Source organism: Cajanus cajan, chromosome 4 (genome assembly GCF_000230855.2).
Source record: "Cajanus cajan strain Asha chromosome 4, NIPB_CcT2T_4, whole genome shotgun sequence".
Classification (NCBI taxonomy): Eukaryota; Viridiplantae; Streptophyta; class Magnoliopsida; order Fabales; family Fabaceae; genus Cajanus; species Cajanus cajan.
This window is the reverse complement of record NC_138520.1, coordinates 56146252-56218340: the sequence shown is the minus strand read 5'-3', so window position 1 is coordinate 56218340 and position 72089 is coordinate 56146252. Positions and strand designations below refer to the sequence as shown.

Here is a 72089-nt window from a genome sequence, read left to right as displayed (position 1 = left end):
GTATGAACTATTGAGGCCTTAGATTTGGGTAAGACATTGATGAGTTTACGATTGGGGAAATTTTTGAAAGCTATAGTTGTAGCAATTGAATCCAAAGATGATGTATGAATTGGAATTTTGGTATTCTTAAGGAGAGATTAAAGTGTTGATAATTTCTAGAGTTTGATGATTGCATGTGAATTTATTTTCTAAGCCTGAATATGTGAGTTATCTGGTTTAGATTTGTAGTGGGAAACTTTGATATGAATTTCAGGTGGAAAGAAGTAAGTTTGGAAGGATTGAGGTATTTTTGTGGTTTTAGATGTTGATACACTATTGTTGTCTGGTGTAGGAGATGTTTTGTTGTGACAGTACAAGTGCTATACTGACAAAATTAGAATTTTTGTTAGTCTTCAGGAAAGTGGTAGCCTTGGATGTTATCTTTCTAATGGAATTGGAATCAGGTAAAACGGAGGTCTAGAACTCCAGTATAGCTGCTTTGGTAATCAGAGGTATAGTTGTAAGCACTAAATATATTTGTTGTGATTTTTGAAGTTTTCTTTAGCTAAGAAGATGATTTTTTTAAAAAAATCTCATGTCTCACTAAGAGTTGTAGCTTATTCACTTAGTGATAGGTTGAGATCACGTGGATGAGTAGAAGTTGTGTTTAAGTGGAGAGATATTTAAGCAAGTTAGCGAGGATAAAGGTTTTAGGAGGTTATCTTATTATTATTATTGGCGATTTATTGAAGGAATTTTTAAGATAGCATTGCCCTTAACTACATTTATTAGGAGGAGTATTGCCTTTATGTGTGATAGTAAGTATGAGAGTAGTTTCAACTCTTAAAGGCAAGAATGAATAGTGTTAATATTATTGGATTTTAGTAAACCTTTTGTGGATATAGTAATACTTATAAGATGAATTTGGATGCATTGTAGATGTAAGAGGAAAGGTAGTGGCTTATGATTCTAGACAATTAAAAATTTATGAGAGGAATTACCTTACCCATGACCTTGAGTTAGCGGTTTTAATATTTATACTAAGATTTGGAGACATTACCTATATGATTCTAAGCTTAAAGTATTTAGTGATCAAAAGAGCTTTAAATATCTATTGACCAAAAAAGATAGTTGGAATTCCTTAAGAAATAAGATTTTGATCTTATTGGTTATTTGGCCAAAGCCATTATGGTAACCGATGTTTTGAATATGAAACCTTTATATTTATCTTCCTTTATGATTAGAGAAATGGATCTTTGGACTCAAAATAGGGATTTAAGTTTGACTTATGAGATTACTCCTAGTAGTGTGAAACTAGGTATGACTTGAGTAACAATTGGATCCTTGAAAGAAATTTGAAAAGCACAATTAGTTGGTTCATTTTTGGTGATAAGATATGAGACTATAGGATAAGGTGATGGATAAGAGTTTGACTTGGATGTAGATGGAATGGTGAAATTAGAGATCTGGTATGTGTACCTAGTGAACTTATGCTTAAGTATTTGATCTTTGGAAAGGTTGTGGAAAGGCTCACAAAAGTTAAACTAATATGGTGAGAAATGTCCTGAGTAGGATGAGCATTTATCTATCATTATGATGATGTAAGGGTTGAGTTTGATTAAGGAGATTAGAAACTTAAGCGTGATGTGTGAGCTCACCCTTAGGAACATTGAATTGAATATGTTGAAAGGATTAATAATGAGATTAGAAGCTCAGGGGTTAGAGCCTTTCCTAGTAAACCAAGTGGAAAAGATTAGTAGGAGTATGAGTAACCTTTTCTAATTAGAAATTGATGTTGTGTTGAGAATAAATTTGGATGCTTAGTAATCTTGAATTAAGAAAGATGATTTTAGAGAAAGGACATAAGAATACTCTTTTATTTAGGAGCTACTAAGACGTATCAGAGTAGCGCAGCGGAAGTGTAGTGACCTAAGGTGAAGAGAAAAGAAATCATATACTCGTGTTTAGTATGCAAGAAGTCTTTAGAAATTTTGTAGCAATTAGACTTCTCATTTTGGAAGTGAGATGGTGAATGGATAGACTTTAATTGTAGGTTTGTCTGAGACGTTTAAGAGATTGATTATAATTGTGTTTTAGTGGATAGGCTTACCAGATTTGCTTGTCTTATCCTTAGAAATCCTTAGATGAAATTGATAGAGTTGTATATCGATAAGATAGTGAAGTTGCATAAGAATTAGAAGTTAAGAAGCGAAGAGTCTTCCATTACAAAAATTTCGGGGACGAAATTTCTAAAAGGAGGGGAGAATTGTAACACCCAGTTTTTTTTAAAAAAGATGGCATTTTCGTAATTATTGATGGCATTTTCGTAATTTTAATAAAGGAATAAGGGTATTTTTGGGTGTCAGAACGGGCCGTTCCAAATGCAGAACGGGCCGTTCCAAAAGAAAGAATATGCTTGTTTTTAAAGACCCAGAACGGGCCTGGAACGGGTCGTTCTAGTATGGAGAACGGGCCGTTCTGGAAGCAGTACGGGCCGTTCTGCTGAGATTGAGAACGGACCATTCTGGTTTCAGAACGGGCCGTTCTGCTTTTTGGGAATGGGCGTTCCGATTTTGGAACGGGCCGTTCCAGTTGATAAATTTGCCCATGTTTGAAGGATCTGGAACCGGCCGTTCCGAAATCAGTATGGGCCGTTCCGGGTGCGTCAGATTGCCTATAAATAGGGCCAAGGGGGTGAAAATTTTATATTGAGCAAGAAGTGATAATCTTAGAGAGAGAAAGAGGAGAGAGAGAGAGAGAGAGAGAGAAAGAAAGAAAGAAAGAAAGAAAGAAAGAAAGAGAGGGAAGAAAGAGAGAATCCAGATGAGGAGGCCCTGCCCAAGTTCCAGCTCCTGCTTATCCAGGTAAGGGGGGGAGTGAGAACCTCGCTCAGGGGTGTGGGAATAATTGTTGGATAGTTTATTTGTCGGATTGGCCCCCAATCCCTTGCCGTTGTGATGTCTTATTTTCTATTTGCTCTACTTTATTCCTTGTTGGAAATAATAAATAATTATGTAATCCCAATCCCTTGCCGTTGTTCTGTTTGATTTTCTATTTACTTTACTTTGTTCTTTGTTGAAGGTGTCGTTGTTCTGTTTGATTTTCTATTTACTCTACTTTGTTTTTGTTGAAGGTGTCGTTGTTCTGTCCGATTTTCTATTTATTTTACTTTGTTCTTTGTTGAAGTAATAAATGAATATGGAATTAATGTTAATAATAAATGAGTTTTAATATGAAAAAGAACGCTCTCTGTGAATACCTATGCGGACCTTATGAGGAGTATTGATGACATGACCATGTGAAATATGGACAAATGACATGAGACCTAAGAATGAACTATTGAGACAAATATGATTATGAGATTATAACAAATGAGGACATGATGTACTAAATGAAATTATGTAACAAGTTAAATGTTGAGTTAATGAAATAATGAATGTATGACATGCATCATATGCATATATTATTCCAGGTGTGCCGCTGAGGCCGCACACCAGTGATGTAACTTGCTAACGAGGTGTACCTTAGGGTCACCAGTGATGTAACTTGCTAACAAGGTGTACCTTAGGGTCACCAGTGATGTAACCAGGTGTACCTTTGGGTCACCAGTGATGTAACCAGGTGTGCCTTAGGGTCACCAGTGATGATATGTGAAACTTCCTTATGGCGCCACATGCATGCATTTATAAGTCAAGATCATGACATCATTGCATGATAAATGAATATATATGTGATATTGATGATGTATGTGTAGTGTTTATAAGTGACTTATATTTGTTGTGTGTGTGTGTGCTATCTAGCCTTTATTTCTGCACCTGAAACTGAGTGAGATGTTTCTCACTCCCTTGTTGCTTTTGTATGTGTTTAAATTATGTTGCAGGTGATCAGCATCATGAGGATGTTGGTGATGAGGCTTAAAGGCTTCAATTGGGCATGCTCTTATAGGATGTGACATCGGGGCATAGTTATTTTAGTTTAATATGTTATTGTTTTAATAACTTTAGTTTCTCTTCTTTTGTAATTTCTAACGAAGAGATAACGTAGATAACATGTATAATTCAAGGAAAATATATGTTAAGAATTGTAATTTGAACGTTCTTGATAAAAGACCAAGATGTACATTTTTGTTATATACTTTTATTATATGATTTGGGAGTATAAATTAATTCCTAACCAGGAGGCACTGCCACCTTTACTGGAGTTAATTTATATTTCCTTTATTATTATTTGTATATATATGATTTCTTTTTTTTCACTAAATTGTATTGAAAATCTTAACTTCTTTTCTTTTATAATTTTTTACACTGGAGTTATGATTTATGAGTTACGAATGTGAATCTTCTACCTTGTGATATCTGAAATATTTGTCAACTATGAAAAATTTTATTTACCCAAAAAGAAGAAAAGAAATATTTTATTGTTACATTTGTTGTATATTAATAATGGGGTAGAGGGTGTCACACAAGTAAAAAAAAAACTTAAGCCAAAAGTCACTTGTGATATAATACTTGTATCTTTGTAAAAGACAATGGAACTTGCTTGGGTTGATCAAGTATTGGACCTAGTCTCAATGATTGAGACAAACCAGTATAAAAATACCTTGTGTTATTCTTTCTTATATCTTTATCTACACTCCTAAAGTTAAAATACAACTTAGTTGTTTGAAAAAAATGTGAGTTCTTTTTATTGACACTATTCAACCCCTCTTCGAGTGTCTCTCTTTTCTCCACACCTTTAGTTCAGACACTTCTATAGAAATTACTAGTTTTTGATGTTTCCAATCATCATACATATTTTAACTAATTCAACCAATAATAGGATACCACATGAATACTAACATTTTTTCCTACTCGTATACTTTACTACTAATAATAGGTTTTGTTCCATAACAAGAATACGATCAATTACTATAACTAGATGACATAAAGATAAGATATTACATAGAATTACGAAGTATAATTCAAGATTGAGATTTCTCCCTCATACATCATAGACAAATAATATGGGATTAGGGGCCTATCTCGCTACTCTGCAGATAATCTACACCTCAGAGTGAGGTTCTTACTCCCTTCTTACCTAATGAATGTCAAAAGTTGAAACAAGAAGAGGAATCCCCCCAAAAATAGAGTTTGTTACTACAAAATAGTTTTGTCCCACTACAGAACTCCTTCGAATGATCCTAAAATTGAAAATGAAGAATCTCATCTCGCGAACTTGCTTTCTAAAAATCAGTTTGATCCAACAGTTAACAAATCTTCAGTCACAATTCGAAATTCATTGCTTGGTGGATATATGAACTAAACAATGAATTTTCTCTCTTATATTTTTTCTTATGTTTTACTATTGTTATATCTCAATAATGAGTCACTCTTTTCTCTTTGGAGCATAAAAACATGAAATTTAAATAGGATGGCAACCTAAGCTTACAATTTTATATATAGAAAACTCTAAAAATTCTTACCTATCTCTAACCCATTGGTAAAAATAATTTTAACTAAAATTAATTACTCCCTTCTTATAGTTAATAAATAATAATACATAATAATTAATTAATTTTAAAATATTCACTTTTAGATAAGAAAATAAAATTTTCTCACCCACCCTTTAATTTTTATGTATTCCGATTATATAATTATTTAAAACCTAGATTAATTTATTCTAAAAATTTTGGGATGTTACAAATTCTAATTTTGTATATTGCCTCGTGTATGGCAACCCTGCTATATCTTACATCAATAGTTGAAGTGAAATGTTTCTCACTCCCCTTTTGTTTATCTTGTGTTATTGATATGTTTTGCATGTTAGAATCATCTTGTGGACAATACTAGAGATGAAGCTTAGGTCTTATGTGTTAGTCATGTGTCGAGTTCTGATAGAATGTAACATTGTGATAATAGTTAGGATTTCTTGATTTCCTTAGTTTCCATCATAAGTGTGACTGATGTTAGTTCTAGTTGTAATGACTTTGTTAAACCCATGTTTAGTTGTTTCTTGGTTTTTGGTTATGTTCTTTATGTGATACTCCTATTCCATGGGATTTGTGAACCTTGTTTATTAAGTAAATTTTATTTTTGAACTCTTATTCCATTTTGTTGTTTTATATGTTTATGTTGGTATGTGGGGTAAAAGATGTCACACAATATTTGAATAAAAATGGAAAAGTATAGATAAAAATTAAAAGAGTAATCAATAGGTGTTAAGGACTTAATTACAATGTTAAAAATTTAATAACATTAAATGGAATATTAAATGACATATCAATTAAATACACGATTTTATACACTAATGGACAATAATAGAGTGGGCACCGAAACATATCATTTATAAGTTATAACGCACATTGAAGTAATGACCAAAATTTGAAAAATGAACTTAAATAAGAGATTATTTGGATGAAAAATTTTAATGGACTAAGAAATCCAAATTTCTTATGAACATAATTTGTCGGTAAAAAGGAATATCCGTCGAAAAAAGAGAATTTCTGACAGGTTTTCAACGGATGCAAATTTGTGAGAAAAATGGGTGTTAGAAAAAAAATGCGTCAGAAAATTTCTGTTTAATTTTAATAAATTTATTAATGTAACACCCCTTATATTTGATCTCTCAAGGGCTTCATTTCACAACACTTCTCTTTTTAGTTTGCTTTGTCCTTACTCGTACACTTTTTGGGAAACTTCCTAGAAAGTCACTCATCCCTAAATTACTCCAAGTCAACCATGTTTAACTATAAAGTTCTAATGAGATATGTGAAGTCCCACATCGGTTAGGAAGGAGAACGAAGCATGCCAAATATATGGGTGTGGATACCTTCCTTGTGTGGACGCGTTTTGGGGTGGCATGCGTGCCATTGCCAGAAGCAAAACCGTGAGGGCTGCGGCCAAAGCGGACAATATCCACATGCGGGTTGCTGGGCTGTTACATTTGGTATCAGAGCCTGGACCCGGGCCGGTGTGCCAGCGAGGGCGCTGGACTCCCTTGAGGGGGGTGGATTGTGAAGTCTCACATCGGTTAGGAAGGAGAACGAAGCATGTCATATATATGGGTGTGGATACCTTCCTTGTGTGGACGCGTTTTGGGGTGGCATGAGTGCCATTGCCAGAAGCAAAACCGTGAGGGCTGCGGCCAAAGCGGACAATATCCACATGCGGGTTGCTGGGGTGTTACATTTGGTATCAGAGCCGGGACCCAGGCCAGTGTGCCAGCGAGGGCGCTGGACTCCCATGAGGGGGGTGGATTGTGAAGTCCCACATCGGTTAGGAAGGAGAACGAAGCATGCCATATATATGGGTGTGGATACCTTCCTTGTGTGGACGCGTTTTGGGGTGGCATGCGTGCCATTGCCAGAAGCAAAACCGTGAGGGCTGCGGCCAAAGCGGACAATATCCACATGCGGGTTGCTGGGGTGTTACATTTGGTATCAGAGCCGGGACCCGGGCCGGTGTGCCAGCGAGGGCGCTGGACTCCCTTGAGGGGGGTGGATTGTGAAGTCCCACATCGGTTAGGAAGGAGAACGAAGCATGCCATATATATGGGTGTGGATACCTTCCTTGTGTGGACGCGTTTTGGGGTGGCATGAGTGTCATTGCCAGAAGCAAAATCGTGAGGGCTGCGGACAATGTCCACATGCGGGTTGCTGGGGTGTTACAAGATAAACTATCAAAAAATAGATGTATCCACATGCGGGTTGCTGGGGTGTTACAAGATAAACTATCAAAAAATAGATGCGTCTTGTTAGTATAGGTAGTACAAATTAATTCTTTTAAGTCATCCTCAACTATACAATCTTATACTTGTACTATCTCTAGATCCCTCTCATTTCTGTGTGTCCGGGCTATTTAAAAATATAATAACCATATTATATTTAATTATATTAACCAATAATAATTATATTATATTTAATTAATCTTTATTTGTATATATACTTACTTTTATAATTAACAGTCTACTTATTTCTATTTAAAATTAATATTTTGATACAACTTAAATTATTTATTATAAATTTAAAAGTTTAAATAATAATTTATATATTTTAAAATATTACTTTTATAATTTATAATGATAATATAATTTATAAAATTATAACTATTTATTTATTACATATTTATAAATTAAATTTTAACATTTGAAATAAATTATTAATTAACTTAATACATTTATTTATCTTAAATCTAAGATATAAAATTCAAAAAATGTATTTGTCCTTGTTTTACTTTCTAATTATCAACCATTAATAAAATATTAATTTAAAATCTTATCTAATTATATGATAATATTTTCATATCAAATTTAAAACTAGATATTCGTTAGACAAAAATATCAAGATCATATAGTAAATTATCAATAAGATTCTAGTTATTGCTAGCAAATAATTTATTCCAAAGCTAATGATTTTTTCTCTATATTAATTATCATTAAAATTTAATAACTTTTAATTTAACAATTGGATCGATAAAATTCGACATACACTATGAGTTATTGAGCGGAGTAACTTTACCAAAAGTTACTTTGTGAGTTAATTGATTCCTCCTCTCTCTCTCTCTCTCTATATATATATATATATATATATATATATATATCTAAAATATCTAATATATATATATATAGATCATATTTAAAATTTTATTGATCTTTTTGAATATATGATTGCTAATTTTAATCATCTTTATTGTTACCAAACGGAATAGTAAACATTTTCAAAGAATATAATATCCGATAGAATATTAAAAAAATTTGACAGAATAAATTTTTGACAAATTATTATCCATTAGTAACATTCCATTGAAAAATTTTAACTTAAGCATCTGTCAAAAAGTTTTGTCAAAAATTCTTATATTTTTGACAAATATAAATTCGTCAAAAATATTTCATTGATAATATAACTTTTTCTATGATTTTTTTCCATAAAAAATATAAATTTTCCAACAGATTTGTATCTGTCAAAAATTACCGACAGATATATCTGTCAGAAATATAATTTTTTCGACATATTTGTATCCGTCGAAAATTATCCGTTAGAAATATGAATTTTTTAACAAATTTGTATCTGTCAAAAATTACTGATGGATATATCTGTCAGAAATATAAATTTTTTGACAAATTTGTATCCATCAAAAATTATCTGTCGTTAAAATTTGTCAAAAATAATTTTTTTTGACAAATTTGTATCGTCAGAAATTATTCATCGGTAATATAATTTTTCCTACGAATTTTTTTTCTGTCGGTAAAAACTGTTGGAAATATAAATTTTCTGTCAGATTATCCGTCGATAATTTGCATTTTTCTTGTAGTATTCAAACTTTTTTAAAGAATTCCAAAATGCTTTGCTGTAAAATGTTTTGTTTTGATGAAGAATTTACAAAAATTTTAAAATTTAAACTTTTGTAAAATTCCTAAAAATGTGTTTGGATGGAGAATTTTTTGACTAATTTTTTGACGAATTTCAAATGCTTATATGTAAAATGTTATGTTTGGATAAAAAAATTAACAAAGAAATTGAAATTCAAACATTTGATAAATTTCTTCAAATTAAAGAGTTTTAAATTCTTCCAAAAAAAAGTATAAATTTTTGAAATTTTTCTTTCTCTTTTTTCTCCTACCTCCCTATTCTCTCTTTAAAAATTGACATAAAAAATAGCAAAATTTATTTTTTTATAATTATTAAATATTCAAAATTATTTTTTAATTTATATAATATTATCTGATATTATTTTTAAAAATAATAATAAATATTTATAAATTGACCGTAATATTTAGTTTTATAAAATTAAATCTTAAAATTTTAATACACACACATTGTTTAAATTAAATTTTACTCATTGTGAAAATTAAATTGGCTTATCCAAGCTAAGAATTTAAATTTTAAAAACATTTGAGTTGACTAGTTCAAATAAGATATTTAAAGAATGATGAAAATTAAAATAAAAATAATTCAAATTCTAAAATTTTCAAGTTCTATGAATTTTTAAAATTTTTCATCCAAACACACGGTATAGATGCATAATTTAAAACTCTCCAAAAGAAAATGTAAATATTTGAAATTCTTCTTTCTCTTTTATTCTCCTATATTCATCTCCTCTCATTCAAAGTCAATATAAAAATATTTATTATTTTTTAAAATAATAAATATTATCTAATACTAATTTTTAAAATTATTAGCTTTATAAATTAATGTTTATAAAAATTGACTAATATTTAATATTATAACATTTAATTTTAAGGATTTATTTTATCCATGAAAATTAAATTACTCTATACAAACTGAAATTTTAATATTTAATAAATGATGAAAATTAAAATTAAAATAATTTAAATTATAAAATTTTTAATTTCTAAATTTTTTTATCCAAACATAAAAAGGGAATTGTGCCGGAATTTTCTTTTAGCTTTTCTATTAAATAATAGAGGCTACTATTAATACGTAAATTATGGAATCATTCACAAATAATATGTTGCCAGCCTAAAATAATAAATACCCTAGTACTTTATAGAAATTACGTATTCACAAATAATTTCTTTTCAATTACGCATTAATTGCTGCAAAAGATTCTTTAATGAAAATTACTTTAAATGTATATTATTATATATTAAAGTGAATTCGTCTTCAATTCACATATTTATCTCTACTTATATAAGTAGGGTTGTTGGGGGTGAGTTTTTCTCGGCAAAAACTAAAAATGTTTAAGTCATGTTTTATTTATTTTGTTTATCAATTAAATAAAAATACATAATTATGCTAGATAAGATAAATATAACAATTATATATCATAGTATATATAAAAGTATGGTAGTCTACAGTATTTTTTCCGGCCGACTGAGAGTAGGTGAGTCATTAAAATATTTGGGCTATTCAATCTATTTTTTTATTATTATTAATAAAGAAAGAGATATATTAAATTAGTACGGACAAAACTCATTCAATTCATAAGTCATGAAGTGTGAAAACAAGTGTAAGTGAGTTAGGCATAACATTCTAATCTAGTCTGGTAGCTACCCATCTGAACACATCCTGATTTAGATAGAAAAAATTTATATCGATTGAATTCGGATTCAAGTTCGAGTTTTTTTCTATTGGTAAAATTGAAGACAGGAATGTTAATATCTTACCTGCCCCTACTCCTGTCCTGCTTAATAATATAATTAAAAAATTATCATTATATATATAAATCAAAATTAAAATCTTTATATGAAAATTTATATTATATTTTTTTTAATTTTTTATATTTTAAAAAAAAAAAGTCCAGTGACGATGGGAGTTGAGTGGGAAAACCCGAACTCTATCAAAAAATAAGAAAGAGTACCCAGATTTTATCTCCAGCAAATTTCAGAGATAAAAACGGTTTAATTTGGCTCGTCTCGTTGCCGCCTATATATATCTAACAACTAAAAACCTATTTTAGTCCCTTATAATAATTGTTTGTTTCAATTTAGTCCCACTTTTATTTTTGGTCTCAATTTGGTCCCTAATAAATTAATTGGTTGCAATGTCAGACTTTCGTCCAAATTATTTAAACGGGGTTAACTGTTGGCCACGTGGATGCCACGTAGATGCATAGGTGGATGCCACGTGGATGCCAAATTTTTTGAAAACACCTGGAACCAGAACGGCCCATTCTGAAACTAGAACGGCCCGTTCTGGGTGCACTCTTGGTGTGTTAATTTTGCATTCCGAACGACCCATTCCAGGTGCAAAATTAACACACTATGAGTGCAACTAGAACAGGTCATTCTGGTTTCAGAACGGGCCGTTCTGATTCCAGAATGCCAAACCCAAACGGTCAATGATTATAGTTCACGGTTGTGAATCGTGGAAGGAAAAAGACCCAAGGTACAAAGCATTTCAAACACTGGATTTGGTAATATTGTCAATGAAAATTGATAACTTCAATTGCTAAACAGTTGGGCTATACAGTGTATCATTAAAGACAATGCAGTGTATCATTAAAGACAATGGTAGCAGATTTTATTTTATTGTTAGTCAAACTGGAACACATGCAAGGACGGATCTAAGTTAATCATAGTGGGGGCAAGTGGGGCACTTGACCCCACTAAAAATTTTTTCATTCTTTTTTTTATATATAAAATATTAATAATTTTATAAAATATATATTATTAATTATATTTTAATTATCTTGTTATATCTAATATAATAAATACATAAATATTTTTTATATTTTATTTTATTGTTTAATTATTTTTTATTTTGTGGTAAAATTATCTTCATTATTAATGAATAAAAAATTTATTCTAAACCCTAAACCCTAAACCCTAAAGTCTTGATAGATTTATTCTACTTAATAATTAATGTTCTATATCAAATTTTTAAAATTTAATTGTTAAATTAAAAAGGTTTTCATGTATAGATCAAATTTATAAAAAATTTTAGATAATTAAAAATTATATGATACTTCGTTAACTTAATTCAAAATAACATATAAAATATTTTTGTTTAAAATGAGTTTAAAAATTTAGAAGACGCTAAAAGAAAACAAATTAATAATTTTATTATGTTTATCTTATTAATTTTTATCATTTTATTCCTCTATTTTTTAAATAAGTTGCAAAAAATTATAAAGTGACACTTAAATATTTTTTCAGACAGAAAGAGAAAAAGGAAAAGTTATCACTCTATTTATAAGATAATTGTATTTTATAAAAATAAGTAATTTTAAAATTTTTACCGTAAAAAAATATTTTTCAAAATTATTATATTTTTTTATAAAAATAATATAGAATATTCGATTGCTCTCACTTAACAAGTTGGCATTCTGGAACGGGCCGTTCTGAATCCAGAACGGTCCGTTCTAGTTTTAGAACAAACCGTTCTACTGTACTCGTGGTGTGTTAATTTTGCATCTGGAACGGCCTGTTTCAGATGCAAAATTAACACACCAAGAGTGCACTCAGAACGACCCTTTCTGGTTTCAGAACGGCCCGTTCTGGTTTCAGGTGTATTCAAGAAATTTGTCATTCACGTGACATCCACCTATGCATCTACATGGCATGCACGTGGCCAACAGTTAATTTCCTTTAAATAATTTGGACGGAAATCCGACATTGCAACCAATTAATTTATTAAGGACCAAATTAAAATCAAAAATAAAAATAGGACTAAATTAAAAAAATAATTATTATAAGAGATTAAAATAAGTTTTTAACCTATATCTAACAATATGATCACCGAGAAGAAAAAGGGAACTAAGGGAGACAAAAGAATGTTTGGTAAAAGAGAAAGTAAACATTATAATTAAAATGGGACCAAACAAAATTAAACTTCCCCTTTTATGTGAGGGAAAGTGAAAGGAAATTGCACACAAATATTTATGTATTTGCATATTTTCAAGTATGCAGCAACGAGTGTGGATATGGTTTATGCCTTTTTCTCATTTTTTTTTCTTCCATAGTTTTAAATTGTATACTTTTTCTCGATGTTTTTCAGATTTAATTTTTATTTTTTGCTGAAAATTTTAATTTATTATTTTTAGTTGTATTTGGAACTGTTTATTATTTTTTTATGTATAATAATAAGTAAATAAAATAATATTAATAATAATAAATAATGAATATAATTTTTATTTATTATATATATAACATTAATAACTACCTTATATTTATGATTTTTATCAATTTAAAATAAATAATTTAAATATAAAACTAAACAATGTAAATATAATAATAAATAAACAAACAAAATAATAATAATAATAAATATTAAATGTGCTAAAATTTATTAATTTAGTATTTTATTTTATTTAATATAAATTAATTTAACTCTATTTTTCACCTAATTCTACTTTACCAAACAATTACAAATTTTACTTTATTCTACTTTATTTCTTACATATTTCTTATTAAACCAATTCTCATCTATTCTCTTACCTTCTATTCCCCCCTCCCAAACAAAGCCTAACTAATTACATGCTTTTTCTTGATTTATGTATAGATTTAAAAGGAATAACCAAAATTTTTGTAGAATTACAAGAGAAAGTGTTAAAATAAAAGAAAATGATATTAATTTGTATTTGATTGTATTTATTGTTTTATTTACGTATTAACGGTATATATATATATATATATATATATATAATTTAATGATTAGTCTTGATAATAGTTTACATTACACTAGTATTTTAGTAAGTGCAATACACAAATTAAATGTTTATTATACATAACTAAAATTTAAATTAAATTATGTGTATAAACTAAAATTAAATTAGACATGAAGTTAAAAATTCTTAAAAATATTCTTGCGCAAAATAATAGTTCATGTTTTACATGGACGGGTTGATTGTGAATTGGATAATTATTGTGTTTGAATTATTTTTTATATTTTCAATTACACATTAAAGAATACCATTAAATTTTAAATTAATCAACTCTTACACTACTAGAATTTCTCTTATTACATGCAACTTTTCCTGCGAATTTTTCATAAAAATTTGTAGGAATCGTTGTTCCTGCAAATTTTTCTGCGAAATTTTATTTGCAGGTAATACCTTCGTGGATAATATATTTTTGCGAATTTTAAAATTCGCAGGAAATTTTCCTGCGAAATTTCTTGCGAAAAAAATTTGCAGGAAATTTTCCTGCAAAAAAAAATTCGCAGGAAACTTTCCTGCAAATTTTTTCGCAAGAAATTCTGCAAGAATGTTTTTTACGAAAAAATTAAAAAAAATTATTATAAATTTTATATTTTAAGAATTCATAATCTTTTATTTTCATGTCATCTTTTAAATTCTAAGATTGTAGATTACAATCCTAACACTCAACTATACAATTCAACTTGTAAGGTAAGTGTTATTCCCACTTATATACTCTTTAATTGTTTTATTTTCAATCGATGTGGGACTTGAAGATTTTTTAAAATATTAAACTTATTAATTTAAATATATTTTTTTATTTTTCCTGCGAATTAAAATTTGCAGGAAAATCCGCAGGAAAAGTTACCTGCAAAATTTTTCTACCATTTAGTAAACATTACTTGCAAATTTATTTTTGCAAGAAAATCTGCAAGAAACAAAATAAAATTCTTACAATATTTTTTGCAAATTTTTACCATGAAATTTTTTTTTCCATGATTATTAAAACTGTAGCAAAATTTGTAAGAAATATTTGTAAATTATTTTTTGTAGGAAAATTCGCAAAAAATTTCTGCGAATATTTTTTTGCAGGAAAATTTGCAAAAAAGTTTCTGCAAATATTTTTTTGCAGGAAAATTCGTAAAAACTTTCTACGAATATTTTTTTGCAAGAAAATTTGCAAAAAAATAACACTTTTCTAGTAGTGTTATATATTAAACAAGAATTACTTTTTTGTCGGAAAGTAATTTTAGTGACTTTCCTTTAATAAGAGAGTTTGTTGAGATTATTTCAACAACTTATCTAATTTAAATTTTGTTTATTATAATTATTTATAAATTAAATATTAGTATTTTAAAATCAATTATTAATAAAATAAATAATTTTATACTACAATTAAAATTATATATTTATCATAAATTTACATGACTATTATATGGAAATGTAGGTTGTAATTAAATAGAAGGTATAATTGTGTTTTGGTGACTGTCTACAACTATAATATTAATTAGCATTTGACTTTCAAATTCAGATATTTAAAAGGTTCACGTTACATAGTTTCTTTATATATATATATATTTGGCGAAACTGAGTGACACACAAGCTCGGTGAAAAGTTAGCGTGGATAATGGCTTCTATGCTTCTTGGCTCTTTCTCTTTAGCTTCTTCCCTCACCGCTGGTAAGCCTTCCAAATTCGTCCATTTTATTTCAGCAATATTACTGCAAATTTATGTTGTTTATGCATTTTTCTAAAAAAAAAATTGATGTAAAAAATGCTATATTATTTTATGGCTTCATGGTGTGCATGCTGATAATTTTATTGTTGAGAACCTTGTGATGTGAGAAGAAGCATATAAATGGGTGTATTGAAGGGAAGGGTGTGGGGGTTCAAGCCAGGTTGTGTTGAATCGAGTTTGAATTGAATTGAGTTTGAATGAATCTGTTATTTGATTTAATTAAAGTTTAATAGATTAAATTGAGTCAAGTTTGTGTAATATTTTTTTTTTGAAATTTAGCTTAACTCAACTTGATTGTGAGTGGGTTGGATTGTATTTAATCAATTAAGTGTATATAATTAAATTTATTTAGTCTTATTGCAAATGTAATGTTATCAAGGTATAAAATAAATAATGATAGAAATTAAATTCTAAAATAAGTTTATTTATTTCGCTACATTATTATCAACTCAAACAACTAACATTAATATATATAAAAAATCAAATAAGTATGTTATATTGTTACAATGCTTTTAACCCAAAAACACAAAACTCATTATTGAACAAGATTAACAAAGAGTATTATCCTAAGCAATGATCATCCAAATACTATATTATTATTATTACTATATTATTATATTTATTATATTATTATTATTACTATTATTATTATTATTATTATTATTATTATTATTACTACTACTACTATTACTACTACTTCTACTACTAGTAGCATACAAAAGACACTCCATACTTTCGTGAATTATTTTTTTAAAAAATTATATAATAGTGGGTAGTTATTAAAAATTTTGGCAGTTATAGAATGAAATTTATAAAAAATAGTAATAATAATTTTGTAATTTATAAAAGTTTAGGGTAAAATTGTCCAAAAATATATGAATACCAAATGGAGCAATCCTCTTAAGTAATAGTATAGATTATATATGATTAGATTGGGACACGTGTCAAAAGTACAAAATTCGTAACCTAACATGTATGGTGTCTTATTTCGATTGGGTACAATCTAATTTGAATACTAAAAAACTCGATTCAAAATCATTGAATCAATTTGGATTTGTGAATTACCGTGATCACTTATACCTTTAGAAGGGTGAATACAAAATACATCAAAATTTCTTTTTTTTTTTTTTGTCATTATGTGTGTGTTTGTTGTTGCTTTTGTAAAAAATAATAAATAAAAATAAAATTTGCTCTTAGAATTTATTTTTATTTTATGAAGTATTGATAACTATTTAGTTTATACTTTTTTAAAATGTTATTGATGGCGTATTTTTCCTTATTTTTATTATATTTTTTATTTTATAAAAAAAAATTATAATGTTATATGTAAATATGTATTGTTATTTTATTTTTAGATTCCTTTTTCATTATTAATATTTTTTAGCATGTCAATATATCAAACTAACATTTTTATTTTATTTTTCTATATTCATAGATTGAAAATTAAATTCAAAATTGCATGTAAAAGAAATATTGAGTCTGTTGCACCACATTTGGCAGTGACCCAAGTAGGGGTGGCAAAACGGGCCAGCTCGGCCCATTTTGGCTCAGCCCGCCAATGGCCCGCCCAAAACGAGCTCGGCTGCCAATAGAAAATGGGTTGGGATAGCTAGCTTGCCCCGCCTAAGGACGGGCTAGCAGGTCAGCGGGCCAACCTGCATACCACAAAAAAAAATTATAAAAAATTAAAAAAAAATATATTTTATGTTCAAATAAAAAAAAATTGCTACAAATAAATAAATATAACCATATGAAATTAAAAATGCATACATATTATACATAATATATATTCAACAAAAGCAAATTACAAACTTACAACAAAATCAAATAGAAATTAATCCACTTACATCAAAATCAAAACCAAATTATAAACTTACAAATTACTAATAAACTAAATTTTTGATAGTCCATAAAATAAGTCCAAATACAATTAATCAACTTTAACTTTCTATTTCAAGAACATTAGAAACACCCTTGGAAGAAGTCTCTACTTTTTTGTGTTCATCATCTTCATCTTCATCTTCTACATCAAAATAAGTTAAACATAAAAAATTAAATATAAAAAAAAGTTAAAGTATGCGGGTTGGCGGGTTGTGACGGGTTAGCCCGCTATTTGGCCCTGCGGGTTGGCGGGTTGAAATATTGGGCCTAGCCCGCCAATTTTTGGCAGGCCAACAGGCCGGTCCACGGGTCACAGCCCATTTTGTCATTCCTAAACCCAAGGTACTTACTAGGTTTAAACAAACACAAGGGTTTCGTACACCTCCACCTATAAAGGTCTTAATATTTGTGATTAATTGTTGAAATATTGTTATTACTATTATTTTAGAACTCTAAGAGTCAAAGGATCCTCGAGAGTAAATTTGGTTGAGGTAGTTTTGGTTAGAGCTAAGTTGGCCCAACTTAAGGAAAGATATATAAGATTTTTCTTAAGATATGAATATCATAAGTCCAGTTCTTAAGGAAAGTAAAAAAAAGTTAGTAAGATAAGTTCTAGAGTCATAAAAGATCCTTAATTCCTCTAATTTTTTAAGAACTTTATAAATCTTTTCCTTAGCTAATCAATGACAATAAATCATCATATTCGAAACAAACCCTAATGTGAACCTAAGATCTTTATCGAAAATTATGCTAAAAGGCACATCGTGTAATCTAACAATCTATCTTAAGTAGAGTTCTATCAAACTCTCCAAAGAGTACATAACCTTGATTGGTATAAAGTTAGTAAATTTAGTCAATCTATCCTCTATGAGCCAAATAAAATCAAAACCCTTTACGATTTTAGATAACCCAACCATAAAGTCCATAGATATACTATCAAACTTCCATTCAGGTACACTTAAATGTTGCAACAAACTTGAAGGTATTTGGTATTCTACCTTAGCTTTTTGGCACACAAAACTATTACACATAAACTCATTTATCTCATTTTTTATATTAGGCTACAAAAACATCTTCTTAAGATCATGATACATCTTAATGGTATTAGGGTGAAAACTAAGCTTACTCCTATGATCTTTCTCTAAGATTAACTTCCCAAGCTCAGTATCTTTAAGCACACAAATCCTAACTTTAAACCTTAACACTCTATTCGTTCCAATATTTAGCCTATCTACCAAAAATTGATTAGTCTCCAAACCTTCACTAATTATCTCATTTAATCACTAGTTGCCTTCAACATTCCTAATCTCACATTGTTAGGGTAATTTAACATGTTAAGCTCATATACCTAAAATCAGTTATCAAATCCATCTCTCTAATCATTAAGGATGACATGTGTAAGGATTTTCTACTTAAGACATCAACTACCACATTGGCTTTACTTAGGTGATATCTAAGCTCAAAGTCATAATAACCCTTTAGAAATTTTTAACCACCTTCTCTACTTCATGTTCAACTCTTTTTGATCAAACCAAATACCCTAAGACTCTTGTGATCACTTAATACCCCAGATCTAAAACCATATAGGTAATGACTCCAAAGTTTCAAAATGAAAATTATGGCAACTAACTCAAAATCATATAGAAGGTAGTTTCTCTCATAGGTTTTCAATTGCCCAATAGTAATAGCTACAACTTTACTCTCTTGCGACAACATTTTTTCTATTTGAAAGATAATCAATATTGGCTTGTTTACTTTTATTTTATTTTACCTTTTATAGTAGTTTAACACATTAAAATTATTATTAATTTTATTTTATTTTATTTTTGATTTTGTGAATTGTAACATCCTGAATTTTCTACTAGTATAATGATTATTTATTATTTATTTTATATTTATAGAGATTATTTTCTTATAGCTATTTTATTGGGTTTTATAGAATGTTTTAAAGGTTTTTAATAATTATGACTATTTTAACAATAAATATTTATGAAAATTATTTTGTAATATTTTGATTTTTAGTAGCCCAGAACGGGCCGTTCTCAAATTGGAACGGGCCATTCCAGACTACTAAAATGGCCTAGAAAGATTAGGTTGGAACGGGCCGTTCCAACACATGATTCACTAAGTAAACTTCGAACCCAAAACAGGCCGTTCTGATTCTAGAACGGGCCGTTTCAAATCTGAATATTGGACATGAAGTATGAGTCTAGAACGGGCCGTTCTGAATTTGAAACGGGCCGTTCTGGCGTCTACTGATGCCTATAAATAGAACGCTCTGTCACTCTAAAAGCACATTTTTCACTTTTCACCTCTTTTTCTTCTACACTCTTTGAAGACCAAGGGGGAACCCAAAGGAGGAGACCAACAAGATCCGGTGTTAGTTTCAGCTTCTGTTTATCGAGGTAAAGGGGAAGTGAGAAACCTCGCTTTGAGTGTGAGAATATATGTTGGGTAGTGGGAGTGACCCCCAATCCTATGTTTGTTGTATGCTCATGTATGAGGGGTTTTTCCCAATTATATATGTTTTTCCTATTGCTCTTCTTATATATGTAAATAATTGTATGATTTGAGATCTCTATGGGTTCTTGAGAGAATCCTATGAGAAATAGACAAAATATAAATATTTTCTGTTTTGCTTTCTGATTGCTCTATTCTATTCTTTGTTTAATGTAATGTGTAAATATGTGATTAATTTTGAGAATAAATATGTTTTGATATGATTTAGAGTGCTCTATGGGTTCCTGCAGGAAACCCTATGAGAAATAGAAAAAATATGAATATTTTCTGCTTTGATTTCTAATTGTTCTGTTATATTCCTTGTTTGATGAGATGTACAAATATGTATTTAATTTTACAAATAGACGAGTTTTTATATAAATTAAAGTGCTCTGTGGAGACTATGTGAATATGATGAGATAATGTGATAATGTGATATGATGATGTGATATGATGATGTAATGTGAAATGTGATTGAGACATGAGATATGAATATATGTGGTAATGTGATATGATGATGTGATATGATGATGAAATATGATGATGAGATATGATGATATGATGAGATGATGTGAAAAGTGATAATGAGACATGATGATGTGATATGATAATGAGACATGACAATGTTATATGAGAATGCATAGAGTCTTGATTGTGACACCCTTACTACCCCAACACAAATATCGTAATAATGTAATTAAATTAAGGAAAATAAACTTTCAAAGTTGGTAAAAGGGTTCACATAAGAACCTTCACAAATGTTCTTCAATATCCAAAATAATTGAAAAACGAACATTAGAAAATAAAACATAAGAGTTTACAAATTATTTTTAAATATAATAAATACAACTCCAAATCCATATAAAAATTCCATATCTTAGAATTTTCTGCCCCGATTTCACAATATCAAAGCACACCCACAATTCAAATGTTGGCATCCTAGATGCCATTAAAAGCCGGATCTTCCTCACCTAAAACATCCACAAATTGTACGGTGAGAAAAAAAAACATCTATATATAAAACACATAAGGAAAACGCAACATATCGTCTCATTATAACTCTATACTTAATAAAATATTCATAAACATTTCAACAAATCATAACTCGATCAATCATGCATCATCATCACGTCATAATTCGCAATCACACCAATCATCACAAATCTTGCACTTCACACTATGCCAAGGTCACGTTACCCATTTAACAATCCAAGGTCGTGCTCACCCCTGATATAATAACACTGTGCCAAGGTCACGTTTCTCCTATAACATATCTAGCCCAGGGTCGTGCTCACCCCCGACATGTTATCCAAGGTCACGATACCCACGTAACAATCCAGAGTCGTGCTCACCCCTGATATAACACTGTGTCAAGGTCACGTTACCCCTAACCTAGGGCCGTGCTCACCCATGACATGTTAACCAAGGTCACGATACCCATGTAACAATCCCGGGCCATGCTCACCCCTGATATAACACTATGCCAAGGTCACGTTACCCCTAACCCAGGACCGTGCTCACCCTTGACATGTTATCCAAGGTCACGATACCCATGTAACAATCCAGGGCCGTGCTCACCCCTGGTCATATGTGTGAAGAACCACAATCACATCACATTCACATTCCACACAACATCACATCTCATGTTCACATACTCACATCATAATTAATTGGGCAGTTAAGTCATAACATACATTCGCAACATTATGTTATCAATTAATATAACAATCAATGGAATTACACATTTAATATAATCTTAACATAAACAGTAAAACCCCTAATTCTTCCAAAACTTAACTCACAAGCACTTTTCTACAATTTCATTCTCTCTCCCAAATCATCATTCTTACAAATTAAATATATATTTCTAATCCTCAACACATACAAAATCTAATGGGATCATTAATTCCTAAAACATAAATAATTCAATTTTTCCAAAACCTAACTTACAAGCACTTTTCTATAATTTTATTCTCTCTCCTAGAGCATCATTTTTACAAATTAATCATATATTCGTAGTCCTAAATACATACATAATCACATAAGACAAATAATTCTCCAAACAGAAATAATTATAAAATTACTCATAATCCTAAGGGACTCTTCTTCTACCCAATTCCCTCATGTAACTCTACATATAAATAATCCCCTTTTCCCCCGTACCTTGATATGTAGAAGCTGAACCTACACAAGATCTGGTTGGTCTCCCTCGTTGGTTTCCCCTCGGTCTGAAGTAGAAAGTAAAGGGAAAGAAAAGAGAGTAGAAGAAAAGAAATCAGAAAATGAGAGGTGTGCTTTTTGGGAGTGGCAGAGAGCTCAATTTATAGGCATCAGGCTTTTCCAGAACGGTCCGTTTCAAATTCAGAATGACCCATTCTGGACCCTTAAATCATGAGTGAAATTCACATCCAGAACGACCCGTTCTCAAACTAGAACGGCCCGATCTGGGTTTGCATTAAAAACTCACAACAGTCATATTTTGGAACGGTCCGTTCCAAAACTAGAACGGCCCGTTCTCAACTAAGAATCATAGGCAAATTTAATATCCGATGTGTATTTCTACACTGTGAGCCAGAGTGAGATGTTTCTCATTCCTTTTTCTTTTTGTTGTTTTCCTTTGACCGTTATACAGGTGATTATCAGCATGAGGCTGAGGATGTAGGTGATGAAGCTTAGGCTTTAGAGTTGGGTTTGCTCTGATAGGATATGTGACATCGGGGCATAGATAGAATTAGATTAGGATGTTTATTCACTTATTAAATTATTTTGGAAACTTTAGTTTTATTTCTTTGTAATTTTTGCTGATTTTGTTAAGTTTCAGATGTGGTACTCTCTATCTAAACACGTTTGATATTTTAATTATGAAATGTTATGTTATTCAAATTTTATTATTATGTGTTATGGTATGTGAGGTAGAGGGTGTCACATGAATAGTTCATTATGATTTATTAATGATAATCTACTTTTTAATGTTATTGATGTAGCATTTTATGATATTTTTACAATATTTTAATTTTAAAACAAATATTTTTAATCATGTTGTACATATGTAAATTTGTATTTAAAAAAAATATTTTTACCAATATGGTTATTATTATTTGGTAGGTGAACTTATTAACAAGTTTTAATTTTTGATAGATCAACCCACTACCATCAAGGAATGATTAGGATTTTCAACCCACTTAATCAACTAAGTCAACTTCTCCCGTCTTGTTTGTGTCCACCACAAAAATTAAAAGCATACTTATAATTGCTTGCATTGTTAAAATACTAAAGAGGATTTGAGAGAAAACTAGTATTTTATTTTTGGTCCCATGTTATTAGTGAGAGTATCCTTAGACTTTGTCAGAGTTAGTCTCTCTCTAAACTTTAATTGCAATAAAATTATGTCCTCGACTTCATTTTTTTTTGTTGACAAATCTAAGATTCAAACTCCAAAACCTTGAGGCTTAAAGACTAATCACAAAATTTAGACCAAACTAGCATTTGTTACAATGCTATTAGAGTTTGTTTAGATAATTTTTTTTAAATAAAATAACTTGTAGAAAAAGAAAATAAGAAAGAAAAATGAAACTAGTTTTTGCATACGTCAAAATGTATAAGTTAATTTTTTTTAAAACACTAATATGAAAGAATTTTTAAAGATTAGTTTATCCATAATTTTAATTTATGGAAAAAATTATTTTATTTTTTCTTCTCTTGTAAATGATTATAAAAATACTTATTGGAAAAAGACTCTTAATTAATTGTCTCATACTTGTCAATGTATTGCAGACAAGATTTGTATATATAAATAAGCAATTAGTGATTTTGTTTGTGCTCTTTCCAAGAATATGAACAATAGAAATCATCTATTTGTTATAATAATTTTCTTACTAAATTTTGCTACATATGTTTATTTTTTAATAAACTATTAATTTTGTCCTCCAAATATTGTTCTCTTTTCTAAATGGTTGTTAATATGAAGAAACTATCATTTTAATTCCTAACATAATGTAATTTGGAAAAAAAATTAGAGATCAATTTGAAGACCTTTTTTTCTTCATTTTTTTTAAAATATTTAGGAATTATTTAATATATGATTTCTGACAGTTCTAGAAATACTTAAATATATATATATATATATATATATATATATATATATATATATATATATATTAAAAAAAATTAGTTCAGAAATCATTTGGAAAATAGAATGATACTTCAAGAATGAAATTGATGGTTTACTCTTTATATTTATCCTAAAAGTTAAAAAAAAAAAAAAAATCTCTTTCCAATCTCACTGCTACTAACATTCCACATTTGATATTATAGGTTGTTACGTAACAAAAGCTTCATGGTGTAAAACTCAGAAAATCCATAATGAATATAACATTGAGAGGCGTCAACAACAACATCATATGAAACATCATTATAGATGCATTGAGGTAGGATCCTCAAGTCAAGAATGTGCTAGAAGTTTTGTTGTGAATGCAGGAGAATCATTTGAATCTGAACCTCAAATTGCCAATCCTAAAAGCTTTTGGGGCTCTACCAAAGATTTCTTGTATGCTTTTTACAAATTTAGTAGGCCGCACGCAACGATTTTTACAGTTAAGTCAAACCTTTTTTCTTGCATTAATCTTTTATATAATATTAATCTAATTCTTTTGTATGAACCTATACCTAATTTTAGGGGGAAAAATTAGAACTATTTACTTATTCCGATTTTAGGGAAAAAAAACTGTTACATTCTGAATCTTTTAGAATGATTTACTTAATTAGTTTTCGTGTGTACAGGTACTGAACATAACTTCTGTATCTCTCCTTGCAGTCGAGAAATTATCAGATATTTCTCCAATATTTTTTATTGGTTTGTTGAAGGTGGGGACTCAAATTTGTTGGTTATTTGAAAATGTCCAGCATAAGCCATTTGCCTCTACCTAACATCATTAATTAATATTTGTGAATCATTAATTCTATTTCAGGCCTTGGCAGTTTTCTATCCCATGCACGTATACAAAGTAAGCGTGAATCAGTTGTCTGACTTTGAAATAGACAAGGTATTAAACTTACTAGAAATGAATAACATGCTTATAGTTCATGAATTTTTTTTTTCCTCTTTTGGACTTTTGTATATAGGTATACTTAACTCAGACCAATTTTGAGTTTTGAAGATTAAACTTGGTGCATTTTTATATTGAAATTAGTTCACATTCAAAATTGAGCTTATGCTACTCACTTTTGCTTAATATTTTGAAACCTGTAATTTCTTTTATAAATTTTATTTATTGCTTAATATTTTGAAACCTGTAATAATAAATAAATTTTATTTATTGTTTAATATTTTTAAAATATAAATATGAGTCAATTATAGCACTACCTAAATACAAATCTTCAATTTATCTAATTTGTGTGTTTAGTTTTTGAAATAATATATAAAAAATTAACCATTGGGTCATTAAAGTTTAATATATTAAAAGAGTTATTGAGACAAGTAATTTTTTTTATATTGATATGATTTATTTTGAAAATGTAAATTTCAAAATATTTTTTGTTTAATTTTTGAATACTGTGTAATTTCATTTGAATATTTTATCTAACTTTATGTTAATTAAATCCCAACTTGGTCACCAGACGAACCTTGGGTGGAAAAAAAAATGTTCATGTACAGATAAAATCCGTAATAGATTCGATTTAGATAAACGTTTTGATTTTAGTTTCTATAAAATAAATTCTTTGTTTTTCAACCTCTAAAATTTTGAATGTTGTTTTTGGTCCTTAAAAAAATGAACAAATTTAAATTTTTGATTCCTATAATGTCTTTTGACTTTCATCTTTCTAAAATTTGAAGTCATTATTTTTAAGAGTTAATCACTTATACACTGCTAGTGTAAAGTTTTTTTATACTGGCAACCAATTATATCTTTTAATTGTGTCATGTTACTATAAATACATTTACTTTTAACAGTGACATGACACAATTAAAAGATATAATTGGTTGTCAGTGTAAAAAAACTTTACACCGGTAGTGTATAAGTGATTAACTCTATTTTTAATCCTAAAGTAAATTATAAAGTAGATAAATAACATTTATCTTAAGAATTTATAATCTTTTAGAGGTGTTGCATATATTATTATATTGTTTGGTGGACATGGTTGTTCCTTCCTTAGTTCTCTAGAAGATATTGTCATGTTGTCTAATGTTTCTAATAAGGAAGAGGTTCAGTTGGTTGTTTCCAGTAGGAATGTAGATAGGGCTAGCTGTTGGCCCCGATGGATTTGGAGGCTTTTTCTTCTAGAGATATTGGGATGTTGTTGAAAATGATGTTTTCTTGTTTGTCTATTTGTTTTTTTATGGAGAACTGGATTCTTCCAAATACAAACTCTAATTTGATTACTCTTGTAGCAAATACAAACTCTAATTTGATTACTCTTGCACCAAAAGTCTCAGAAGTGGATACCATTGAGAATTTTAGCCAATTGCCTCAACTAATTTCCAATTTAAGATTATTACCAAAGTATAGTAGATAGATATGCCCTTGTGGCTCCCAATATTATTTTGCCTCTACATAGGGGTTTCATTAAGTAGTGTAGCATTAAGAATTGTGTTTGTGTAGCTTCTAAAGCCATCAACATATAACCTTGTCATTCTTTTGAAGGGAATCTTGTTATTAAATTTGATATTCAGAAGGACTTTGAAACTATAGGATTTTCTTCTTGTAAGAGGGTTGTTCATCAAGGAGATTCACTCTCTCCATTTTTGTTTTCTTTAGCTGAGGATGTGTTGAGGGATAACTTCAATTATTTCAGGGTCTGAGAGGTTCCTTGGATTCTAACCATGTACTTTTTGCTGATGACATTATGTTTTTTTTGTAGTAAAACCAAGCATTTTCTTCTTTCTTTGATGTCTCTTTTTCAAGAATACGGTGAGGCTTTTGGGAAATTTTTTAGTCTCTCCAATGTCATTTTTATTCTGGTCATTTATCTTTAACTTGAGCCACTGCTATTAAAATCTATTCGGGGTTCTCTTCATAGAGCTTTCCCTTTACATATCTTGGGGTTCCTTTGCTTTAGGGTCGTCCCAAGTGTTCACATTTTCTACCTATTGTGGATAAAATCAAGATTAAATTGACCAAGTGAAAAGTTAAATCTACTATTCAGGGGATGCTATTAAGCTTTTTTCATGTTTATTGGTGGTCTATCTCTTTGTTGAAACGAGTAACCAAATGGGTGCGTAATTTTATATGGACATAATGATCAGAAGCTTGTTACTATGGGTTGGAAGAAGATTTGTTTGCCCATCTTTCAGGGTGGTATTTGCATTAAAGATTTTCATTCTATTAATGAAGCATGTATGCTTAAATTAACTTGGGATTTCACTACTTTTGATGGTGATTGTGTTTCCATGTTCCGTCATAGATGCTTTCGCAATGGACAACCTATAATTTCCTACATTCTTTCCTCTATTTGTCTTACAAAAGTTGTTCTTCTCTATCACATGTTGATTACAATTCTATGCTGTAGCTTGGGGATGGTTATTCTATTAATTTTTGGATTGAAAAATGGTTCTCTTAGCCCATTATTGACCTTATTGGCTTTCCTGTTCGTTTTCATTCTAAGCTTCATGCAAGTGTTTTGGATTCTATAGTTATTGATGCCTGATCTCTTCCCTCAATCTTTTCTTAGGATTTTCCAAATGTTGCTCGTTTAATCCAAGATATTGTTATTGCTTTTTTATTAGAAAGAGGACGGTGCAGTTTGGCATCCATATGTTTTAAGTAATCTATCTTTTAGGGATGTTTAGGCCGAGATCCAATATTGTGGCTTAGCATAACCTATGTGGCCTTCTTGCATTCCTCTGCCTCGCTCTTTCTTGGTTTGGTGGCTTTTCTATGGAAAATTTCCTTTTGATGATAACTTAATGAACAATTAATGATTGCATTTTTGTCTAACTTTGTTCTCAGTGTGGGATGGCTTGGGAGACTTTCACTCATCTATTTATAAAGTGCTCTTTTGCGAGGACACTTTGGACTTGGCTTGAAGCCTTGTTAAAGTGCCAATTAAATTTTATATATTTCCCTTTGTTGATCTAGGCTTGTATTTCTGTCAAAGCAAGCAGGTTCAGGATGTCATTGCCTTTTTGACAGTTAATCTACTATGATTCATTTGGAAAAGTCAAAATAAAGCTAGATATAAATGACTCTTTGACCATTCTCTCTGTCCACCATAATATAAAAACAACACAATGTTCAATTCCATGAATGATTTTGATATTCTCCAAGTTTTTCATGTTATTTGTCACCCATCTTGGGCTCCTTGGATTAAAGAAGTAATTTGGCATCCCATTCTTTTGGGTTGATCAAATGAAATACCGATGGAGTTGCTAGGGGCTTTCCTAGTTTGGCTTCGTTTGTGCAAGTATCTTTATAAAAAACCTAGGTTTGTTAATTGGAAGCTTTACCTTACCTCTTGCTAATTCGCACTCTCAATTTGAAATTGTTGTCTGATATTACAACAATAGAGATCATTGCCCAAAAGGGTTGGACCACGATTTGGTTAGAATGTGATTCTCTATTAATGGTTCGTGCTTTCAATTCCATGGTTGGCATCCCCCGGTCCTTCAGAATATAGGTTTGGTCTTCCTAACTATAGATTCTTAGAGTTTTCTTTTTCATGGCCTTCGATTTTGTCCTTCTCATGTTTTTGTTATTTGTTCTCTTTTTATTCTATTTTTATCAATAACACTTTGTTGGATATGTAATTTTTCGGGTGCTAACCTAATTGGGATGTTATAAGTTATAAGAATGATAAATTGATAACTTATATATATAGAGGAGAGATTCACTTACTCTAAGAGTAAATCTAACTAAAATTATTTTACTCAATAACTCATATTTTATATAAAATTTTAATAATCAAACTATTAAATTAAAAAAATTTAATGCATATATTTAATCAACAAAATTTTAATATATTTGAAAATTATTTGGTACACTATTTCATTAATTTAAATCAATGTATAAAATATTTTTATGATTATCCGTTAATTTAAAATACTACATTAAATAAGTCTTAAATAAGAATGTTTTGCAAAAGAAATAAAGTATATCTTAACTAAGTCTTTTAAGCTATTTATAGTAATTACTAAAAAGAAATGGATGTTTTGAGTTGAGTTGAGCATCCTTCGCATGTATTCTTTGTAGAGGTAAACTGGTTGTTGGTTGTTGAGACATTTAATACAATATTTAATATCTTTCAACTCATGAACTTGTTGAGAAAATTAAAATATAAAATTGACATAAAATTACTGATAAATCTTATTACTTAGTATATCAAGCATACCCAAAAAATTCTGCCATGTAATATATATAATAAAAAAACAAGTAACTTTTTTCTTTAATTGTGTACTAATCTATTTGTTGAGGAAATAATATATTTATTTGTGCCACATGTACTAATTGCAGATAAACAAGCCGCATCTTCCACTGGCATCAGGGGAGTTTGCTCGTCGAACTGTTTTCATTATTGGTGCATCAAGTTTGATTTTGGTATTAAATTTATTTTTGTCCTTTCTAGAAACTTTGATGTAATTCATGTTTCATTCTTGATTTTCATTGTTATTAACATAAATTATTTTATACTAATTTTAAGAAATCAATTCGTTATTCTATTGTTGCCCAATCACTTGGCATAAATTTAGACATGCAAATACGAATAATTATTTACATTTATTCCTTTTAAATTCTTTTTAATATCTGAAAATATTGTATGTGAATTTAAAATTTTTCATAAAAAAATATTGTTTCTTTCTCTATGTTTAGGCTTTGGTGATATTACAAGAGTTTCCCTAGCTAGAGATCGCTACAAACTGAGAATTCAAAGCAATTTCATTTAATCATCTTCCTTATTTTTAGAAAAGATATCCCATTTTTTATAGTTGACTAATGTAATGACTATCAAATCATCTAATATCTTTACAGGGAATCTTGTCCCAAAAACATTCCATCAAAATAATAATTTTCTTATTTCAATGTCCTAGAAATTAAACTAGCACAACATGGTTTGAGTGGTGAATATAATAAAATGACAAAGTATGATAGTAATAATTTTAGTTTTATTGTACTTTTTCAAGTTACATATTGTTCAAGATAAGCTTCATTAACAAGGTTTAATAAGGTTTATGATTTTATTCTCCTTATCAGAGTTATGTGCTTGGATGGATTGCAGGCTCACCACCATTAATTTGGATTATTACCTCTCATCTTATTTTTGGAACTGCTTATTCAATGAATGTAAGTTCATTTTGATGGCATTTAAACCTTTTCCCCTTAATATAATTTAAGGCATGATTATTAGGATTCATTATACAATTTGTTCATTTCAATATCAAAAGAGTTACGTTGGGCATTATCAAAGTTAAGGGAACATTATGCAGTAAAATTCTAGTCAAAATACTAGGCAATAAATGTAATAATATAATATTTATTTTTTATCTAAAACAATTTTAAATGTATAAAATCCTAGGATGACTTTACACTGCCTCTATACATAATTTCACAATAAATTAAAACTTAATTAAAGACCTCAAATTTATTGAATTAAATTGTAGTAAAAAAAATAAAAAAGCAACAAATGTACCCTACAAATCTCAAATAACTATAACAATAATCTTTGGACCAGATTTATCAAGTTACAAGACTAAAAGAATCTTTAAAGGTTCCAAGGTTTAAACATATGTCTGGTTCCTCTTCTATTATTTTCTCACTCTATTTACTTTGAAACATGATACAATAAACTAATGAGACAAATGTCTCGGTGAATTTCTTCGGGACACTAATTTAACACATGATATACAAATAGGCATGTTCATATTTTAATCATTAACCATAAGCAATATATATGACGTAAAACATGACATGAGGATATATTTAATAAGGCATTAAAACTTCATTTAAACATCTTTTTTTTTTCTTTTTTTTTTTTTTCTTGTGACAATTTTGAACTCATAATCTCATGGAGTAACTCCCTTATGTTGTCATACAACTTTCCTTTACTGAAAGTTGACATTATCCTTTGAAGTTTAATTAATAACTTAACAAATGTGAGATAAAAATATGAGTACTTACTCTTAGTTTTCATTTTTTGAAGAAAATTGTGTATGTTAGAGGAAGGGTTAAAGAATTCAAACTACGTGACACTAGTTTTCTTTTTCAAATATTTGACTTGAATTTTAACTTTTTGGATTTCTTAGTTTTGAAATGTTATTTGATAATGATTACATTTATTTGTGTTTATGAAATTTCTCAGTTGCCTCTATTAAGATGGAAGAGATCTTCAATACTTACCGCCATGAACTTTGTAATTGATCGAGGAATAATATTTCCCCTTGGATTATTTATTCACATGCAGGTGATATTATCTATAAATTATAGTTGGAATACATAATTGCAATTAACAACAAATCTTTCATCCAAGTTTATTCATGGATTTTTAGGCTTTTGGCTAAAGAGTACTCTCCTCAATTTCGAATATAAACAGAAAACGTTTGTTGATCTCAAATAAAAAAAAATCTCAACTAATTCCACTCTATTTAATGTTGCCATCTCCAAAATATCTTTTCATTTATTTGATATTGTATTTCCAATTATTTTTTTATTCTTAATACCAAGTTCCAAAGGATTTTAGAAAATAGGCTATTTTTTTAAATGATATTATTGAAATTAAATGATGATAACTAATATTCTTAATTAGTTAGTGTGAATTAATTTAGTTTTTTCTTTGCTCATATTCAAAACGAAAGGAAGTATTAGTTTACATAACTTATTTCCTAGAAGATATATCTTAGTATTCTATATAATAGAGCTACCTTGACTACTAAGTCAAATGTTCCTTTTTTTTTCTAATATATATATATATATATATATATATATATATATATATATATATATGTAAAATTAAATGTGCAGACCTATATATTCAAGAGGCCAACTACGTATCCAACATCATTGATCTTTACTATAGTATTCCTGAGCATCTCATCAGTAGTTGTAGCACTTTTCAAGGTAAAAAGAATAAAATCTTATGTTTTCTAAAAATAAGCATGTGTCCATATTGTGAAAGTAAAATATACCTTTTGGGGACTTTCATCAAGGATATACCTGACGTTGAAGGAGATGAAAAGTTTGGCATTCGATCTTTAGCAGTACTTTTGGGTCAAAAACAGGTGTGTTCTTCTCATATAGCATCTTTTAGGATTTAGTTGTGACCTCCTATATCTAGGTTTCCCCTAAATATGTTTATTTTTCAGGTATTCTGGATTTGTGTTTCACTACTTGAAATGACTTATGGAGCTGCCATTTTATTTATGGCAACGACATCCTTTTGCCTCTGGAGCAAACTTATCCTGGTGGTGTTTTAATTACTTTTATAGATTATCCATATTATGGTGTTGGAATATTCTTTGTAGTATCTTACCAATTTCTATAAGTGTCATGTTTAAAGGACTTAAATGTGATTTTGATTAAGTTTATGAAATATTAAGTTCAATTATATAGGTCAATTATCAAAATTTAGAAATTGTCTACTTTTATGCAATTGTCATTTAAAGTCTAAAAGAGTACTCACACACAATATGTAGTGTAATATAATAAGAAAATTGTCAACCTTTGTTGCATATAGTATCTTGCCTTTATATCAATATGGTCATGATAATTGGTGTCAAATTTGTTGTTTGAAGGTGGCATTATATGAGAAAGCTTGAGCAAATCCATAAATTTTCAAATTATATTACATTGTTACATAGATGGATAGTGAATGTGACATGTTTTGGTTATTTCAATAAAATTTAAAATTTATTCTCATTTTCAATGTGTTAGGGTTTGGGACATGCTTTTATGGCATCAATCCTTTGGTATCATGCCAAGTCCGTGGATGTCAAAAACAAAGCAGAAACACAATCCTTTTATATGTTTATTTGGAAGGTAATAATTAACCTTATAAGTTGTTTATCCTTATATATGAGGAATGAATTTTCAAATCTAATATATTTAGCTTGATAAAGAACTTTATATGATAATTCTTGAAAGTGAATAATCATCTCATTACTTTGGCTTTCTATTGAGAATCTATATACATATACATATATATGATGAGAGATTCGTTTACTCTAAAAGTAAGTTTATTTAGACTTACTTTGTTCAATAGCTTATGTTCTACATCAAATTTTAATAATTCAACTGTTGAATTTAAAGTTCTTAATGCATAAATCAAGTTTGCAAATTTTTAAAAAATTTAAAAACTATATGATAATTCGTTTCATTAACTCAAATCAACGTATAAAATGATTTTATGATTATCTGTTAATTTAAATTAATGAATTGAAGTACTAAATCATTTTCATTTTAAAAAAAAAAAATTGGAGACTTGATCTATGTATTAAAAACTTTAAATTTAATAGTTGGATTCTTGAAATTTAACGTAAAATATGAGATATTGAATGAAATAAATGTATGTAAACTTATTCTTGAAGTAAATCAATCCCAATATATATATATATATATATATATATATATATATATATATATATATATATATTAAAATTAACGATAAATGTCACTTCTGTAGTCAATTTTCTTTTTGGTACTTTAGCCACACATTTGTGTGGCCTATTTCTCCTCAGTATGTCATGTTACTACCTTCATCTAAAGTTTTTGGTACAAAAATTAAGAATGTAGTTATTATTTTAAATTTATATAATATATCATTTAAGAATATAATCGAAAAACTATTTAATACACTATTAATATTTTTAAATAACAATCAAAATGGGTCAATTTATTTTTATTAAAATGTTAAACAAAATGGGACCAAGAGAGAGATTCCCCGTCTTATTGAGAAGCAAGATAAAAAGGAAAGATGATAGAATTGCATACTTTATCTTGGTAAATTAAAGTTCTTGGGACACTTAAATTATATTACGTACCCTCCTCTGTAGTTTGAAAATTACATGTTCTTTCTCTAAAAGATGAAAATGTGTACACTTAATTTTGTTTTAATGAAAGTTAATCTATAATGGTGAGTGTTGAGCAACTTTGAATGGGCTTCATAGGGCATTTTCTTTTCTTTAGACTGCCAATGTTATCAATGTACAACTAATTTTGAATATCATATCACTAATAAAATATCCTATTACTGATTTTAGGACTTTATAGAATGAAATATATTGGGTTTGGAACTTCCCTCAAAGTCTTCATCACGTCAAATAAGGTTCTTAAAAAATTGTAGGAGTTCAAAATTGGCTAATGACAATAATAAAAGTTAAGGAGATGGAATAAAAAAAAACTACACTTTAAAGTACTGTTCATATAGAAGTGGATTATTTGTCCATATTAAGAGATAAATAACTTTCATTAGCTATAGTGAAATTTATTTTAGTAGAAAACCAACTCATTTCCTTTGGACATGCTCCACTTGGGTGCTAGACTGATTAAAAGTAAAATATTTGGTGGACATGGAGTGAAGGAAAAGAAGATAGAGGAGTGTGAAAATCTATATCAATTATTACTTTTAGAATTTTGATCATTAAAATAAGAGTTAAGAACCACTGAGATTAACGATTAGGACAAAACCTATAGTCACTTACTGACCTCTTCACAATAGTCATTTAAAAGAAAATATTTTATGGTAAAATTAAGTTAATTTTTAATTTACTTCCTTAATTAGCTTTTGTTAACTATTGATGCTTTGTTTACATTGTTTTCTTCTTCCAGTTATTTTGCGCGGAGTGCTTCATCGTACCTCTAATTAGATAAGTAGCGGTGACATTTTATACTCCCTTTGTCAGATGTCTGACCTATTACTTTAATATTCATGATTGTAAATAAAGAACTATGAATATTGAATCACAGTTTGTTTGTTATTAATTATTGATGTTATAATATCAGAGTTGTGTCAATTTCTCCTTTTTAATAATAAGAGATTAATAAATTTCAATGGCAGGTTGGGTGTGGCCATTGGGATGAGTAGACTCCACTATATAATAAGAGACTAATCACTTATGATATCACGAAACATATCATAAAATTATTTCTTAATATTATAGTTTTCAATATTAAGGAACTTTAATAAAAAATTAAAGAACTATGAATGTTCAATGACAGTTTGTTTGTTATGAATTATTGATGTTAAATTTTTAATTAGATGATGTTGTAATATCAAAGTTAATTGTGTCAATTTCTTGTTTTTAATAATAAGGGATCAATAAATTTCAATGGCAGGTCGGGTGGCCAGTGGGATAAATAGACTCCACTATATAATAAGAGACTAATCACTTATGATATCACCAAACATATCATAAAAATATTTCTTAATATTATATTTTTTCAATATTAACGAACTTTAATATAAAATTTCATGTAAAAAAAATTCGGTTTATTGTATTTAGAAAAACACGTTACTTCTTAAATACTAAAAATCAGTAAGCATAAAAATGATTTTTTTTAAGACTAGATTTTTTTTATTATTAATAGAGTCCTTAATAATGACATGTTTGAGATGTATTCTCATTTCTCTTGATATGTTGTTCTTTTTTTGGTTGGACTAAACATCACTTTCAAGTTTTTTTTTGAAACAACAAAATTCAATTAATTTTATGGCAGACTAGGGGTGCCACAACTCATATTTACAATGCGGTGGATATTTTACTACAAAAAAGATCTTTAACAATATTTAAATAAGGTCTTTAACAATACTTTTTATGAGTTGTGAATAATTGTGCTATTAAAGGGGTCTACCTTTAACAACACACTAAAATTGCTATCGTAGGACATAAATAGATAACGTCTGTAATAAACAAATGTTATTGTACGACTCTTTTAGACAACACTTATTTTACAACGTGTGATCATAAGCCCTTTTTAAATAACACTTGTTTTAAATAAATGTTGTCGTATGACCCATTTAGATAACACTTGTAATAAATAAATGTTGTCATAGAATCCCTTGTTGGTTAGAACTCTTCATTGGTCAGAACCTTCCGTGGATAACCCTTTTTGAGATGTCCGTCCGCTTTTAGAATCAACGGCTGACCCCACAAATCAAAACAAGATTTTTCAACATACTTTGTCCTCACTTGCACACTTTTTGGAAAACTTTCCAGAAGGTCACCTATCTCTAAACTACTCCAAATTAAGTACACTTAATTATGGAGTTCTTATGATATAAGATATCGAAAAGTAGATGTATCTTATTGATATAGGTAGTAAAAATTAATTCTTTTAAGTCATCTTCAACTATACAAATCTTATACTTGTAGAATCTCTGGATAAATAATTCTAATTAACTTTTTTCTAATATATTAAGTTATGGATAACATATGCCTATAACAATAATAATATGTATAAATTTTATTTATTTAGTAATGAAAATTATATATCATTTGACATGAATGAAAATTATAATATATGTTACACCCCGATTTTCATACCTTATATTAATATTATTTTAGAAATTATTTCAGTATGTTAATGTATTAATTTTTGGATTTTCGGTACTATATATTTAAGTCTTCATATGAGCATTATTTTTTTATAAAGCATGATTTGTAATTATTATTTTGATATTTAATGTAATTACTTTAGAGTTTTGATAATATTTAAATAATTATATGAGAATTATTTTATTTATGAGACGTGATTTATAATTATTATTTTAATTAGTGATATATAGGTAACTTTTATGAAATGTATTTTATTAATAATTATGCTTATGTTATTTGATTAAAAGGAAGAGGTATGTTTTAATTATTATATTTTTATGAGAAGGGAAGGGAGGACATAGTAGTCTTTTTTTAATTTTATTATTATTATTATTATTATTTTATTAATTGAAAAAAGGGAGTTAAGGAAAGTTATCAAAAGTTATAGTCATTTTTCACGTATTCACCTTGTGCTCATTTCACTACTAGAAAATTGTCATTTTCATGCAAATTTTCTTGCAAAAAATATTCGCAGAATTTTTTTGCGAATTTTCTTGCAAAAAAAATATTCCTAGAATTTTTTTGCAAATTTATTTGTAAAAAATAATTTACAGATATTTCTTACAAATTTTGCTACAATTTTAATGATCATAGAGATTTTTTTCTATGGTAAAAATTTGCAGAAAATATTTTAAGAATTTTATTTTGTTTCTTGCAGATTTTCTTGCAAAAAAAAATTCACTAGTAATATTTAGTAAATGGTAGAAAATTTTTGGAGAAAACTTTTCTTGCGGATTTTCCTATAAATTTTACCTACTCAAAGCATCGGTCACCAGATTGACTTTACCTAGATAACAACTAAGATTAAAATCCCAGTCCTTAAGAAATTTCAACTATCTCCTTTGGTCAAAAGATATTTAAGGCTCTAACGATTACTAAATACCTCAGCTTAGAATCATATAGGTAGTGTTTCCAAACCTTAGTATAAATATTACAATCGCTAACTTAAAGTCATGGTTAAGGTAATTCCTCTAATGAATTTTTAATTGCTTAGAAACATAAGCTACTACCCTTCCTTCTTGCATCAACACTCCATCAAACTCATCTTAGAAGCATCACTATATACCACATAAGACTTACTAAAATCTGGTAATATTAATACTAGCCAATCTTTCCTTAAGAGTGTGACACCCTTACTACCACCAACACATACATCGTAATAATGTAATTAAATTAAGAAAATAAAATTTTTTAACGTCGGTAAAAGGGTTCACATAAAACTTCATAACTGTTCTTTCTTCAATATCCAAAATAACCGAAAATAAAACTTGGAAGGTAAAATTTAAGAGTTTACAAATTGTTTTCAAAAGACAAGGTATAACTCAAAATACATATAAAAATCTATATCCTACGATTTTCTGCCCCGATGTCACAATATTAGAGCACACCCTCAATTCAACTGTTAGCATCCTAGATGCCACTCAAAGCCGGATCTTCCTCACCTAAAACATCCACAAATTGTACGGTGAGAAAAGAAAGCATCTATATATAAAGCACATAAGGAAAACGCAACATATCGTCTCATTATGAATCTATACTTAATAAAATATTCATAAACATTTCAACATATCACAACTCGATCAATCATACATCATCATCACGTCATAATTCGCAATCACACCAATCATCAAAAATCTTGCACTTCACACTATGCCAAGGTCACGCTACCCATTTAACAATTCAAGGTCATGCTCACCCTAATATAACACTGTGCCAAGGTCACGATTCTCCTGTAGCATATCTAGCCCAGGGTCGTGCTCACACCCGACATGTTATTCAAGGTCACGATACCCACGTAACAATCCAAGGTCGTGCTCACCCCTGATAAAACACTGTGCCAAGGTCACGTTACCCCTAACCCAGGGCCGTGCTCACCCCTGACATGTTAACCAAGGTCACGATACCCATGTAACAATCCTGGGTCGTGCTCACCCCTGGTCATAGGTGTGAATAACCACAATCACATCACAATCCACACAATTCTTACAATTAACACTATGCCAAGGCGACGCCACAACTGACATAAGTGATACATTAATTGTCTCACTCATCCCACACCATGCCAGGGTCACTCCCTTGCTGTAGCATCACTTACCCAAGGGTCGTGCCATCCTTGGTCATTGATGTGAGGAACCACAATCACAATCATAATCACATCCATACAACATCTCATATCTCAATTCCATATCACATACACAATTTCATATACACAACAAATAAGTCCAACAAAATAATGGTTTCATACACCTCAAGCAATTCACATCTAAATCATCAATTTTTATCAAGTAATATAACAACAACATTCATAAATTAATATAATAATCAATAGAATCTGCAATTTAATATAATCTTAACATAAACGGTAAAATCTCCAATTATTCCAAAACCTAACTCATAGACACTTTTCTACAGTTTCGTTCTCCCTCTCAGATCATCATTCTTACAAATTAAATATATATTTATAATCCTCAAAACATACAGAATCTAATGGGATCATCAATTTCTCAAACAAAAATAATTCAATTTTTCCAAAACCTAACTAACAGGCACTTTTCTATAATTTCGTTCTCTCTTCCAAATCATCATTCTTACAAATTAAATATATATTCATAATTCTAAATATATACAGAATCACATAAGACCAATAATTCTCCAAACAGAAATAATTATAAAATTACTCATAATCCTACGAGCTTCCTCTTCTACCCAATTCCCTCAAGTAACTTTGCATACAAATAATCCATTTTTCCCCTGTACCTCGATATGTAGAAGCTGAACCTACACAAGATCTGGTTGGTCTCCCTCGCTGGGTTCCCCTCGGTCTGAAGTAGAAAGTAGAGGGAAATAAGAGAGCAGAAGAAAAGAAATCAGAAAATGAGAGGTGTGCTTTTTAGAAGTGGCAGAACGCTCTATTTATAGGCATCAGGCTTCACCAGAACGACCCGTTATCAAACCAGAATGGCCCGTTCTCAACCAGAACGGCCCGTTCTGGGCTGCATTCAATACTCACAACGGTCATGTTTTTGAACGGCTCGTTCTCAACTCTGGAACGCCCCGTTCCAATTTGGGAACGCTCCGTTCCAATTTGGGAACGCCCTGTTCCAATTTGGGAACGCCCTGTTCCAATTTGGGAACGCCCCGTTCCCATCTAAAATTTGTAGACAAATTGTGCATTTTGGAACGGCCCGTTCCAGTTTGGGAACGACCCGTTCTGGGATACAAAATCACTCTCATTTTAGTCATTTGGAACGGCCCGTTCCAATTTGGGAACGGCCCGTTCTGGGCTACTAAATAACCCTTATTAGGCCTTTGGGCCCTCAAACAATCTGTGAAAATCGGGCTATTACAAAGAGTTTGGAACTTACTCTCACATTTACTATCCCACATAAAGGCAAATCTCTCTTCCTGGTCAATCCAGTCAAAGGTAATATTATCTTAGAAAATTCCTCAATAACTCTCCTATAATAATAAGTTAATCTAAGAAAACTCTTAACCTCTCTAACTGACTTTGATATCTCCCACTTAAGTAGAACTTCTACCTTAGATAGATCTACATTATACCTCCACTAAAATTTAAAAGACCTAGAAAACTCACTTCATACAACAAAAAATCATACTTAGATAACTTAGCCTAAAGCTGTCTTGGATAAGTCTGATGAAGATTTTCGCAAACCCACCACTTGGCAAGTGAACCAAGTTTCGAAGTAGTATTCAAATATCGTCCTCAGGAATTTGAGTGTTCAGTAATTCTTGCTCTAATGATTTAAATGAGAATGTTGTTATGAATTCAAATGAGTGAAGATAGGGTAGAACAACGCAATAAAATAAAAGTAGTAAAAACTATGGTTAAGAAACAAGGATTGGTTCAGAGCACTTGCTAACTCGTAGATCTTCTTAAAATAAATGCGATTCTAATTCCATTATCTCCACGTTCATTAAGTAATCCAACAAGATTCCTCAAGGTTGGATCCTAAAGTTATTAAGCTCACAACATGATTCCTCTATGTTTTGAGTTTAATACTTCGCATTAAGAATGATGACTTGAACAATGTGACTAACCAAATCAAGTCTATTCCTAGAACAAGAAGTGATTAGGTGCAAGATTCAGTTCGGGTTTTCGAAAACGTTTTCCAACCGGATTCAAAAGCCAAAGATCATACAACGGGTGATCAAACCGATATAAGCATTAAGAGAAGAATCAAGCACAAATAATGAGATCAAAATGCATATATTTAAGAAGAAGAGGAGTTAGTAGTTACATCCAACCAATCCTTAAAGGAGTTTAGCCACACATGGCCATTACAGGATCAAAGAGTGAAAAGAAGAAATTACAAAGCAAATGATGAAGAACTGGAGTGAATCTTCGTTCGCAAAGGATCCAGCTTCCAAATCTTTGTTTTCCCTTCGTTCCTCCTTCTTCCCAGCTTCTCCCCTGTTTTTCTCTGTATATCTTCGTCCTTTTTTTCTCTTGTTTTTCCCTTTTATATGAGCTTCAAAACAGGGCCAAAAAGTAACTTTTATTTCCACGGCTATAGCTGCAGATCCACGGCTATAGCTGTGGAGAGTCCTTCAGGGTGAAGAAACCTCTGGCGCTGCAGCTGTAGCTCCACAGCCATGGCTGTGGAAACTCCTTCATGATTAAGCAACTCCCTGAGCTGTAGCTGTGAAACCACAGCTATGGTTGTGAGTCTCTGTGGCTTTCCTTGATCTCCCAAGTCTCAACGCTCAAGCTTTGGACCTGCAGCTTTAGCTTCAAGTCTCTGGAACCAAAAATGAGCATTCCAGATTTCCACAGCTATAGCTGCAGAACCACAGATAGCTGCAAGTTTCTGGTCTTCAAAATTTCTCCCCAGATTTCCACAGCTCGAGCTCCAGATTCACAGCTATGGCTGTGGATCTCTGTCTAGCTAAAAATCCTGCAAAAATTGAGGAAATTCCTTAAGATTGCTACTACTCCTCTACTCTTATAGTATAACTTAATTCTTTAAATTAAAGGGGTGAAATAACATATATATTATCTACAATTACCCAAAAAGAGTGCCAAAAGTTGAGTGTAAATCATACATAAAAGACACTCAACAACTACCCCAAATTAATCTCTTGTTGGTCCCCAACAAGATATCAATCAAAAACAAAAGGATACTTCCCATCATGAGATTTCTTCTGGATCAACAATAAGGCAAACATTCAATCAATTCACTATCACAAACCATTTTCGACTCACTAAGGTGCCCACAATCTCAATCATGCTTAACCAAAAAGATTGCAAGATAAATCATAACACAAACATTACAAACCAACAATTGAACATACTCTCATAAGAATGACTCTCCAGGGTGAGTGTTTCTCTCAATTCCACTCATCATTTCTGGTGGAACCACTTGGAGAAGATTGATGTTCTTCAAGTTGAACCATGCTAAGTCCCTTTCTTCTCTTGATGTTAGACACTCCAATGATGAAGAAACACCTTTGAAGAAGCTCCAATGGTGAAGAAGCACTAAGGAGTGCTCGCTTACTCCTTGAAGAAGTAGAAGATGGAGGCTCCAAGGCACAAAGGTGGAAACCTTTGTGAAGGAACTAGGGAGAACTTGTTCTCCACGGTTTTGAGACTTTGAGAAGAGAGAATTCTTTTAGAAATTCTGATTTCATTCATCCAAAGTGAGGGAAAATGAAAGGTTTACAAATTTATAGAAGTAGGTAGCTTATGGAGCAAGCTAACCTTAACCATGGTTCAAGTGAACCATGGTTTGGTTGGCTTGACCATCCAAGCTAGTTAAGAGGCTTGTGGAGCAAGCTTCTCACTTAGCTTGCTTGGGAAGCAAGCTAGGAGAAGCTTGTAGCACAAGCTTCTCAACTTTGAGAAAGGATAAGCAATTTGGCCAAGACAAAGAGCTAGGCAAAGGTGGGCGGCCAAGGTCCTATTTTGCTCACTTTGATTATTTCAAAAATGTTTGATTTGGTTTAGTTAGGTTCATCCAATGATGATGACACCTAGCTAAATCAAATCTATGAAAAATTAGGAGCAAAATGAGTCTAATATGTAAAATTTTGCCTAGGCCCAATTCTGGCCCAATTACTAGTCACACCCTCAAGCATTGCTAAATGTCACCCCACTTCTACTACTGGAAAAATAGAAAATGAGTGTATCAACAACAGAGGTTAAATGGAGTCAAACTCTCCAAGTAACCCACCCTAGAATCAATATGTAATGACTAATAAAAGAAACTAAAGTGCCTCACAAATACAAAGGCAAAAATAAGCCTATACAAGAGAACTATGTACAAGATATTTACAACATATGAAAAAGGTCTTCAAAATCATCCCATTCCTCTTGGTTCTTTTAATGTATCTCCTCTTGGATTCCTTGGCCTTGGCCATAGTCTATCAATTTCTATAAACATAAGCATTGATATCATCTCTTCATTACTGCTCTTTGAGAGAAAATTAAGGATCACAAGGACTTTTTGAGGGTTCTACTGAGGCTTGGTTAACAAGGGAATGTGGTTTTTCAGATTTACAAGGTTTAAACTTAAGAGAGTAAAATGAAAATGATCCAAGCATTCCACCTTGTTCACTCTTAATGTTCAACTCCAACCAAATCTCTCGGCCCAAAATCTTCCTCTCATTACATACCCTTTTACCTCAAAATTTGCTGCCTAGATTTTAAGAGACCCCTCTCTCTTTTAAGATTATTTATATAGGTGCTTGTTGATTTTGCTTTTGATTTGATTCTTTGATTTTGATTTTTTTTTTATTTTTTTGATTTTTTTGATTTTTTTGATTTTTTTGATTTTTTTGATTTTTTTGATTTTTTTTTTTGAGAATATGATACTGATAGAATGAAACTAACAAGCACACTTGAATTTGAACAGTGAAAATGATGGAGGGGTGACTCTTCCCTTCAACTTTGCATTAGTTTAATTTCACCACTTCCTCTCAACTTGGCAATTTTTACCAACTACCCTAACTTAATTTCCAATTCACTTTCATTTACTCTCAAAAGTTTGGTCAGGGTGATGAGTTGGTATTTGGGAATGGTTTGAGGTTATTTGAAGGTTAAGGCTCAAACAGGTTTTAAAGGATGGATTCAATTATGGCTGACTGTTTGGCTCTAGGCTTAAAAAAAATTTCAGTTATTTACAAGGGAATGCCTTGATCCTGTCCAAAACTTTCTCACAAGAACAATCATTCAAGATTCAACCAATGCAAACACATATATTATGATGATGGCTCTCGAAAGTGGAAATATATGTAATATATGCACTGTTTGGTCTCTCTCACTCACCAGCTTGGCTAAATGTTCAATTATTGATTTTTCATGCCATGCTAATCAAATAACTCACAATTTCATGATCAAACGGAGTTGGATGAGTGCAATCTCAAAACAAGTCGCAAAACAACTATTCTTAAGTGAATTAAAAGATGTATTTTTCCTTTTTGTTGATCTAAAAGTTAACTCATTAACTTCTTCTCAAGAATAATTTTCAATGTTTTCCAAAAAATACCTATATATGTATATAATTATATATCTATTTACATTTTTTTTACTACTGCTCTTAGAATAACTAAGGTGCAAACTCCAAACAAAACAATTATTATCCCAAATTCAAACATTAGCAATTGCACCACCAAGTATGACATTCAACCAAAGCACCAAGTATGTCATTCAACCAAAACACCAGAAGTTTAAGCATCTAACCCAAAACAAGCAAATCACCAAATAGTTTAAACGATTAACCGAAATTTAAATGACTGAAATTTAAATTGACAGAAATTAAAATTGCATGAATTTAAAGTAAAACTCTGCTTCCTCAGAAAATGGCTCAGAAAGTGGGTGACAGTGACCCTTCATCTTCAAATCCTTCTTCATTTTCCTCTCCTCCATCATTTCCTTCTTCTTCAACTTCAGCATCAGACCTCTGTCCTTGTTCACCTACATGAGGCTGCTCAGGCTCACCAGGCTGCTCAGGCTCACCACCCCCTCCTGAAAACACAGGACTATCCCCAGGCCAACAAATAACATCCTGAAATTGCTCTGGTGTAGGCCAAGGATATAAGCTTCCACCGGTACTGGCCTGATTTAGAGTGTAGTGGTAAAAATAAGAGTGCAAAGCCACTTGCCCTCGATGATTGGCAGCTTGTTGAAGTTGGACATGGCGAAGATGAGCCATTTCTAATTGGTGCTGCTCCTCCATGTGCTGAAAATGTTGCATCATACAAGCCTGCATGGTAGACAAATCGAAGGATCCAGTTGGCGGAACTGGAGGTGAGGTAACTGGTGGTGTAGATTGGGTAGGTGGTGGCCGTGATCTACTAGATGCCCGAGGAAACTCTTGTGGGTTATAGCAGCGAGCATTGACAAATACATGATCTATCGTCCTCCAACGGCTGAGGAATCACCACTCCTTTGGCTTTGCATAAGCCTGTAATCAATCCAGGAAAAGCTAGGGGTCTGACAGCACTAGACTTAGAAGGTTTAGAAAGGACAATAGCATGAATTTCATTTGATATTAAAGTCGCTATGTCCACATCCTTCTGTAGCAATATACAAACAATCAACTTTGCCTTGGAGATGGTAATGTCAGAAGTGTGTGTGAGTGGGACGACATTGCTTTAGAGGACGGCCTGCCATAAACGCACAAGTGATTTCAAATCAGCTCGAAGAATGTGGGTGGGTTGGCTCTTCGTGCCTGTTTGGTATTGGCTACCTGGAAGGCTCAGAGTCTCAAGCATCAAAGTTGACATCTCCTCATCCATTGCGGTCCTCATGAGCTTTCTATAATCATCTTGTTCCGGGATGGTATACCCAGTTTGCAAGAAGGTGTTGATGGTCGCTGGATCATAAGCAATGGTTTTACCTCTCACCCATGAGATTCTATCCTTGGAATCAGGTCGTACAGGAAAGGCATTAGCATAGAAATCTCGAATGATGATTTCATTGTATTTGTCTTCTGGCTCACCAATCTTGGTCCAATTCCTCCTTTGATATTCATCCGTGAAATCTATTAAAGGAAGTATTTCATTCACCGGACGCTCAACTATAATTTGGCGGCTTTCTAAATCCAAAAATCTCTGTTGCTTGTGTCTGGTGCGAAATCGGCTTGGAAGGAAAGTGAAATTTCTTGATGGAGGAGGGGGTAGCTGAGGTGAGGATGGTGCTTCTTTGTCCTCAGAGGAGGATACTGATGGGGTTGGGGAGGAGGTAGCCACTTTCTTTCTTTTTTATCAGCTGGGATCTCATGAGTGGCTCTAGAGCTTCTGCCTGAACCTCCCCCTCTTGAACGAACCATCTGAAAAATTAAATCCATTCTTGCAACCAAGTTAGTACACAAGTGAATCAGAGATATTGCTCAGCACATTTCATTTAGCTCTAAAATTGTATACAATGCATTTCATTTAACATCCCAAAATTCAAACTTTTCAAACCCAGAAGAAAATCAATTCCACCTTGTATTTTCATGATGATCAAAGAACCTAGAAGTGATGAATATGTATGAGGGATGTGCACGTGGTTCATGTGAGAACAAGATAAAAGTTGATAAGAAAAACAACATGCACATGCATTCTTGTCCATTCAAGGGTTAGAGTTCATGACAGTAAAATAATAGTGTCCATTTGGCATTCAAATTGAAAACCCTTCTCATTCAAGCATTTCGTCAAAAACGAAGCAAGCACAAAATATGAAAGCTCATGCATGTGTTACATTGAAGACTCAAACATCCAAATTCATGCTTTTCACACTTGTGTACTTCCAAGCCAATCAAAAAGTTCAAAAATTGATGAGAGATTATGAAAAAGGTTAAAGAAGAGGAAACTCTCACAAACACGAGGAGCATTGGAAGAAGGAAGAAGATTTTACCTTGAAATCCTAGCAAAAAGATGAGTGCTTTGGTGTTTTAGTGTGGAATGACTAAGGAAAAAGGAAATCTTGATGCCTCAAATTAGAAGCTTTCTAGAGAGAATGTGAGGAGGAAGATGGAGAGTGGGGAGAGGGAGGGTTTTCGTGAGTGGATGAAGTAAGAAATGAAGAGGTGGAGAGAGGAGGTTCAGTTTTAAAAACTGACCCAAATGGTTGTGTTCCATGGTCTTAAATTGGCGCTATGGCTGTGAGACTTGGCGCCTGAGCGCTGAAGATATAAATGGCCAAAGAGTCATGGCAGAGAGTTGGCGCTATAGCGCTGGATATGGGCTCTTGAGCGCTGGGGATTCTCCTTCAACCAGAAAGTTGGCGCTAAGGTCGTGGAAACTGGCGCTCCAGCGCTGGGAATTTAATATCACCATTGTAATGTGCAAACAGAGACTTGGCGCCTTAGCTGTGGGCGTTGGCGCCTTAGCTGTGGGCGTTGGCGCCTTAGTTGTGGATTTTAATCACATAAAGAGCTTGGCAGAGACTTGGCGCCTTAGCTGTGGTTTGTGGCGCTTGGGCTGTGGAGATTTTAAACACAAAAATGGGCAGACAGCAAGTTGGCGCTAAGGCCATGGAATTGGCGCTACAGCTGTGGACTTTTTGAAATGCAATTAGGCTCAAACAGAGACTTAGCGCCATGGCTGTGAATCCTGGCGCTTAAGCGCTGAGTCTCATATATGCAAACTATATGTACAGAGACTTGGGGCCATAGCGGTGGGCCTAGCGCTTCAGCGTTGAAAGTTGAAATACACCAACAAGTCCTACAGAGAGTTGGCGCCATGGCTGTGAGCCTGGCGCTTGAGCGTTGGGACTTAAACTTAAGATTCTAAGCTTTTCTCTTCCAAATAGAACAATACCAATTGATGGCTCACTTTCCTATTCACATCACAACCAACGAGACCAACATTGCAAACACATAAAGCCAGATTCATTCTTAGTCTCCCTGAGCTTTTAAACTATACCATCATCCCACATTGGTACCCAAGTTTAAAACTGATTTTTTCATTAAATCTCAAAACATCACAGAATCACAAAATATTATGTACTTAAACATCAAGCAGCCAAAACTCATTATAACACCACAAACAACATGGAACCAAACCTCCCTATAAATCAAGATATTCCACTACACACTCCAAATCATTAAACTACTCAACATTCAAACAAAAAAATGGCATCCAAAATCCTAACACACAACACATAAACAAAACTTAAACTAAATCAGAAATGTTAAACATATTCCACAGCATGCAAATCATCAAGCAACACTCATTCTAAAATTAAGCAACTCTATGAACAAAAACAAAATTTAAAACAGAACTTAAAACATGAACATGCTAATTTAATGTCTTTAGCTTGACAATCCTGTTTGTTCATGGCTCCTTCAAATGTGTGCTGGTAGTGAATCTCTTAACTTCACCACCCAAATAATGCTTGAGCCTCTGACCGTTAACTAACCAAGTCCTTCCAGAAACAGGATCTTCAAGTTCAATGGCTCCATAGGATTTGACAGATTTAATTGAGAAATGACCTGACCATTTAGATTTGAGCTTTCCAGGGAAGAGTTTCAACCTGGAATTGAACAGTAATACCTGCTGGCCAGGTTGGAAGTTCCTATTCAGAATCTTCTTGTCATGGTATATCTTGGCTTTGTGCTTGTAGGACTTAGAAGAATCATAGGCTTGCAACCTCATTTCTTCCAATTCATGCAATTGAAGCTTCCTTTTCTCCCCTGCTGCCTTCAAATCATAATTTAAGGCCTTCAAAGCCCAAAATGCTTTATGTTCCAATTCTACTGGCAAATGACAAGCTTTACCATAGACAAGCTGAAATAGTGAGAACCCAATAGGAGACTTGAATGCAGTCCTATAGGCCCATAGTGTGTCATCTAGCTTCAAAGCCCAATCCTTCATAGAACTAGCCACTGTCTTCTCCAGAATCCTCTTCAACTCTCTGTTGGATACCTCAGCCTGCCCATTGGTTTGAGGATGATACGGTGTGGCTACCTTGTGCCTGACATTTTAGTGCTCCAGAACTTTTTGCAATTGAGCATTGCAAAAATGAGATCCGCCATCACTAATTAGTACCATTGGTGATCCAAACCTGCAAAAAATGTTTTTCTTCAAAAATTTAATAACAGTTCTCGCATCAGCTTTTTGTACAGCACTAGCCTCTACCCATTTTGAAACATAATCAACTGCCACAAGGATATACTCATTCCCAAAAGATGATGGCAAAGGCCCAATGAAATCAATTCCCCAACAATCAAAAATCTCCACTTCTAGGATGTTTTGCAGGGGTAACTCATGTCTCTTGGAAACTGTCCCTGTTCTTTGACACTTATCACAGGCTTTGCAATGTTCATATGCGTCTTTGAAAAGGTTTGGCCAATAAAATCCAGACTGGAGAACCTTTGCTGCTGTTCTTTCACCATTATAATGTCCTCCATAGGGTGAGTTATGACAATGCCACAGGATATCTTTGATCTCATCCCCATAGACACACCTTCTCAATAAACCATCAGCACCTATCTTAAACAAATATGGATCATCCCAGACATAGAAGTTAGAATCCCTGAAGAACTTCTTTCTTTGATGCCAATTGTATTCTTCCGGAACAACCCCTGCTGCTTTATAATTTGCCATATCAGCAAACCAGGGTCTTTCCCTTACTACAAATAACTTTTCATCTGGAAATTCTTCTAGGATTTCTTCTTTTTGACTGGTCACCTCCTCATTGACAAGTCTGGATAGGTGATCCGCGACATGGTTCTCACATCCCTTCTTATCCTTGATTTCTAAATCAAACTCTTGTAGCAGAAGAATCCACCGAATCAACCTTGGCTTTGAATCTGCCTTTGTCAACAAATACTTGATAGCAGCATGGTCAGTATAAACAGTGATCTTTGAACCCACAAGGTAAGAACAAAATTTTTCTAATGCATACACTATGGCAAGTAACTCTTTTTCAGTTGTTGCATAATTAATTTGATTTTCATTCAGCACCTTACTTGCATAGTGAATAACATGAAAAATTTTATCCTTCCTTTGGCCCAAAGCAGCTCCTATAGCATAATCACTCGCATCACACATTAGTTCAAAGTCAAGTTTCCAATCAGGAGCAGTGATTATAGGAGCTGAAACAAGTTTGCTTTTTAACAATTCAAAAGCTTGTAAACAATCATGATCAAAATCAAACTTGTTATTTTTAAGAAGAAGATTACTGAGAGGCTTAGCTATCTTGGAGAAATCTTTGATAAATCTTCTATAAAATCCTGCATGCCCCAAAAAGCTTCTAACCCCTTCACATTGATTGGTGGTGGCAACTTTGAGATGATATCAACCTTGGCTGGGTCTACCTCTATGCCTTTCTGAGAGACTTTGTGGCCAAGAACAATGCCCTCTCTGACCATGAAGTGACATTTCTCCCAGTTCAGCACCAAATTAGTCTCTACACACCGCTTGAGAACAGTGTTGAGATTATTAAGGCAAACTTCAAAAGACGAGCCAAACACGGAGAAATCATCCATGAAGATTTCTATGCATTGCTCCACAAGATCAGAAAAAATTGCAAACATACAACGCTGAAAAGTAGCCGGTGCATTACACAATCCAAATGGCATCTTCCTGTATGCAAATACACCAAAAGGACAAGTAAAATCTGTCTTCTCTTGGTCTTCTGGATCCACAGCAATCTGATTGTAACCTGAGTAACCATCCAGAAAACAATAGTAAGCTTGCCCTGCTAACCTTTCAAGCATTTGATCCATGAAAGGCAATGGGTAGTGATCTTTTCTTGTGGCTTGGTTCAGCTTCCTGTAGTCTATACACATCCTCCACCCAGTCACAGTACGAGTGGGAATCAATTCATTCTTCTCATTATAAATCACAGTCATACCTCCTTTCTTAGGCACAACTTGCACAGGACTAACCCAAGCACTGTCAGAAATCGGGTAAATCATACCAGCCTCAAGCAACTTGGTCACTTCTTTTCTCACCACCTCTTTCATAGTTGGACTCAAGCGTCTCTGAGGTTGGGCTACTGGCTTGTAATCTTGCTCCATATGAATCTTGTGCATACAATAGGAAGGACTAATCCCTTTCAAATCAGATAGGGTCCACCCAATAACACCTTCATTGACTTTTATCACTTGAATCAATTTCTCCTCCTGCTCTTTTGAAAGCTGGCTGCTGATTATGATTGGCTTCCCACCATTGTCTTCTAAGAAGACATACTTTAACTGTGGTGGCAATTGTTTCAACTCCAACTTCACTATTTGATCTTTCACCTCCTTTTTCAATTCTTCCTTTGACTGAACATTGGTTAATGAGCTTCCACCTTTGTTCAATGCATCAATCACATCCTGGACTTCCTCCTCTATGACTTTATCCAACTCTTCATTAAACATAGACAAAGCCTTCTCCAATGGTGATGAATTCTTGAAACTGCTTTGAGTTTCCAAACACACATCATCTAACACATCAATTCTGAAACAATCCTTATTGTCTTTGGGAAACTTCATTGCTTCAAAAACATTGAAATTCACCTCTTCATCTTGAACTCTCACCTTCAGCTTTCCATCATCCATGTCTATGATAACTCTAGCTGTCTTCATGAAGGGTCTGCCCAGAATCAATGGAACTTCCAAATCTTCTTCCATGTCCATGACCACAAAATCAACTGGAAACATGAACTTGTCAACCTTTACAATCATATCTTCCACTATGCCATGTGGAAGCTTAATGGATCTGTCTGCCAATTGCAGGGTCATTCTTGTAGGTCTCACTTCCACTTCTCCTATCTTCTTCAACATGGATAAAGGCATCAGGTTAATACTGGCTCCAAGATCTAAGAGTGCCTTACCCACTGAAAGATTACCAATTGATACAGGGAGAGTGAAACTGCCTGGATCTCTAGACTTCTGAGGTAGAGAATTCTGTATAATAGCACTGCATCCTGCCTCAAGCTCTACAGTCTCTTCTTCAAGAATTCTTCTCTTTTTAGTTAATAATTCCTTCATGAACCGAGCATACGTGGGCATTTTCTCCATGGCTTCAGTGAAAGGAATATTGATTTGTAACTTCTTAATGATATCCAGAAATCTCAGGAATTGTCTTTCTTTTTCTTTCTTGGAAGGAGCATGAGGGTAAGGTAAGTTTTTTATAGGGACAATAGAATTGACTTCCTTGCCCTTCTTTTTATTCTTCTCCTTCTCAACTTCATTTTTCTCTCTTATTTTCTCACTATTTACACTCTCACTCTTATTGTTTTCTCCCTCATTCTTCTCACTTTCTTCTTCAACCTCCTTCAATTCATTATTTTCTCCCTCATTCTCAGCACCCTCATTGTTCTCACTCACTCTAACATCTTCACCAACTACCTTCCCACTTCTTGTTGTTATGGCCTTACAATGCTCCTTGGGGTTGGTCTTGGTATTGGCTGAAAATGGGCCTCCAGACATGTCAGCTAATTGTTTAGCTAGCTGACCCACCTGCACCTCCAAATTCTTGATGGATGCCTCTGTGTTCTTCTGGTTGTTCATAGACACCTGCATGAACTAGTTTAGAGTATCCTCCAATTTGCTGGTTCTTTCATGCATAGAAGGATAAGCAGGCTGGTGTTGCTGTTGTTGTTGTGGTGGAGGCCTATTGGATGGCCCAGCTTCATTTCTCCATCCATATCCTTGGTTGTTGTTGTTGTTTCTCCAACCTTGATTTCCCTGCATATAATTGTTAGTATTATAATTACGGGAATTAAAATTACCTCCTTTCTGTTGGTTTCCCACATAATTGACCTCTTCTTCATTTGGAATTTCTGAACAGTGACCATTGGGATGATCTCCCCCACAAAAATCACATTTTAGAGAGGAATTTGATTGATTTGAAGAAGAAGCAATAGCATGAAGCTGTTGTGGAATCTTGGCCATCTGCTTAGTCAATGCTTCAATCTGTTGAGATAGCAGCTTGTTCTGAGCAAGGATTGCATCATTAGTGCTAAGATCAAGAACTCCTCTTTTATGAGATTGATGTCTTCCATGCTCTGCTTGGTGATCAGAAGATGCCAGATATTCTATGATTTGAGTAACTTCTTCTGGACTCACAGTCATCATAGTGCCACCAGCTGCTGCATCCAATAACATCTTCACCTCAGGCTTGATTCCATTGACAAAGAAATTAAGTTGAGCTATATCTTCAAACCCATGGTTAGGACATTTTCTGAGCAATGACTTAAATCTCTCCCAGGCTTCACACAAAATGGTTCATCTGCACCTTGCCTGAAAGTAGTAATTTCTGACTTGGCCTTAATATACTTGGATGAGGGATAGAATCTATTCACAAACTTGTTTTCCACATCACCCCAGCTTGTCAAACTTTGATTTTGGTGAGATTGTAACCAAACTTTAGCTTTTCCTGTTAAAGAGAAGGGAAACAACCTCAAATATACAGCTTCCTAATCACCTTCAGGTATTCCCATAGTTCCACATAACTCATAGAAATTTGAAAGGTGTGAGTATGGATCCTCATGATCAAGGCCAACAAATTGTTGTGAGCTAACCAAAGTAAGGAAGGCAGGCTTCATTTCCATTGCTCTAGAAGTATTTGGAGCTGCAATGCTAGAAAAATGCCTAGGACCATGTTGTTGTGCATAATCACCTAGGGTCCTTCTTGGCTGCCTACTTGGTCCACCTGTTCCCTCTTCAGCCATTTCTGATTCAAGGAATGGTTGATTTGACGAAGTTGAAGAATTCAGAAAATCCTACTGTTGTTTTTGGATTCTCTCTAACTGTCTCAACCTTCTTGTTCTACTGTTATTCCTCCTTGCCGTTCTTTCAATTTCAGGGTCAAAATGCAATTCTTCGGCTGGAGTTTTCCCTCGCATACAATTCCAAGAAGTCTGCACAGCAAGGTGAGTCCACAAAACACAACAAGACAAATATCTCTATATTATAAATATTCACAAAAATGAATTATTTACACAATTACAAAATCACAAGATTAAGAATTACTAAATAGCACCAAATCCCCGGCAACGGCGCCAGAAACTTGATGAAGATTTTCGCAAACCCACCACTTGGCAAGTGAACCAAGTTTCGAAGTAGTATTCAAATATCATCCTCAGGGATTTGAGTGTTCGGTAATTCTTGCTCTAATGATTTAAATGAGAATGTTGTTATGAATTCAAATGAGTGAAGATAGGGTAGAACAACGCAATAAAATAAAAGTAGTAAAAACTATGGTTAAGAAACAAGGATTGGTTCAGAGCACTTGCTAACTCGTAGATCTTCTTAAAATAAATGCGATTCTAATTCCATTATCTCCACGTTCATTAAGTAATCCAACAAGATTCCTCAAGGTTGGATCCTAAAGTTATTAAGCTCACAACATGATTCCTCTATGTTTTGAGTTTAATACTTCGCATTAAGAATGATGACTTGAACAATGTGACTAACCAAATCAAGTCTATTCCTAGAACAAGAAGTGATTAGGTGCAAGATTCAGTTCGGGTTTTCGAAAACGTTTTCCAACCGGATTCAAAAGCCAAAGATCATACAACGGGTGATCAAACCGATATAAGCATTAAGAGAAGAATCAAGCACAAATAATGAGATCAAAATGCATATATTTAAGAAGAAGAGGAGTTAGTAGTTACATCCAACCAATCCTTAAAGGAGTTTAGCCACACATGGCCATTACAGGATCAAAGAGTGAAAAGAAGAAATTACAAAGCAAATGATGAAGAACTGGAGTGAATCTTCGTTCGAAAAGGATCCAGCTTCCAAATCTTTGTTTTCCCTTCGTTCCTCCTTCTTCCCAGCTTCTCCCCTGTTTTTCTCTGTATATCTTCGTCCTTTTTCTCTCTTGTTTTTCCCTTTTATATGAGCTTCAAAACAGGGCCAAAAAGTAACTTTTATTTCCACGGCTGCAGCTGCAGATCCACAGCTATAGCTGTGGAGAGTCCTTTAGGGTGAAGAAACCTCTGGCGCTGCAGCTGTAGCTCCACAGCCATGGCTGTGGAAACTCCTTCATGATTAAGCAACTCCCTGAGCTGTAGCTGTGAAACCACAGCTATGACTGTGAGTCTCTGTGGCTTTCCTTGATCTCCCAAGTCTCAACGCTCAAGCTTTGGACCTGCAGCTTTAGCTTCAAGTCTCTGGAACCAAAAATGAGCATTCCAGATTTCCACAGCTATAGCTGCAGAACCACAGCTATAGCTGCAAGTTTCTGGTCTTCAAAATTTCTCCCCAGATTTCCACAGCTCGAGCTCCAGATTCACAGCTATGGCTGTGGATCTCTGTCTAGCTAAAAATCCTGCAAAAATTGAGGAAATTCCTTAAGATTGCTACTACTCCTCTACTCTTATAGTATAACTTAACTCTTTAAATTAAAGGGGTGAAATAACATATATATTATCTACAATTACCCAAAAAGAGTGCCAAAAGTTGAGTGTAAATCATACATAAAAGACACTCAACAAAGTCCTCACTCTAAACTTCAATCTGATGATATCACACCTTGAGGTCAACCTTACTAAACACACAAATATCCACTAATTAATCCATAAGGTCATCTATCATCGTATCAACATACACACATAACAAATCATATTAGAATACCTACTTCAAACATTCAATATATATCATCCCTAAGCATGTACAAATCAATCACCATTTACTCAATATAGTATGTACATGAACCAACTTTACCACCTAGCATCATACAACCTTAAACAACCTCTCAATCCACATGACAACATCTCAGAACATCATGACAAAATCAATTTTTATCCTTGCATTGCCTAACAACTCAAAATATCATGACGCCAAACATATATCACTTCAACAACTGTCAATGAAAATCATATCTAGATATTTATACTCATCCAAATGATCTCAAACCTATCACAAAAGAAAGCTAAGAGAATAAGCTACAACTTTTGTGAAGACCATAAAATCTAAATCTGTCAATACGGTACTCATACGGGCACAACAACTGCAGTGCAAACATCCCCTACGTACACCAGACAGTAATAGCGAATCAACATCTAAGGCCACAAAAATACCTCAACCTTTCCAAACCCACTCATTTCCACATCAAACTCATATCCAAGCTTCTCACTACAATCCTAAACCAAAACAACTCACATATTTAGTACAAAAGACTTAGAAAATAAAACTCACATGCTACCTAAACCATAAAAGGTTAACATCCAATCACCAAAACTCAAGGAAATCACTAACATTTCAACCTTTCATTAAGAACACTCAACTCCAATTCTCATAACCTCCTTAGATTCAATCGCTACAACTATAGATTTCAAAAACTCCATCAACCATAAACTCTTAATACACTCGACAAATCAATATCTCACCCACATCCAAGGTTCCAATAGTTTCTAGTTCAATAGGAAGATGCTTCCTCCACTACTACTTGCACATATGCTCGCAACACGAGCGATACCACCCAACCACTACTTCTTACGTAAGCAAGAAGTATCAAAACAAATAAGCAATCATATATAGCATCATCTAAGCTATATCATGTCTATAAGCCAAATTCTGAGAAAATGGTACACACAATTAAATAAACAATAAACATAATCAATCATCGCACTAACATATCAATAAGTTCCACAATCAATTCATTCCATCATTCATCTACCAACAAGCATAGTAGACTCATAACTCATGCCCGATTGGATCAACCAGGCTTTGATACCACTAAATGTTACATCCTCTACCCCAACATACATATACATTAATAATTATAAAAAAATAAAATTCTTCATCATTAAAAACCAAATCTCTAACCACATAAGGTAAAGAGTTCACATTCATAAACTTAATCCAAATAACATGTTAATGAAATTACAAGAAATAAAACTGAGTTTTCAAATAGTTAATGGAAATAACATCCTAAACTAAGCCTAGTTATTCCCCGATGTCACATATCATATCAGAGCATGCCCAACTGAAGCCTAAGCCTCATCACCAACATCCTCATGCTGATGATCACTTGCAACACAATTTAAACACAGAAAAATAACAACAAGGGAGTGAGAAACACCTCACTCAAGTTTAGGTGTAGAAATAAAGGTTAGATAGCACACACACACACAACAAACATATTACAAGTCATAAACACCAATCACATATAAACAACACACGTACATAATCAGTATCACATGTACACTCATTTATCATGCAATGATATCATGGACTCGACTCATAAATACATGTGGTGCGAATCACGTGTCTCATCACATATCTCATCATTTCATCATTGGTGACCCAAGGTACACCTTGCTAGCCTGTTACATCACCGGTGACCCTAAGGTACACCTTGTTAGCCTGTTACATCACCAATGACCCTAAGGTACACCTTGTTAGCTCATATATGCACATGATGCATGTCACACATTCACGATTTCATTAACTCAACATTTCACTTGTCATGAAATTTCAAGTCTTATCACATTCATCACATTTCACATTCTCATAGTCATAGCTTATCTCATTTCATCACATTTCACATTTCCATAGCTTATCTCATTACATCACGTTTCAAAATAGCACATTTCATTCACATCATGTCTCATGTCATTTGTTCATATTTCACATAGTGATACTCATAATTGTTCCTCATAGGGTTCCGTACAGGAACTTACAAAGCACTCTAATTCATATCAAAACATATCTACTTTTGAAATCAAATACATATTTGCACTCTACATCACACAAGGAATGCAACAGAGCATTCAGAAAGAAAAACATAACACATTTATATTTTGCCTTTTTCTCATAGGGTTTTCTCAGGAACCCACAGAGCACTATAATTCATATCAAAACATATTTATTCTCAAAATTAATTACATATTCACACATTACATCCAACATGGAACACAACAGAACAATCAGAAGACAAAATAGAAAACATTCATATTTTGCCTGTTCCTAGAAGCATGCATTAGGCAAGGGATTGAGGGCCAATCCAACTACCCAACAATTATTCCCACACCCCCGAGTGAGGTTTCTCACTCCCCCCTTACCTGGATAAGTAGAAGATGAAGATAGAGTAGAATCTGGCTGATCTCCTTCTCTTAGTTCTCCTTGGTCTCCAGGGAGTGTGTCCAGAAACAGTTCCAAAGTGCTCTATTTATAGATTTCAGGAGTCTCTAGAACGGCTCGTTTCAAATCCAGAACGGCCCGTTCTAGACTCGTTTGTCATATGTAAATTTCACATTCAGAACGACCTGTTCCAAAACTAGAACGACCCGTTCTAAAATCACATTTTACCTATAACGACCATATCTGGAACGACCTGATCCTAAATCAGAACAGATCGTTCTGGCTTCACATTTTACTCATAGAATCATGTGTTGGAATAGCCCGTTCCAGTCTAGTCTTTATAGGCCATTTTAGTAGACTGGAACGGCCGTTCTAGTTTGAGAACGGCCCGTTCTGGGCTACTAAAAGTCAAAATATTATCCAAAAATAATTTTCATAAATATTTATTAAAATACTAATAATTACTAAAAACCTTTAAAACATCCTATAAAACCTATTAAAATAACTATAAGAAAATAATCTCCATAAATATCAAAATAAATAATAATTAACCATTATACTAGTAGAAAATTCAGAATGTTACAAAAATAAAAATATATATATTTAAATTTATAAGTTTAATATTTAAAAAAAAATTCAAGTCCCACATCGATTGAAAATAAAATAATTAAAGAGTATATAAGTTTAGGCAACACTTACCTTACAAGTTGATTTGTATGGTTGAGTGTTAGGCTTATAATCTACAATCTTAGAATTTAAAAGATTATGTATCACATGTTGGAGGCATGGAAACAAATGCTTCAAATGAATTCATTGCGAGCATTTAAAAGTTGAAGAATTATTGATAGAATTATAGTAATTTCTTTAATTTTTTTTGTAAAAATTACTGCAGAATTTATTGCGAAAAAATTTGCAAGAAACTTTCCTGCAATTTTTTTTTGCAGGAAACTTTCCTACAAATTTTTTTTGCAGGAAACTTTCCTGCGAATTTTTTTCGCAAGAAATTTCACAGGAAAATTTCCTGAGAATTTTAAAATTCGCAAAAATATATTTTCCATGAAGGTATTACCGGTAGATAAAATTTCGCAGAAAAATTTGTAGAAACAACGTTTCCTGCAAATTTTTCATAAAAATTCGCAAGAAAAGTCGCATGTAATAAGAGAAATTCTAGCAGTATTTCCTTCTTATGCCTTCTGAAGAACAAGGAGAACCTAGAGAAAAGGAACAACCAGATTCCGCTTGTGCCTCATCTTCTACTCATCAAGGTAAGGGAGACTGAGAAACCTCACTCGGAGGTGTGGAAATAATTGTTGGGTAGCAGGATTGACACTCAATCCCTTGCCTCCACTACAAGAAATTTCAAGATTACAGACGGCCAAAATCCATGGGTAATCAAAAAAATCCGTGGGAAACACTCAATTTCCGACGGATTACAGACGGACAAAAATCCGTCGGTAAATTGCTCGTTTGAAATATTTACCGACGGATTTTGATCCGTGGGTAATTTACCCACAGATTTTCTGACGGATTTAGTCTGTGGGAAATTACCCACGGAATAAATCCGTGGAAAATTTCCCACGGACTGAATCCGTGGGTAATTTCACATGGACTGAATCCGTGGGTAATTTCCCACAGGCTAAATCCGTGGGTAATTTCCCACGGACTGAATCCGTGGAAAATTACCCCTGGATTTATCCATGATAGATTACCCACAAATTTAATCCGTGGGAAATTCTTTGGGTATTGTTGAAATTTTTTTAAATAAATTAAAAATCATATTAAATAATAATCCTGTTTAAAGATATCAAATGAATCATAATTATGTGAATTAAAACAAGTTTAATCATTCAGACAAAATAAAGTGTCATACATAAATAAAGTTTAGGGTTCAAATTTAAAAACAAAATACAGTACAACCAATAGAATTATAACATAACATAATATATCTAATAATCTGCAGGTGAATGTTGTTGATGTTGGTCATTAGCTTGTTCATCCTCTGTTGGTTGCCGATTGTCTTGTTGTTGGTGTTGTTGGTGTCTGTTTGGTTGTTGATGTTGTTGTTGCTGTTGAAGAGTAGTCTGCATAGTAGGTGGTAGGAATGGGAGTACAGCACTGAGAAATGTGTTGAACTGAGTCTGATACTGGGAGGTCAAGGATTGAATCTCAATCTGATACTGGGAGCGCATCCGACGCATCTCTTCCTCATTAGCTAAAACTCGTTGTGTCAACTGAGAAATCTCTTGTGTATTCTGAGACTGACTTGAAGATGTCCCCACAAAGCTGCTATGTTCATTCTCATAAAGATCTCCCGTACCATAACGACGTCCCTTGTATTTTTTACCGATAGCTGCATTCCAACATTGACTCTTAAGTCTATCCTCCTCAACAGGGTCTAAAGGGGTGCATTCTGAGGTGCCAGCAGTGGATCCAACCTCAGATATAACTTGAGAAAATCTAGCTTCAAAATCTTCCTATTATCATCATAAACAGTACGTAAAAATAGTGTAAACATTAATAAAATTAAAGACCAATAAAATAAGTAACATAGACTCACATGTGTCCGCCTAGATCTATCATCAACAAACTGACCAGTGTCTTTTCGTATATGAGTTTGCTGAAAGAGTTCATCATGGTGTACAGGTCGACCAAGCTCCTTTTCCTACAAATATGTTAGAACACCATTCCATAACCTTTTCAAATCATCAATTAAGGGTTGTAAATAAACATCAATACCAGCCTTTGGATTAGATGGGCCTAGTATGACACAACTTAGAAACATGTAAGGTTTGGACATGCACATTTCTGGAGGAAGATTGTATGGAGTAACAATTATTGGCCAACAAGAATAAGGTGCAGTTGATGCTTGAATATATGGTGTAAATCCATCAGAGCATAAACCAAGTCGCACGTTACGTGGATCAATGGCAAAATTGGGATGGACGCGATCAAAATGCTTCCAGGCTTCACTGTCAGATGGATGACGTAATATGCCCGAACTTCTATTTTCATAGTTCCATGTCATTTGTCCAGCAGTTTGCATTGATGCAAACATCCTTTGTAACCTTGGAATTATAGGCAAATAGAACATGGCCTTAACTGGAACTGGTTTTTTATTAGTTGTTCCAGTGTTATGGTTATGATACCTAGGCTTATGGCAAAATCTGCATTCAGTTAACTCTCCATCATTTTTTCCATATTCATTATCATAAAACAACATGCAACCATCGACACAACAATCAATCCTCTTAGTCTTCAATCCCAACTTTGATACTAGTTTTTTTGCATCATAATAATTTTTGGGCAAACCCCTTTTAATGGGTGTGACATCCAATAACATTTGGCAAATAAAATTTAAGCATTGATCAGGAACCTTCCAATTGGATTTGCAAGCTAACAACCTCACACACATAGATAATTTAGACTCTGATGCCCCTTATACAATGGCTTATTTGCCTCTAGCAACAAGTTATAAAATTTTTGAGTTTCTTCATTTGGAGGCTCTTCCATGTCATGTGTATCTCTCGGTTCAAATGTCTCTTGTTGCCTAAAAGCATCACACACCATCTCTTGCATTGACATAAACTGATCACCTTGTGCCACATTTACACCACTACTTGATGCATTGATGCAATTTTCATCAATATCTAAATCAAAATTTGGCATCTCTTCACCATGATCTGTCCAAATCCAATAATTAGGCTTGAACCCATGTTTATAAAGGTGAACTTTCACAACTCTATCCTCCAAAATCCGTGTTCAATCACATTTAACACATGGACATCTAATCCCACCATCACTATGAAAACGATCTTGTTGACGAGCCTTGCTTACAAACTCATCTACCCCTTGTACAAAAGACTCTTTCAAACCTCTTCTACCACTATAACACCTATCGTACACCCAAGCACGATTTGAAACAAAATAATCCATATTCTGTAGATTCAAAAAATTTACCTAATTAATTATCACATATTATATAATTGTCAACTAATTTAGTTATGTGGACCTCTACATTATATAACTTGAAAAGCAGTACAATAGTTCTATGTAAAGCACAATATAGTCATATTACAAAATAGTAAACTTTAATCATAAACACCTCGATCTATTAATACAAAAAAGAAAATTAACAAGCATACCTTAGAAGTACGGTGAAACAATTTGTTTCCTCTAAGTTAGAGTACAACGTCCACTAGAACAATCTAATAACAAAAATCTCGATCTGTTAATACAACAAAAATGAAATATAATTTATATAAAAGATAAGGAGTATACTATAAATCAGGATAAAAAAATTCCAAAGAATCTAAATAATAATTCTATTTTTAATTTTTTGTATAAAAAATAATGAATATAAAACAAGACGTAAGGGAACTATTTTTGTTATAGTTAAAACCTCTGGCTAGCGGGGTTAGGCTTTACATCTTAACCACGCTTTTCATGTGTACTTTTTTTATTCTAATCAATTACGTATTCAAATACAAATTTTACCACGACAGTGACTTGGATTTGATCAAAGCAAAGAAATTTCCCCTGATTTGTATTTAGGAGGACCTACAATGTGCATACACTTGTCTTTTGGTTCTACCTTTTTGTACACTAACTGGAATTTAATAACTGAATAATAATAATAAGGGGTACAAGAACAGAATCATATATATTAATGTTAGTTTCTCATTTGGCCCCAAAAACAACTGTATCAAAAGTTTTAGATTTATGTGGGTTTAGTAATCATATAAATCAAAAGCACGCTTTATGTTGCCCCGTGTTTACTATATTATTAAGCTAATTAATGTATTGCATGTAATAAGCACCCATAGAAATCTATTAACCCTGTTACTGCTCTGAGTGCTCCTACATATTGCATCTTAATGTTGTTTTTCTCTCTCTTACCATATATCACTATAACAATTCACTAGAGCAATAATAAAATAATTGTGATTGATGATGCTTTTTTTTTAAGTGACACTTTTTTAATTGAGATCACAAGATTAAAGAAATTGCTTAAAGAAAATAAAATTATGTTTCATTAAAATTGCTGTAATAAACATTACTAATTTTTTTTATTAGTAAGAATTAAAACTACCGTAACATTTTTATCATAAATATTATTATCAACTAACAAGAGAAAATATATTTTAGAAATAAAAAAAATGTGAAAACTGAGTGAGAAAAGCAAATAGAAATCATACCCACAATTGACAAAAGCCTTCTATTGGGTCCTTTCACCAGCTGCAAAATAGAAGGCACGATGAAAACAGTAAAAAGCTAGTTAGGATTCAGAGACGCGTAAAGAAAAAAGAAAATGACCAGTCAAATATTGCAGCAAAGAAAAAAGAAAATGTTTGCCATTTGATATGAATTTCAATTTCAATTTTGCAGTATTGGCATTTTAATATAGGGATGAGTAACAATGTTTACAAAATCTATTTCACTTGAAGGATATATGCCATCAAACAAGAGGCCACCAATATTCTAAATTAATTACTAGCTAGTCATTGCAATAGAAAAACATAAAAATCCCAGCCAACTTTTTTCAGCAATTGATACTTTCAACATGCACATTTGAATTGCTTAACTGTGATGGTTATTTTTATCTTGATTATTATAATATATGATGGGAAATCAAAGCATAAGATGTGGAGGAAATTGAACTTTGATCCCATAACACTATTAATCATCCCATAACAAAGCAGTACAAATTGCATAATCAAATCTTTCATATTTTAAACACGGAATTGTAATGTGGACAAGAACATTCATCATATAAAATAGTTTTATTACTTTTTAGATTGTTGTGTGGGATGGCTTAGCAGTCTACAAACCCAACAGCACTGCAATATCCTATTTTAGAAGGGCAATAATCCACGTGCAAAGTCAACGAGTATAATACAAAAGGAAGAGCTTCGTTTGTTTGTTGGCCCTCTTGAAGTGACAGAAATGCAAGCAAGATTAATGAAATTGCCAAATTTAATCTCCTAATCGTTCTTTTCATTTAAACACGATCATGCTAATGTAGTGAATTGAAGAGATTGATGTAAAATGATTGCTTGGTTAAAATTATGCAGCAATTATTTGAAACAATCTCTTGGGGTGGAATGTTTGCATAGCATAATTAAGAGTTTATCATATCTGCTTATAGGGTGTTTGGACTAGTGTTTTTAACCTATGCACACTCAATTTTTCTGGTCAAATCAAATAAAAACACTGAAGTAACAGAATAGCTTTTGGTGTATTTAATTATCTTAATAAGGTCTTAACATATAGAGGAAGCAAGACAAATCTTGTGAGCATTCTTATTTTTCAATCAAGTGAATTCAGATATTGGACATCAACATCTAATTAGCATTATTTGACTTATTTCTTGCCTTCTCTTTTATGTTTTTTATTTTTTTATTTTTTTATTATTTCTAGTCAGTGGTTAGTGGTCACATGTTTATAACTAGTTATAGCTTGTATCAGGTGGATGTGTCAGTCCATTCAGCAGATACCAGTGTTAAATCTTCAGACATTGCCAAACACGGATTAAAAGTGACAAAAAAGAAGAAATTTGATGTGATTATTGTTGACACTGCTGGTAGGCTGCAGGTAATTATTTTAGGATTGCAAATCTTGTAGTAGCATATAATTATTTCATTTTTATTCTTCTGATTACTATTGGTTTCATTTTTATTCTTCTGATCAGGTTGTTTCAAATGAAACAGGCATGAAGCAATGATTGATGGGTTAAAAGAAGTGAAGCAGGACTGAAACAGGAGTTTTGCTAGTTGTGGATGCAGGGAATTGTGGAACAACAGCTATTTTGAAGGGAATTATACTCATATGCAAATAAACTATTATTTATATAAAAATAAAATAAAATAAATTACTTTTATTTATGAACTTATGAACTTTTTTTTTCCTTTTAGCTTTGGTATCTTTGGTATGATTTTGTGCCGGACAGCATATTATACAGTGATAATTATAACCAATCCAAAATTCTAACCTTACTATTTTCTGTGAACAGCCTTGGTGACCCAATCTTAAGATTGGAATAAGAGGTTTAGCAGCTTTGAGTCTCTAAGTGCTTTGCATTGTTTTGGGCTATTGATGGCGTTTTCTCTGGATTTCTTTCCACCGGTGTTTATAGAAGCAATTACTGATGCAGGGGATCCTAAAGAGACGCTCCCGATGTAGATGAAGAGACGCTCCTTATGGACGGCGACCTGGAGGACGATATACACATTAGTAGAAAAGAGATTTTTGGTAAGTATATGGTTAAATACTTCTCATCATTATAAAACTAATCTATTCAACCAAACACACATCAATTTCAGTCCACAACAATAAGCACTGACATTGTAAAAATTAAATACACGGTAACAACCCTAAATTACACTACAGATTGAGTAACCAAAACCTGCCAAACACCAACTAATTAAGAAGGGGGGTTAGCAAACATAGTAAGAATCAATAGATATGATGGATGGATTTGAGCACTGAATTCACTTGGATTGAATTTTCCATCTCACAAGAGTAAAAGGAAAATAAAGTGAACTGATTTAATGTTCTGATGCATAAAAATTGAATACTCAAAATTTATTTTTCAACAAATAAATCAATAGATTTGTTTATTTTTTGGTGAATAAATTTAGGGGCCGGAATGGAACTCCTCTAGAAAACAAAACAATTGAGGGCTCTTTTTTATACCAAAATAAAATTCAGCAGATGGAAGAGAAAAATCAATGGGATTGCAGAAAAGGAATTAAAAACAAAAACAAAAAATTAAATCCCTACCATACAACCTGTTCCAAGATTATTAAAATTCAAGTGGACCAAGTAATTGAGTTGAAGAAATTTAATGATGAAAAATAATTCAATAAATAAAGCTTACATCAGTGGGATCAATGGGCCAATTGATTGAGGAATTGAACTTAGGTTTCAAAGCCCTCTATGTTGCTGCTGCCTCAATCAAATGATGCACAACACAAGACTATCACAATAAGAAATTTAAACCTACAATGGTCCAAAAATGTTAAAAACACAAATGGAGTAACAAGGAATGGCCACAACGTGTATATAATATCATGCGACTAAGGACCTGGTTGAAATACTCGCGGGCGACCTGGAGGACGGCGGGGTCGACCTCCCAGGCGTGGAGGACGGCGACGGGGTGGAGATTGAGGAGGAGGCGGGCGGCGGTGCCAGTGCCAAAGCCGAGGAGGGCGAGGGGACCGGGGTGGAAGGAGGAGAGGCAAAAATAAAGGTTAGGGAGAAGAGAACGAAAGTGGAGAAAGTGGAGAAGAGAACAATAGGGAGAAAGGGAAAAATAGGGTTACGCGCGATTTCGAAGAGGGTCAGGGAAAAATGATTAAGTTGAAAAAAAAAAGGGGGGGACAAAATAATTCCAGCTATCTAGTGGAATCAAGGCACTCTGTTAAAAATAAATTAAAAATAAAAATTAAATATTAAAAGTATATTGATCTACTGGTATTATGATTAATCTATTAGTTTCAAGCTCTTAAATTTGATTAAAAAATATTGTAACTAATTTTTTAAAATAAAAAGGTATAATGGTCAAAAAAAGTGGAGACAAAGGTAGTTACTGAAAAGGGTATCCCCTTTATATATTAGGATAAATTTTTAAAATAAAAGGTATAATGCTAAAAAAAAGTGGAGACTAACATAATTACTGAAAAGGGTATCCCCTTTATATGTTAGAATAGATCGATATACAATTTTTTTTAAAATTTATTTTAATTTCTAATATATTATGAATGATATATTTTATTATTTATAATATTAATATTACATTTCAATCTACTAATTGAATTTTAACATTAAATTTTTAAAGAAAAGTTACAATTGACTTAAACACTTAAAATATATTTTAATATACAACTTTTATCTGTACAGATGAATTTTAGGAACTTAAATTAATAAAAACATTACCAATTCAAAAATAAATATAATTGACATAAATTATTTAGAAGACAAGTCTTGTTTGATTAAATAATTATATAATTAATTACAATTTTTTGTACAATTAATTCATTTTTTATTAATTCTTGTTAGATATTTTAAATGATTTAATTATAATAATAAAGTATATGTAATCTCACCATTTAAATAAAATTAACTATATATAATATTATATATATATATATATATCTTTTATATATATATATATAGTAAATTATTATTTTATGCTATCATTTAATTATAAATTTTATATATATAATAGTTGGTATGAAAAATTAATTAGTATTATAAAATTTATTAATATTTAATAATTTAATTTATTAATCTTTTATCGTCATATTTTTTAAAGTTACTAACGAATATTTTTTAATTTTCGACGAATGACATTTTAGACGGATAATTTGTAGGAAATATTTGCCAAAAATATCATAATTTTCCCACGGAAATAATCCGTGGGTAAGACTGTATGAAATATACATCCTAATTTTCCCACGGACAAAATCCGTGGGTAAGAGCATCTGAAATTTCAGACGGAAAATATCCGTGGGAAATATCTGTCTAAAACATCATAATTTTCCCACGGATTAAATTCGTCGGTAAGGTTATCTGAAATTTCAGACGGAAAGAATTCGTGGGTAATATCCGTCGGTAATGTCATTTTTCCCACGGATATTTATCCGTGGGAAAAAATCCGTGGGTAATGAGTATTTTTCTTGTAGTCATGCATGCTTTAGGAACAGGCAAATTATGCAAGTTTTATGTTTTAATATCTGAGTTTTTTGTTGGGTTCCTGGTTGGATATGATGTGTGAATATGTGTTTGATTTCGAAATTAGATAAGTTTTGATATGAATTAGAGTTCTTTGTAGATTCCTGTGGGAAACCCTATGAGAAATAATTAAGGGTATGATCTTTTGACAAGATTTGAGGTAGTTTACGTAAAATTGAGTATGGATTCATGTTCTAGGTGTTATTTGAAGTGTTTTTACCAATTGAATGTTATAATTACGTGTTTGGTTGTGAAATATGCAAGATTTCGCGAAGTTAAGTAATGCAAGTTTGCGTTGAGGCACAAGGCGCAGTTCTTAGCGCCAGACACAGTTTTTAAGTCGGGCTTAATTTTTTAAGCCCGAATTAACAGTTATGTTGGGTGGAATTTTTTTAAGTCGGGCTTAACAGTTAAGCCGGGCGCAATTCATTTTAAGCCAGGTGTAGGAAAGTTTCGCTAGGTGAATTTCTCCGCTTTAGGCATGACATTTAATTCTTCGAGCATATGGCTAGCTTGTTACATCACCAGTGATCCTAAGGTACACCTTGTTAGCTTGTTACATCACTTGGTGACCAAAAGGTACACCTAACTAGCTTGTTATATCACTTGGTGACCAAAAGGTACACCTGGTTAGCTTGTTACATCACTTAGTGACCAAAAGGTACACCTGGTTAGCTCATATATGCACATGATGCATGTCACACGTTCACAACCTCATGGACTCATCACTTCACTTGTCATGGAATTTCATGTCTTATCACATTTCACATTCTCATAGTCATGACTTATCTCATCTCATCACATTTCACATCCTCATAGTCATAGTGTTCACATTAGCACATTCTCTTTCACATCATGAATCATGTCATTTGTTCATATTTCATGTAGTCATACTCACAATTTTTCCTCATAAGGTTTCGCATAGGAACCCATAGAGCACTCTAATTTATATTAAAACATATTTAATTTTGAAATCAAATACATATTTACTCTCTATATCACACAACGAACGCAACAAAACATTCAGAAAATAAAATAGAAAACATTCATATTTTGCCTGTTTTCTCATAGGGTTTCCCGTAGGAACCCACAGAGCACTCTAATTCATATCCAAACATCCAAAAAGGAACACAATAGAACAATCAGAAGACAAAACAGAAAATATTCATATTTTGCCTGTTTTCTCATAGGGTTTCCCGTAGGAACCCATAGAGCACTCTAATTCATATAAAAACATATTCATTTTCAAAATTAACCACATACTTCATACATCACATCCAATAAGGAACACAACAAAGCAATCAGAAGGCAAAATAGAAATATTCATACTTTGCATGTTCCTAGAAGAATGCTTCAGGCGAGAGATTGGTGGCCAATTTGACTACCCAACAATTATTCCCACACCCCGAGAGAGGTTTCTCACTCCCCCCTTACCTGGATGAGCAGAAGACGAATGCTCTTGGTGTGATCTAAGATCGTTCCTTCCTGAGTACTCTTCCTTAGAGCTATTTGTTTCTCCTCTTTTTTTTTCTAACCCTTCAGAACGCAAATGAGGCAAATAGGGTTAACGCTACCTGACTCTTTTCTTAAAATTAATCCATTGGGCTGGGTCAACCCAACCCATTTTCCTTCTCTTCTAACTCACTTCTCTTTTTCCTCAAAATAATTAAATAAAATAAATACATGTATATTATAAAATATTTTTCCTCTATAATAATAATATATTTCTGACCCAAAATATAATAATATAATTTCAATAACAAAATATCATATAAAATCAACCTTCTCTTAAAACATATAAATATTTATTTAAAAATGCTAATAAAAATACTTATTTAATATGTACAAAATAATTGTCCAAAACAATAATTATTTAAAACGTACAAAATAATATTCCTCTATAATTATTAAAATAATTATGACCAAATACCACCTTCTAAAACTGGGGTGTTACAATACTTCCCACCTTTTAAGAAATTCATCCTCGAATTTCTGAAATGAAGAGGTTTGACTATGACTCCTTCATTAAACTCAAGATTCTTCCTAAACGTCCTAGGCAAAGTGACAACAAAGTCTAGACGCATTGTCTTAGACTTATACCATACTAAACATGAGTACACAAACTTCCTCTACTCCTCTCTTCACCTTAGGCCACCACGCTTCCGCTATGCCACTCTGATACATCTTAGTAGCTCCTAAATGGATGCTAAGAGTACTCTTTTGTCCTTCCTCTAAGATCATCTCTTACTTCGGGATTACTAGGCACCCAAATTTTGTTCTTGCACCTCAAAACAACGTCGATTCCTACTCAGAAAAGGTTACCTATACTCCTACCAATCTTCTTCACTTGGTTCACTAAGAAAGGATCTGACTCCTGGGCTTTTCTAATCTCATCCATTAATTCACTAGTCACTTTCAACATAATTGATTCAATGCTCCTGAGGTAATCTCACACACCAAGCTTAAGTCTCTAAACCCTTTAATCAAATCCAACTCTTAAATCATTAAAGACGATAGATGAAAGATCATCCTACTCAAGGTATCTGCCAGAATAATAGCTTTATTTCTATGGGCTACGACCGTCTCCAAAGATCAAGCGCCTAGGCGTAAGTTTACTAGGTACATAGAATTGGTCTCCAAGTTTTACCACTTCATCTATACCCAATGAAACTCTTATCCACTACCTTGTCTTATAGCCTCATGTCTTGTCATCAAAATGAATCAACTAATTATGCTTCTCCAATTTCCTTCAACAATCCACTCGTTACTCGAGTCATACCTAGTCTCACACTACTAAGGGTAACCTCATAAGCCAAACTTAAATCCTTAGACCGAGCCAAAAGATCCATCTCTCTAACCATAAGGGAAGATATATCCCTAGGTCTTCTACTCAAAGCATCAGCCACCATACTGGCTTTGCCCAAATGACAACTAAAATCAAAATCTTAGTCCTTAAGAAATTCCAGTTATCTCTTTTGTCTCATATTCAACTCCTTTGGTCAAAAGATATTTAAGGCTCTTATGATCACTAAATACCTCAAGCTTAGAACCGTACAGGTAGTGTCTCTAAATCTTAGTGTAAATATCATAACTACTAACTCAAGGTCATGGGTAAGGTAATTCCTCTCATGAATTTTTCATTGCCTAGAAACATAAACTACTACCTTTCCTTCTTACATCAACAATCCACCCAAACCCATCTTAGAAGCACAACTATATACCACAAAAGACTTACTAAATCTAGTAGTATTAACACTAATCAATCTTTCCTTAAGAGTTTGGAACTACTCTCACACTTACTATCCCACACAAAGGCAACACTCTCCCTAGTCGACCTAGTCAAAAGTAATGCTATCTTAGAAATTTACTAAATAAATCTTTAATAATTATGAGCTAACCCAAGGAAATCCTAACCTCACTAATTGATCCCTAAGGTCATCTATCCACATATCAACATACATGCATATCAAATAATATTAGGATACCTACTTTAAACCTTCATATATACCATCCCTAAGCATGTACGAATCAATCACCGTTTACTCCCTATAGCAGATACATGAACCAAATTTACCACACAACATCATACAACCTTAAACAACCTTTCAATCCATATGACAACACCTCAGAGCATCATGACAAGATCAGTTCTTATCCTTGCATTTCCTAATAACTCAAAAACATCATAATCACATATATATCCCTTCCAAAACCACTCATTTCCACCTCAAATTCATATCCAAGCTTCCTACTACAATCCTAAATCAAAATAACTCACATATTCAGCACAAAAGACATAGAAAAATAAAACTCACATGCTACCTAAACCGTAAAAGGTTAACATGCAAGCACCAACACTCAAGGAAATTACCAATCATCTTAATCTCTCATCAAGAATACCAAAACTTCAATCCTCAACATACAACCTCCTTGGATTCAATCACTACAACTATAGATTTCAGAACTCCATCAACCATAAACTCCGAGTACACTCGACAAATCAAGGTCTCTCCCACATCCAAGGTTCCAATAGATCTAGTTGGTTAGCACGATACTTAGTCCACTACTACTTGCACCTATGCTCGCAACACAAGCGATACCACCCAACCACTACTTCTTACGTAAGCAAGAAGTATCAACACAAATAAGCAATCATAAGAATGAAAAGAGCAATCATAATGATATTAGCTAACACTATCTATCATTTCTCTAATTACAACATAATCTAACAGTGTCAAAATCAACAATATCAACACAAGGAGAACATCATCATCATCATCATCATCATTATCAAAGAATCATCCAAGTACACAACAAACAAAACACTGTCAGAGTACACAACAGAATCATGATAAGTACATAACTCACGGCCGATTGGATCGACCTGCTCAGATACCACTTAATGTGACACCCTCTACCCCAAAATACATATACAATCATTTAAAAAAAATTCTTTAATTAAAATCTTTCATAAATAAAACCAAATTCTCAAATATCTTACGTAGAGGATTCACATTAATAAACTCATAAAAAATACACATACATAATCAATATCACATGTACACTCATTTATCATGCAATGATATCATGGACTCGACTCATAAATGCATGTGGCGCCAGCCACGTGTATCATCACATATCTCATCATTTCATCACCAGTGACCCTAAGGTACACATGGCTAGCTTGTTACATCACCA

The 72089-nt window shown here is 32.3% G+C and overlaps 2 protein-coding genes across 17 annotated transcripts; one reads left to right on the top strand and one right to left on the bottom strand.

Annotated features, from left to right (window-relative positions):
* Positions 1-15634: 15634 nt before the first annotated feature.
* Positions 15635-35106, top strand: LOC145956855 (naringenin 8-dimethylallyltransferase 1, chloroplastic-like). Of its 2 annotated transcripts, XM_083072635.1 has the most exons (12): positions 15635-15733; positions 24486-24763; positions 24951-25034; positions 25139-25213; positions 29618-29701; positions 30356-30445; positions 31461-31562; positions 32120-32215; positions 32305-32376; positions 32461-32559; positions 33029-33133; positions 34922-35106. In XM_083072635.1, exons 1-12 carry the CDS (start codon positions 15682-15684, stop codon positions 34961-34963), a joined length of 1179 nt encoding a protein of 392 aa, XP_082928761.1. In that variant the 5' UTR covers positions 15635-15681; the 3' UTR covers positions 34964-35106. The 2 variants fall into 2 exon arrangements, with proteins under 2 accessions (XP_082928761.1, XP_082928762.1); XM_083072636.1 differs by lacking the exon at positions 32461-32559.
* A 3003-nt stretch (positions 35107-38109) lies between these two features.
* On the bottom strand, positions 38110-66856 carry LOC109794144 (uncharacterized). Of its 15 annotated transcripts, none has more exons than XR_014433155.1 (7): positions 65743-66019; positions 65536-65657; positions 64648-64867; positions 62855-62894; positions 61802-61884; positions 60217-61595; positions 59479-60133 (listed from the first exon to the last, which is right to left on the bottom strand). XR_014433155.1 is itself a non-coding variant. In XM_083072632.1 (6 exons), exon 6 carries the CDS (start codon positions 52146-52148, stop codon positions 49830-49832), a length of 2319 nt encoding a protein of 772 aa, XP_082928758.1. In that variant the 5' UTR covers positions 52149-54903; positions 61802-61884; positions 62855-62894; positions 64648-64867; positions 65536-65603; positions 65743-66856; the 3' UTR covers positions 40888-49829. The 15 variants fall into 15 exon arrangements, 6 of the variants coding, with proteins under 6 accessions (XP_082928758.1, XP_082928757.1, XP_082928759.1 ...); XR_014433157.1 differs by having other exon boundaries at positions 61802-61864; XR_014433159.1 differs by having other exon boundaries at positions 64653-64867.
* Between the last annotated feature and the right edge of the window lie 5233 nt (positions 66857-72089).

Coding starts and splice junctions, on each gene's coding strand:
- LOC109794144 (XM_083072632.1), bottom strand. CDS start 52,148: ATGCAGGTGTCTATGAACAACCAGAAGAACACAGAGGCATCCATCAAG.
- LOC145956855 (XM_083072635.1), top strand. CDS start 15,682: ATGGCTTCTATGCTTCTTGGCTCTTTCTCTTTAGCTTCTTCCCTCACC. Junction 25,035..25,138: donor TTTTTATTGGTTTGTTGAAG/GTGGGGACTCAA, acceptor ATTCTATTTCAG/GCCTTGGCAGTTTTCTATCC. Junction 29,702..30,355: donor GTGCATCAAGTTTGATTTTG/GTATTAAATTTA, acceptor TCTCCTTATCAG/AGTTATGTGCTTGGATGGAT.